Here is a 72,089-nt window from a genome sequence, read left to right as displayed (position 1 = left end):
GTTACCCGATTAAATAAGGACAGTAGATGTTGGGCCGACGTACGTTTCGGTGAATGTCACCTTCCTCAGGGCCAAGGACAACAAATATACAAATATGTAATAAATAATCTTAAAAATATGAGGGCATAATACAAGGTTCTGAAAGACAGAGAGTACAAAAGATTTTTAAGTATCAGAATTTCTTTCGCTTTTTTACTATATCACAGTCTTAGTCAATGGCATCATTTATATGCATATCTTCTTTACAAATTTTAAAATTTAATAAGTGCTCATAGCTAACTAAACATCTTTCTGAATAGAGGTTGGATAGACCAAAGGAGTTGTGAGTCCACATAGTGAAAAGATGAAAGGTAAAGTAAAAAAATATATACCCATTAGATCTGGTTCACCCAAAGTGCTAACAGTCAAAGTACAAGGTGCATGCAGTGCTTAGAAGATGTTTTGGAGTGCTGTTGTCTTGAGTTAACATAAAGGAAGAGAGCTTTACCTATGATAGGGTGAATCTGGGCGTATTATAGGTAAGATTCTGGCCGGTCTCTTTGAGGCATGTGCTAGAAAATACAAAAGGATTTCTGTAGTTTTTTTATTATTTAGAGGCTGTATTGCTGGTGACAAAAGGGTTGGTATTAAATTACCTCAGTATCCGAGGCGCGTTCCCTTAAGTTTTCTTAGTTTTGGAGCCACCCGGGGGGCTTCTGTATATCGGGGGGTAGTGGCTGTGCAGATACAAATATGAAAAAAAGTCGATAAACTGGCTGCTTAAGAGGCAGGGCTCAAGATGAGTTCGCACCAGGTAGTAGGTTAATTACCTGATCGTTCGTATTACATGATGTTTTTATAAAGGAGACAAGGATCGTTTGGTGCAAAGCGCCTTTATCTGTATGTTGAGATAACAAAACATATAGACAGGAGTGGGATTTAGTAACTCAGTTTTTATAGCACGCAGCGGTGACAAGAGTTGCTCTCAGACTCGCATTACATTGAGGACAAAGACCTAAAAAAAATTTTGTATGCTACGAGGTTCTAATGAGTCATGCTGATTACAGATGGGCTGAAAGCTGATCTGTAGTTTACGTTTTTATATATGCTATGGTAAAGAGTGGGCCATTCGTAACCCCTACCCATGCCGCATTACCCGCTAACCTCCCCGACAGGATTTTAACAAATTTGACTAAGACTGTGATATAGTAAAAAAGCGAAAGAAATTCTGATACTTAAACATCTTTTGTACTCTCTGTCTTTCAGAACCTTGTATTATGCCCTCATATTTTTAAGATTATTTATTACATATTTGTATATTCGTTGTCCTTGGCCCTGAGGAAGGTGACATTCACCGAAACGTACGTCGGCCCAACATCTACTGTCCTGGATACGAACTGGTTAACTACATCATAACTAGTAGAACTACACCATCTAGGTTCCTATACGTATCCCATTAAGTACACCTTAGAGCTACCATCTGTGTTAGTCTAATGTTTTGTATAATTTTGCTTATGTGTTCATGTTGTTAGGTATGTTTCTTTTTCTCTTACGAAAATGTATGATTGATGTATGAGTCTGTGTTTCTTGACCATTAGGATTAACTGCTATTAGAGGGCACTTTGAATGATAGGATTATTACTAAAATATGTATGTAAAAATGTTGATCTTCACAGTGACAATGATATGTACCTTTGCACAAATGTTTCTTAAAAAATTTAAAAAAATGAAAAAATAGTTAAATAAACTTTTCATGTTTGAATAATACTTTAAAGTTTCTCTCCTTGGCATCTTTTTCACTAATTGTTTGGATATACTCAATGTTAAAAGAAATATAGGTCCCTACAGAGGCTTTGTCTTTTTTGCTTGGTTTGTCTCCCCCCTCTGGGCCTTAAAGTATCTGGGAGAACTCTCTCTTCTCATAAATTGAAAGACGCGCAAGCATTGGAAGAATATAGTAAACAGAAGTACGTATTTTCACACGATCTAAGTCTTTGCTAAGTATATGTGGTATCCGACTCATCCCGAGACTCGACCTGATCCAAGATATCAAAGTTTTGTGAGAGATCAGTGGAAAGGCCGTAGACTAAACGCTATGTACGGAAGAAAGAGAAAAATGACTCTGGTAGACAGAGTAAAGAATTATTTTAGGAAAGACAAGCCAATCAAAACTAGAGGAGGAGTCATTATTCCACCACCTAATACTCCTGCATCCTTTATGATGTTTGATAGAGGCTACCATGCTTGCGTATGGTTGGAAAATTGGGTGGAATACATTAAAGATGATGGAATTTTAGTATTTCCCTTAGAAGGTACCTTTAATGGTAGGATTTTGTTTAATTTAAGGACTCAAATGAATGATTTACATCCCAGACCCAGACTAACGCAATATGAGACCTTGGAAGAATGGGAAATAGAGGCTTTTGAGAGAGACAGACCCAGAATTGACAAAGGGTTAGCAACATTTTATCCAAAAGTGCAGAAAGGAACCCGTGGGAAAAGAATGAAAGAATGGAGACAGAACAAGATGGTAGAAGGACTGTACCCAGTATTAACCATAGAGGAGCCTATGGGAGGTAAAAGGATTGAGAAAACTAGACACTTAATGACTGCTGGTGATTCTGAGGATGATTACCTGGAGGATTTGTTAATGAAAATCCACCTCCGTATAATGAGGAACCCAGGTCCCTGAATACGAGAAATCCATTCCTGAAACCAAATTATGAGGAGGGACCAAGTAGGGCAAATCCAAGTGCACCGAATCTTTACCTTCCCTTGATTCCGCAGATAGTAGATAAAACCACCATGGAAAAGGTATTACAGGACCGGGAGAGAGAGGCTTTAATTAAACAGAGAACTCAACTTATCCAGAATATTTTCCAGTTAAATACAAGTCCTGAAGCTCTAACAATTCCAGTAACAATTGGCCCAGTTGTTCCTCTATACGGGGATAAACAGGCTAGTCCAAAAACTCCAGTTGTAACTCCATCTGTAGTGCAGCCAAGAAAAGAGCCCTTAATAGTTGATGACCAGGCAAGTGAATGCGAATCTGTAATTTCCCTGATGGATTTACCCATAAGGGAACCAGAAGGCGGTTCACAGAGAAAGAACACTCATTTTAGTTCAAGAGAAGTCCAGATTGAGTCCTCGTCTGGTACTAGAAGTGCCACAGTAGTGACTCCTGAAGAAATAGATTGATGGACCCGAGAACTAGAGAAAATAAATCCTCAGCCAAAACCGTTAGATATTTACAAATTAAGAATAGAATTGGAAGAATTAATGGCTGGGAAAGTGGGATTGGACAGGCTAAACACCCCTAGTGAGGAAGAATTACTATTCATTTGCAAAAGTATTACCCGAAACAACAGAGTGTTCCATGAAAAATTAATGGACACTGCAGCTAGCATTGGAATAGATGTTAGCAGATCCAAAGTGTTGCAAAAACCCTACAGAGCAGAACTTTCTGACAAAGATTTAGAAAACATGAATGTATCAGGAAAAAAGATGTAGATAAGAGAATTGCTGAACCTGTTACAGAAATGGGGAGACTTAAAATTTGGAAAGCCAGGTGGGCAAAGAAATAAGAAGATAGTAGATCCAAACAAATGGCTTCAGAATTTGTCCTAAAAGAAACAGACAAGGTAGAAAAATTATGTCCCATGCGAGAAGTACCAGGTGGAGGATAAGTACATGTGCCAAGGTCCAGACAAGATATTGTGTCATTTACAAATGACTTCCCAAAGTTACAAGAAAAATCTGTAGAGTGATACAGACAGGTTGAGAGATTTGTAAAGGTTTCGAAATGCCTCCTGAAAGATCTAGATGGTTTCTTTGACATAGTAGTCCATGTAGATCTGTGGACAGAATGTAAAATTGCTGTTGAGTGGCCAAATGAGGAATACCATAGAGACACGAAGACAGGTGCTCCTCCTGAAGATATTATGCGGAAGTACAATCAGGTGATGTTGTACCTAAAAGGAAAGGTGCCTGCAAAGGAGACAGACTGGACTCGAGTAGATAGAACTACTCAGAATCGAGATGAAACTGTGCATTCATACTATGAACGACTGTAACAGGTGTTCAAAACATACAGTGGCTTGGATAATATTGAGATGAAGGACATGACCCACTTCATTTATCAATTTGTATTAGGATTAAGACCTGAAATTTCCCAGTGGATTAAAGACAATAAAATCTGTTGGCAAGCTAAACCTATAGATGAGGTCCTGAAATATGCGAAGTATTGTGAAGATGAGCTGGAAAATAAGAAAAAGCGACTAAAAGAAAAAGTCATATGGGCACAAGTAAAATTAGCTGAGCACCAAGAACAGAAGTTAAGTAAAATGACAAACACTCAGAATCAGAGTCCTGGGGGTGGAGGAAAACCAAGGGTAAAAATTAGTCGAGAGGAGGCCAGGAAGAAGTTCCCTTGCCATGGGTGCGAAAAGATGGGGCACTGGAGGGACGAGTGTAAGGTTTTGCAGAATGATAATGTGCAAATTAAATATTTAAATCCACAGGCGCAGAATGAGGTACCACGGAAGACACAGCAACAGGTAAAACAGAATCAGTTGCCCCGGGCACCTAGGCCAAACTATAGGAGCAAAGCACAACAGAGTGAGGAAGCAGAGGTTTGGAAAGGAAGTGAGGATAGAAATGCAGCAACTTCGCAATTTCTGTTAAATGACACATTCCTCTGTGACGAACCTTACTGATGGTGCCTGAGGGGGGAGGACGAGGAGTGAGTGCTTGGCGCCTCCTTGCCGGTAGATCAGTCAGGGCCATACATTGAGGGAAAGGTTGAAGGAAATGACATCACCTTTCTGTTGGACACTGGTGCTACCCGTTCTAATGTGAGAACAGCAGACGTTCCAAACCTACCCCTCTCGGGAGAAGCGATCCAAGTAGTGGGCGTTTCTAATAAATTAATTAGTACCCCAGTTAGAAAATCCATGTAAATTAAAATAGGGAATTTCAAAGAGATGCATAGATTCGTTGTTTGTGATTCAAGTCCTGTGAACCTACTAGGACGAGATTTGCTGTGCAAAATTAACTGTACCGTCTTTTTCTCACCAAATGGCATCGAAATTCAGACCCCAGATGAAGACGGAATCTACAAATTAATGTTAGTAAGACCTGACACAGAAATTAAAAGACTGACAATACAAGACTTACCTGAATAGCTCCAACAGACAGTGAAACCAGAATAATGGAATTTTACTGGAAAAGATGTAGGATTAATGGCAAATGTTGACCCAATTAAAATTTCCATAAAAGAAGACGCAGTTTACCCGAATACTAAACAGTATAAAATGAGTGCAGAAGTGAAAGCAGGGGTTGCTATTGAAATAAAAAGGTTGTTGGAAGCAGATATCATACAGGAGGTATTGAGCAGTATTTGTAATTCGCCCATAATTGGAATAAAGAAACCAAGTGGTAAGTACAGGGTAGTACAGGACCTGTGCAAGGTAAATAAAATTGTTGTTCCTTGCTGTCCTATTGTGCCGAACCCTGCAGTGATCTTGTACCAAATACCATGGAATACTGGATGGTTCACTGTCATCGCCCTATGCCATGCATTCTTTTCAATTCCATTGCATCCAGACAGCAAGTTTCTTTTCTCATTTGAATTCGGCAGTCATGTTTACGTCTGGAATCGTGTCCCTCAGGGGTACACAGAGTCCTTCGATTTTTCAATCTAATTCTGAAAAAATGCCTTGAATCCTTGGTGTTGCCTAGAGAATCAGTCCTGGTGCAATACATAGTGGCGTCCAAAAGCAGGAAAGACTGTGTCATTGACACCATTGCCTTACTGAACCATTTAGGTGAAGGGGGACATAAAGTGTCACCAGACAAACTACAGTTCTGTACCTCTTCAGTGAAATATCTGGGGCAGCAGATAGGTAAAGGTATCAGGAAAGTTACCACAGAAAGAATTAGGATTATTCGAAACATGCAACTGCCCAATACCCAGAAAGAAATCAGAATGTTTCTTGGAGTTGTAGGATACTGTAGGCAGTGGATTGTGGGATTTGCAGTCCTAGCAAGACCATTAATAAAATTAACAAAGAGAGGAGCAAAAGACCCAGTGGAGTGGGATGATGAAAGCATGACAGCTTTTATGAAATTACTGAATGTCTGTGTACAGCTCCCGCATTAGTAATGACTGATTACTCAAAAGAGTTTGCACTGTTTTGTGACACACGAGACAATTGTGCACTTTTAGTCCTGACCCAAAGTCATGGTTTAACCAGACGACCTGTAGCATATTTTTCCTCTACTTTAGATCCAGTGGCTGCTGGATTACCTGGATGTTTGAATGCAGTAGCTGCAACTTGCATGAGTCTTGAACAAAGTGAGTCCATTATTATGGGACATCCTGTAACTGTGTATGTTCCACATGCAGTTGTAATCTTGTTGATCAGAACCAAAACTCAGTACCTCACAATTCTTGTAGGTGCAGGAAATGTAACCATTGCCCGATGTAATATCTTGCATCCAGCTACCCTCCTACCAAATTCACTCACAGCAGGAGTGAAGGGAGAAGTTGAGCATGACTGCCTTGATCTGACTGAGTATAGCACAAAACCACGCCCAGATATAAAGGAAGTTTCCCTAACTGATAAAGATTACGAGCTGTTTGTAGATGGCTCATGCATGCGACATGAGGATGGAGGCTTAAGTGCTGCTTATAAAGTATGCACTTTATGAGGTCCAGTGGTAGCATCCTATTTATATGGAGTCAAGTCTGCAAAAGTAGCCGAATTGGTTGCATTGGCAAAAGCCTGTACATTTGGGAGGAACATGAAAATAACCATATACACTGATAGACAGTATGGCTATGGATTGTGCATGACTTTGGCCAATTGTGGCTGCAAAGAGTGTTCCTGACTTCTTCAGGTACTCCTATCAGAAATGGAAATTTTGTGCAAAAATTACTGGAAGCAATCCAGTTACCAAAAGAATTGGCAGTGGTCAAGTGTGCTGCTCACAAATCTGGCGATGACAAAGTGACAGCAGGTAATCGATATGCTGACCAACTGGCCCAACATTGTGCCAAATACAAAACAGCAATCAATACAAAGATGGGGGTAAGCAGAAACCACTGCCAACTTATGGTGTTTGAAGAAATAAAAACATGGGAAGAACTGAGAGATTTGCAGAATGCAGCAGAACCAAAGGAAAAGGAAAGGTGGAGAAAATGTGGTTGTCGGAAAAGGACTGCTTGCTTGCTCCTATGGCTAGATTGATACATGGAGATACCCATTTAGGAATAGATGCAATGATTTGTGTCTTTAGACAGACATGGTTCAATTCGAAATTCAGAAACATAGCAGAGGCAATCTGCCAGAGGTGCTTAGTATGTCAACAATTCAATCCCAGAAACAAACAGTAGTTTTACCAGGTACAACTGGAAAAGCAGAAGGTCCTTTCATAAGATTATAAATTGACTTTATTCAGTTACCCCCCTGTCAAGGAATGAAGTATGTCCTCGTCATTGTCTGCCTATTTTCAAAATGGGTAGAAGCTTATCCTTCACGCAGAAACGATGGCATCACTGTAGCCAAATTGTTACTGAGGGAATTGATACCTAGGTATGGTTTTGCAGTCACAATTAAATCAGACAGAGGTAAACATTTCCATAGCGAAATAATAGGACAAATCTGTGAAGCATTCAAAATCACGCAAAAACTACACTGTGCATATCGCCCAGAGGCTTCTGGAGTGGTAGAACAACTGAATGGCACTATCAAGTCAAGATTGGGAAAAATGTGTGAATCTACTCAAATGGAATGGCCTGACGCTTTGCCCCTTGCCTTGATAGGACTTAGAAGTATTCCAGACCGGAAGACAGGCCTGAGTCCCCATGAGATTCTGATGGGAAGAGCAATGCGGCAAGCATGGCTGCCAGGACACAAACTGATAAACATATCTGATGATTTGGTGCTAGAGTACTGCAAGCAACTGGGTGACCAAGTGCGTTCTATCTCTAACCAGATTGGGGAAGAAGCCGTCGCCAGACCTGCATCTCTAGCCCATGACTTGAACCCAGGTGATTGGGTTGTAATTAAGAAACATACTCGGAAAAGTTGCCTTGCACCGAAGTGGGGAAAACGAAGACAGGTGATTCTTGTTACCATAACAGCGGTGAAGTGTGCAGGTGTGCCACGGTGGATCCATGTCAGTCATACGAAGAAAGTGACTGAACCAGAAGAAACTGAGGCTGAAGGTTGTGCAGCTGAGGGGTCTCCTGAAATTGGTCCTGAAGTAGCTGAAGAAGAACAACCGAGCTCCAGTCAAGATGATTGGGTCCCAGTAATCGACCTGACTCTCGATCCAATAAGAACCAGAAGACAAACCTACTTAGATAGAGAGTGGGATAGTGAGGACGAGACAGGAATAGAAGAAGATAATCAGATTATCGAAATCCAAATCAAATCTGATGATGAGGAAGGCCAAATAGGGACAGAGCAGGTTATCAACACACATCCAAAAACTTCTGAGCCTGAAAAGGGACAGATAGAAATTAGAGCAGAAGTTCAAGCGGAAGAAAATCAAAAGTTTGAAGTACTTGAACAGGATCAGATAGAAATAGATAAATGTGTTCAGGAAGAAGAAATTGAAACAAAACAAAGCCAAATCCAGCACATACCTGAACAAGGCCAGCTTAGCAACCAGGCAGAAGAAACTGAAATAAGACCTGGAACTAGTCAGACAGGAAGGGGAGAAGACACTGAAGTAGATGTGCCACAACTGAGTGAGAATAAAAGAGCACTCGAAGAAAGCCAGATTACAGTGCCAGTTAAAAGATTCAAGAAAAGAGATAAAGTACCAAGATTTGTCAAGAGACTGAGACTGAGACTGAAAACTATTGACGAAGAAGTTGAGCAAGAAAATCAAGACTACAATAAACCTGACCAGTCTGGAACAAAGCCTGAAAAAAGAAGTGCCCGAATAAAAAGACTAAACAACAAGTGTCAGAGTCCTGAATGGACTTATCTGGTGTTGGAAGACTTTGAAAACCTTGAAATAAGTGACGAAAGTGATGAAGAATTGATTGCTGACCAGACTGATGAAGAAGTGAAACCAACCTGAAAGTTGCCCTGTGTAAGCAACCTGTGCAAAGTTACAAAGAGGGGTTGAAGCTTCTTTTGAGCCAAAATGTCTGATTCCACTGTGAATGGAAGACCGAGACGGAATTGTTGTAAAACATGCTGTAAAGTATGTTTATGTAGTGTAGCATTAGTACTTATATTTAAGCATGGGCTAAAAATTTGTTCCACTCGCGGAATTTGCGGATTTTCCTTGATTTCGCGATCGGCGAATCTCGCGAAATCGCGGTAAAATCCGCGAATCAGCAGGGACGAATTTTCAGCCAAGCACTTACAGGGTTACAGCAGCAGGTGCAAAAGTTGAAGCTAATTTTTTGTAAGCTTTTACAAAAGGGTTACAAAGAAATTAACTTCAACTTGGGCACCTGCTGCTCTAACCCTGTACGTGCTTCCTGGCGCCTCGTTGCCTACTTGCAACTATTCTCTGACCCTGCTCTGACCCTTGAAGCAGGGTCAGAGACTAGTTACAAGTAGGCAATCAGGCGCCTGTCACGAAAAATAAACCTCAACAGGAAGCACTGACAGATATAAAAACAAGCATTTGCAATGCAATAGGTCTCGCATTAGGAAAGTTTGAGCTATTGGTCTTGTAAATGACAATTTTTTTTATTTATGTGTTGGTTTTGAAAAAAGCTAAATTAATAGCTTTGTCATTTACAATGCCAATAGTTATAACTTTTGCAAATGTGACACCTATAGCATTTGTTATGCAACATGTTTTCTATTTAGGTGACTTAGATGTATTGATATTACAAATTACAATGGCTTTTAATTTTTTTAAATAATAAATACTCAAATAAAAGTGATTTTAATTTATAATGGCAATATCTTAAACTTTTGTAAATAACTTTTGTGACGATTATGTTCAGTGTATTTTATTGTGACGAAAATCCAAGAGCAGAAGTGAAATATTAACATCTTTTTGTGACATTTGTAATAAAGTTTGAAACGTTGAGAGAACATATTTGAACCAGTTGTTATTAAATGGTTGTGCAGATTGATGCTGGGGTGGCGCTGAGTGGTGCTGTGATGGTGCTGAGTGGTGCTGTGGTGGTGCTGAGTGATGCTGTGGTGGCGCTGAGTTGTGCTGTGGTTGTGCTGATTGGTGCTGTCGTGGTGCTGAGTGATGCTGTGGTGGTGCTGAGTGATGCTGTGGTGGTGCTGAGTGGTCCTGTGGTGGTGCTGAGTGATAATGTGGTAGGAGTGAAAAAGGGGTTAACCCTACAAACTCCAGGACCTGGGTCCGAATGTCAATATAGAAAACAGTGGTCCTGGTTAGGTTACAATTTATATGCAATGTTCAGTATCTGACGCATCTGAATAACACCCACCATAAATTCATTTATCATACTTAAGACAGTAGAAATAATATGTATACATTAGACCAGGTGTATATTTTGTATGCATTTATTTATGCATAGTTCATATCGACGCAATATTACTTTTGCGAGCTTTGAGCTTATATCCAAGAACATGAATAACACATAAAAACTAAAATGCAATTATATAGTCATTACATTTCAATGTGCTCTCAGAAGAAAAGGAAGGGGAAATGTGCAAGTTGTGAGGGACCGGGTAAAGGTGGTGTGACTGGTTCAAGAACATCACGTAGAAATCAAGATGCCTTTACAATCATTATGTACATGGTTCCAAAAATGCATCTGACATAGGTTAAAATTCATTAATTTCCTTATATCCTATGTTGTGCTAGAGTAGCGCGGTCTACGTTTCGACCCCCAAAGAACGCTGTACGGGTGACTGTTGCCTCATGATGGGGTCTTCATCAGGACTGAGAGTTGTGAGAGCCTACAAAAATAATAAGGGAATCCATTACCTATGTATAGTGGATCGGTGGGTGGGCTAAGTTCAGTTAGTATTCAGTAGTGAATTACTTGGTATTTACATACATCATCAAGACGGTAGAAATCTTTGCCGTCTGGGAGTGGGCCTGGTGGCGCTCCTAGGAAATCTGTAAGGAAATTAATAGAGACTGAAAATCAGTCACTAGCTAGCTAAGGCTGCTAGATAAAGAAAGGCTCATGGCTGAAAGGGGAACTTACTTGCGGAACTGCTCCTGAAAAATATAGACAGGTTGCTCCAGGCTTACGTCCTGTTATTCTTTGTTGTTAGGCGCGCTGTGTGGAAAGACATTCAAAGAATGAATACCCACACGGATTGTTGACTATTGTTCATTTAAAAGAAAAGACAAATGGCAATTAACTGCCCTGGGAATATGATCAAGTGCGATGGAATAGTGAGAAAACTCGTTTGGAAACCAAATGATTACAGAGCGCCTGGACGCGCTGAGTACATATGAATTAAAAACGGACCAGATTCAGTTTAAGGAAATGACACAAAAGTGTCGTCTAGTATTTAAAAAGGGAGTGAACGAGTTATTATCAGGCGTGCACGCTGGTAATTCAATGATCAGAGGCGGATGGCAGCATGACTTACTTAAAACGTGCCGTCCGTGGTCCGACCTCTGGGGTTCTGGGCTGGAAATGAGCAACTCGCGGTGCAGCCGCTGGATGACAATCAAGTTGGAGGCTCGTCTTCTACGGGCCAATCATTACAGAGACGGGGCATGAAACGCCGGGCTTTTCTAACGCGTCCTGCGTGAGGGAGGGACTCTCTACAAAGAGCGTTATGTAGAGCGAAGAGCGAAGGGGGAATGTCTGCAAAGTGTCTCTTTAAAAGCGGTGGAAATACTACCGTGGTGAACACCCATATTGACAAATGGGTGTATACAAACCCGGGCTGATTTTAATGTGACTGCATTTGTAAATCAACTACAAATAATGCATTAGTTGATAACAGGAAACCAGATTAACACAAATCAAAATTATACATGTGAAAACTATTGTTCATTATTAATGGCATTCAGAACACAGTTGAAATATCTTTCTTCCCATTAGATGGTGTAAACTAATGTTAATATTCTAAGTTACCACTAAATGCTGTCCCAGTGTTAGCAGCCACTTTGAATTGTATCAATTTATCATATGAAGAGACAGAATTTATGGCCATGGGGTCCCATAGCGGAACATGGTTGGTTACTCGGGATGTCCAATTACTGGTTTTGGCAGGAGGTCAGTCTGGGTTTAGTCCGGCCATTTGTGCATAGTTGGCATCCATTTCATTGAGTCCATGGCTCACCGTTTTAAATAGGTACATCCATTTGCATTCTCTAATGTTCATTATAGAGTTCACATTCCCCCCACGTGGTCCCAGGGAGATTTTTTCCAGGACTAACCATCTCATTGATTCTGGGGTGTGGTTATGTTCCTTGAAGTGTTCCACAAGGGGTGCTCCAACTGTAGAGCATCGGATTCTGCTGGAGTGCTGAAAGATTCGATTCTTTACTTTCTGTTTAGTCTGTCCGACGTACATCAAATTGCAGGGGCACAGAATGGCGTAAATAACTCCACTTGTATTACAATTCGTGAAAGATTTGAGATCTATGGTCAGATCATTGTACATCAGTTGTTTAGTTTCCCAGCATGTGGGACATGCCTTGCATGTTGTACATTTGAAATGGCCCACCACATCCGGAAGGTTCCACATCCTTTGTATGGTAGGAGCTGCAGGGCTATCCAACATTGAATGTACTACATGGTCCTTTATGCTTTTAGCTTTTTTAAAAGCATGCATCGGAGGGTCCGGGCTGTCTAGAGTGTCTGCAATAAGGTTCCAGTGTTGGTTCACTACTTTACGTATTGCATTGCTCTTAGTGCAAAATGTAGTCACACAGATCATCCGTGATTTTGAGAGGTTACGTATCTTAGGTGTCAAGAGGGATGATCGGTCTTGGTACCAAGCTCGTTTCCGTGATCTTTTTACTAGACGTTGTGGATATCCCCTGTCCACAAGACGGTTGATTAGATCGTCTGATTCCTTAAAAAAGTCTTCTTTGTGGGAACAATTCCTCCGGAGGCGGAGGAATTGACCAAATGGTAAATTGTCTCTCAGGGCCCTTGTATGGTGACTGGTATACCTCAAAAGTGAATACCGCTCTGATGGTTTCCTGAAGAGGGTGGTATAAAGATGATCCTTGTCCACTTTGATGGTAATATCGAGGAAGTCAATAGATTCTGTACTTGATGTCATGGTAAACTTTATGTCTTCTGATTGGGTATTCAGCCATGCTAGAAATGCATGTAGAGAGCCTTCATCGCCTGTCCAAATCATCAGGACATCGTCAATGTATCGATGCCAGGTGGAGATCATATCACGGTAAGGGTTGGTTGCTGCCAATATACAGTCTTGTTCATACTCAGACATATAAAGAATTGCCAGGTCCGGTGCAAATGCAGCACCCATAGCAACTCCCTTGCTCTGGATGAAGAATTTGCTTTGAAAGATGAAGAAGTTTTTGGTCATTGCAATTTCCAGTAGGTCCACTATAAATTCTGTAGGGACTGTGACCGGTTGTTCGCGTCTTTCAAGAACTCTCTTGATACAGTTTAATGCAGGTCTCTGAGGTATGCTGGTGTAGAGTGAAATAATATCCATCGTCACCAGAATTTGATTGGTCTTGTCGAAAGGTATTTGATCTATGAAATTAATGACTTGCATAGTATCTCTGAGGTAAGTGGGGGTGGACTCAGCAAGTGGCTTTAGAAAAACATCAACATATTTACATAGTGGTTCTAGAAGCGATCCGCATCCAGAAATGATAGGGCGTCCAGGTGGTTTGAGTGGGTCCTTGTGGACTTTAGGTAGTACATAAATTGTGGGTGTCCTTGGTTGTTCCACGTTGAGGTATAATAGTTCTTTGTTCGTAATAAACCCTAACACTGGAACCTTATTGCAGACACTCTAGACAGCCCGGACCCTCCGATGCATGCTTTTAAAAAAGCTAAAAGCATAAAGGACCATGTAGTACGTTCAATGTTGGATAGCCCTGCAGCTCCTACCATACAAAGGATGTGGAACCTTCCGGATGTGGTGGGCCATTTCAAATGTACAACATGCAAGGCATGTCCCACATGCTGGGGTGACAGTGCTGTACCAGAGGGTGGCAGGGGTGAACGAGAGGGTGCTGTGATGAACCAGAGGGTGGCAGTGCTGAACCAGAGGGTGACAGTGGTTAACCAGAGGGTGGCAGTGGAGAACCAGAGGTGCTGTGATGAACCAGAGGGTGGCAGTTGTGAACCAGAGGGTGGCAGTGGTGAACCAGAGGGTGACAGTGCTGTTCCAGAGGGTGGCAGGGGTGAACCAGAGGTGCTGTGATGAACCAGAGGGTGGCAGTCGTGAACCAAAGGGTGGCAGTGGTAATCCAGAGGGTGACAGTGCTGTACCTGAGGGTGGCAGGAGTGAACCAGAGGGTGCAGTGATGAACCATAGGGTGGCAGTGGTTAACCAGAGGGTGGCAGGGGTGAACCAGAAGGTGGCAGTGGTGAACCAGAGGGTGGCAGTGCCCAGAGGGTGACAGTGGTTAACCAGAGGGAGGCAGTGGTGAACCAGAGGTGCTGTGATGAACCAGAGGGTGGCAGTCGTGAACCAGAGGGTGGTAGTGGTGAACCAGAGGGTGACAGTGCTGTACCAGAGGGTGGCAGGGGTGAACCAGAGGTGCTGTGATGAACCAGAGGGTGGCAGTCGTGAACCAGAGGGTGGCAGTGGTGAACCAGAGGGTGACAGTGCTGTACCAGAGGGTGGCACGGGTGAACCAGAGGGTGCTGTGATGAACCAGAGGGTGGCAGTGGTGAACCAGAGGGTGGCAGTCGTGAACCAGAGGGTGGCAGTGGTGAGCCAGAGGGTGACAGTGCTGAACCAGAAGGTGGCAGTGCTGAACCAGAGGGTGGCAGTGCTGAACCAGAGGGTGGCAGTGATGAATCAGAAGGTGGCAGGGGTGAACCAGAGGGTGGCAGGGGTGAACCAGAGGGTGGCAGGGGTGAACCAGAGGGTGGCAGTGGTGAACCAGAGGGTGGCAGTGATGAACCAGAGGGTGGCAGTGGTGAACCAGGGGGTGACAGTGCTGTACCAGAGGGTGGCAGGGGTGAACCAGAGGTGCTGTGATGAACCAGAGGGTGGCAGTCGTGAACCAGAGGGTGGCAGTGGTGAACCAGAGGGTGACAGTGCTGTACCAGAGGGTGGCACGGGTGAACCAGAGGGTGCTGTGATGAACCAGAGGGTGGCAGTGGTGAACCAGAGGGTGGCAGTCGTGAACCAGAGGGTGGCAGTGGTGAGTCAGAGGGTGACAGTGCTGAACCAGAAGGTGGCAGTGCTGAACCAGAGGGTGGCAGTGCTGAACCAGAGGGTGGCAGTGATGAATCAGAAGGTGGCAGGGGTTAACCAGAGGGTGGCAGGGGTGAACCAGAGGGTGGCAGGGGTGAACCAGAGGGTGGCAGTGGTGAACCAGAGGGTGGCAGTGATGAACCAGAGGGTGGCAGTGGTGAACCAGGGGGTGCTGTGCCCATACACGACCGCATGGGTAACTTCGCCATGCAAGCGGCCCGTGAACACGCAAAAAGCCCCGCGAACATGCAAAAAACCACACGAACACGCAAAAAACCCCGCGAACACGCAAAAAGACAAAAATCCACAAATTCGCATGATTTCGCGGATTTTGCGGATTACGAATTCGATTTCGCGTGAAAATTTTGCCCATACTTAATTATATTAGAACTGGCGTCAAACGATTTGATACAGGGGTTAGGTAATTTGATACAATGCACACTGCCCCCGATTAAAACGCTGATCCAGATTAACTTCACACCCCTAAATACATCCTTTCTTAATAATAAGAACCAACTGAGCCCGCCAGATATTATTACTAATACCACTCAACAGGTAGCGCCTGGAAACAAATCCTTATGACAGGCTCTGGGATTGTTCCCTAGCAGCGACCTATTGAAAAGACGACAGGAAGGTAATCACCAACATTAATTAAATATCCCACAGAGGGTTTATACACCTTATCACTGAGAGAGTTCAGTCCCCAGACTGAATCCTAACACAAGTGCAATCACCACCACCCCAATACCCCACAATGAGGGTAAACATCAGTTACTCTATGAACCCGCCAGGAATTTGAGATTGCTCACTTGGAACATAGTTGGGATTAGACCTAAGTTTGATTGTCAATACTGGGGGAGACGAAAAGATACTTATGTCATCTGCCTCTTTCAAGGGACTTGGGCAGTAAACAAAACATATAGAGCAGGGTTCACCAATTACAGCATAGAAGCCACCCCATCTAAAAAAGGCGCCCCTGCAGGAGGACTAATATTCTGGACCAAAATTGAAAGAGGGGTTCACATTAAGTTGTTAGATCATGATAGCCCGAATGTATTGGCCGTGAGTATTAAATATACAAGGTCCAACCAGTCATTTTTGCTGGTAAATGTTTATAATAGGTTCACCTTCCAACACCAGGACTCACCAACCATTGTACGCTTGGATCAATTCCTTGAAATAGACAAGGCATACCATTGCATTGTTGTAGCCGAGGATTTTAATGTAACATTTGAACCTCCTGAAGTAAACAAATGCATCACTGATGATGAAGACTCTGTGGCAGAAGCACAGGCTCTCCTAGATAAGATAGATAAAGAGATTCAAACATTTAGGGACAACACCATCAGTTTTAGGTCAAACAAATTCGAAAAAGACGTTAAAACATTCAAAATAGAGTCGGTGTATCCATATTTAAAGGACGATTACTACACCCAAATCGAATCCCGACGCGCCCTATCCCAATATCAAGGGCGATCTAAAAATCGGTTTTCTACTTTCTCAGACACATCCTCATCTGAATCAGCAGGTGATTCAGACCCCAGAGAAGGCCCCTCTAAACGCAATAACCCTTTTTCAGAGAAAGGAGAGGCCAGAAACAGGGTACGATTCAAACCGCCGACAGCATGGGAAATGCGTACACGCCGCAACTATTACAAGAGCTAGCTGAAACATCCATAGTTAACTTGTCGGAGAAACAACTTACCATACATGAGAAAACAGTTTTAGAGTTAGGGCTCAAATTTGTACCAGCCACGCATATGGATTTGACCAAACTCAAGATTGAAACACTCGAATTTTGTCGGAAACTGCGATTACAGGCCTTCTTTTATGACAAGGAAAATACAAGGGTACTTGAACCCTCGGGCCTTGCCAACAGGTCTACATTCATTCCTCCCACACACTTGGTTCCGAAAGAAATAATCACGTTCGAACAAGCTGTTCTCTCCTCTATCACACAGTTGAGCAAACAGAAATCTTTTTTGAAAAATAATTTGTCAAAAAAACAACAAAAAGCCATTCATGATTTAAGAAATGATGACACAATAGTGGTGAAACCTGCAGACAAGGGGGGAGCACTAGTGGTGTGGGCAAAAGATAAATATGTTGCGGAAGCACATCATCAAATTGACAACCCTGAGTGGTACAGAGCATTGAATGAAGATCCCACAGAAAAGATCCAAAATGAAATAAGCTCCAAACTAACAGAAGGGTTTGACAAAGGCATCTTAGGTCCGAAAGAGTTTAATTACCTACTCAAAAAGAATCCACGTACCCCGGTAATCAATTTTTTGCCCAAAATACACAAACATCTCACAGAACCGCCCGGGAGACCCATAGTCTCCGGGTGTGACTCTGTGCTAGAACCATTAGCAAAATATGTTGATGTGTTTTTGAAGCCATTTTTGGGCCAAGTAAAATCATACTTAAGAGATACCATGGACTTTATAACTAAAGTCGAAGGGGTCCCATTTGATCCGAACCAACACCTAATGGTGTCCTTTGACATAGTTTCCCTATACACACAGATCCCACAAGAGGAAGGCTTAGAAGCAATTGAATTCTTTCTGGAAACTCGCCCCAAACCACACAGAGTGCCCACCGAGTTTATAATCGATTTCGCTCGAATCGCACTAAAGAGGAACTATTTCAGGTTCATGGACACGTTCTACGTGCAGGTCAAGGGGACCGTCATGGGGTGTCCTTACGCCCCGGAAATGGCGGTCCTCTACATGGCCTTGTACGAGGAACGGTTCGTGTACCATAATAACCCCTACCAGAACCACATTTTAAATTGGTATCGTTACATCGACGACATCTGGTGTCAATGGAAGGGTTCAATCGAATCCTTGATCCAATTTCATGAATGGCTGAACATGAGACACCCAGACATAAAATTAACTCTAACCTACAGTACCACCCACCTAACGTTTCTCGACGTTGAGGTTGGTGTACAAGATCAAAAACTCATTACCACATTACACCGCAAAGACACAGACAAAAATACTATCCTCCACTATCGAAGTTACCATCCTCAAAGTTTGAAAGCTAACCTACCCTATGGACAAATGCTAAGGATTAGGAGAAACTGCTCCAGAAAAGAAGACTTCACAGCACATTCTCAAATTCTTAGTAACCAACTCAAAAAAAGAGGTTACCCTGACAAAATGTTAAAGCACTCCATGAAAAGGGCTTGGTGTACTCCAAGAGAAGAGTTGTTGTTCAAAAAACAGAAAAAACCATTAGACAGATTGGTTTGTGTTAGTACCTACGGGCCTCACACTAATAAGTTTAAATCCATAATTCTCAAAAATTGGCACCTGCTGTCTGGGCTAGAGATGCCAATGCAGAAACCTCTTTTTGCCCTAAAGAAGAATAAAAGCATTGGACAACAGATTGTGAGGGCAGACCTAGGAGTCAGCCAAGTTAGAACAGACTTACGCACACTATGGCGACTGAAACCAATCGAAGGACACCACAAATGTGGAACGTGTGTCTCGTGTGCCACCACAATTGAAGGCACTGAATTCGAATTCAACAATACGAAATGGTTCCATAAAGAATTTACCAACTGTAAAAGCCGCAACTTGGTGTATGCGGTTATCTGCCCATGCCCCAAACTATACATTGGAAAAACCAGTCAGCAAATAAACCAGAGAATGGCCCAACACCGGTCCCGCATTAAACAAAAAGTACTAACAGCCCCAATGGTACAACACTTCACCCTAAGTGGACACACAGAAAAGGACTTTAAATGGACAGTCCTGTCAGGAATAAAAATTCCACCAAGAGGAGGAGACATAGAAACATTGTTGTTACAACGAGAAGCCTACCTAATTCTCAAGTTCAACTGTGTAATAGAGGGGATGAATGAACTATCTGAATTACAAAGGAACATTCATTGAGCCCTCATGTAATGCCACCGTGCCCTCTGGAGCACCCACCCTGCCTTCAATACAAACAAACGAATTAGCTTCTTTCAGCTTCTTCTAATTCCTATAAAAAACGCACTTCAACTCCCACAACTCCACCAGCGGGTCATGTCAGGTGATTAACCTGTCACTTCCGGGTGAAATCCGGCAGAGTCAGTGTGGTGGAAAGAACTCCGTGATTGAATCGAAAAAGGTGAGCTCTGAAAGCCTTGCGTGTGCTAACCTCGCGCACTCAGCTTTTCATTTCCGAAGCCAAAAACGCCGTACTAATCTGAGCGTTCTCGTTAACTTTGTAGCCACAAGCGATTGCAACAAAGAAACAATCCCAGCTAAGGACACGCGCCTAACGCGGAAACTTCCCTGCCAGCACCCGCTCAAAAAAGCCAGCGTGACTTACGCCCATAAACCTTGAAACTAACGTAAGTAAAGTTACTTCTAAGACTCGATTATGCCCATGTAGCCTCAAGAAAGTGAGACATAGTGACAACTTACGGTCTCCTCTCTTGATACAGAGTCAAGGTCAGGGAACCAGAATGATAATGATGACATCGCGCACTCTAAACTAACAGGTACCATATGCCACATCCAATACCACCCATTTGTGAAAACCATGAGAAGGAGTAGAGACTAAAATATAATTTCTAACCCAACAGGTACCCAGGCTTGCCCTGAAGAAAAACCTGAGTATCCATACCGGGTTTGGAAACGCGTCGGCTTTTCCACATGCGATTAATTTTCCACATCCACTATAAGGCATTAAACTGAAAAAGACGTCCCGCACTGCTAGGACGTGCTTGAACTTTCCATAAAGTAGATGCCCATAGTGTGTCAGTCTTTAAAAAATTCTCAAAACAAAATATGACTTAAGACTGATTGTTGAAATTTCTGGTGTACCGTTTTAATGATTGAAATTTGTGATTACGTATGTAATGGTCATGCAAACCACTGCTGTTATGATTTTCCATGCACAATTGTTTTTTTGAATTTTGAGTTATGTGTATGAACTGTTTAAGGTTGTGTTATAACCTCTTACTGCAAATGTATAAGTAAGACAAACATTTACAAAAAAGGTAATTAATAATGAGTCTCTAAAACTACATAATAGAGCTCACACTTGCTGATAAATAAAAAAACAGCGACTGAACCCGAGACCAGGCATTCTTTATTGTATATTGTAAATTTGTCCTGCCTGGTCCCGTAGGACAAAACCCCTCTAGTGAATACAGAAGACTCTGAACTGGGCATTCCATCAATCAGCTATGAAAAACCAGCAAAGCTTGAAAAATAGCTCTTCAAGTAACATCCTTCACTTACAAATATGGGTTGAGGGGCACAAATGCCCATTCTACCTCGGACCCCAATTTACATCACACATTCAAGAGGGCAAATGTAAAACCAAAATAGATTATATCTTGATTGATGTCCACCTATGGTCAAGTTTAGTGGATATGCAGGTGATAGAAAGTCAAGATAGGGACAATAATGCCCTCTCTTTCAAACCAAAAGATGTACCTTGTCTAGTCTAACAATCCATGGAACGTAAATCCTGTAATTGTATTTCCAACAGTAACAACAGGAAGAGGATTAAATGGCCACAAATTCTGAATAGTGAAGAGAGCCTGACACAAATATACACCATAGTCTGTGACACCTTGAAGACCCAAGATAATACTTATATGGAGGAGCAAGCAAGGGTACACACATTTAAAACCTTAGTCAGTAATATAAACAAGTTCTTCCACAAAGCTCATACTGGGAGGGGGAAGATCATGAAAAAGACACAAAATTGGTTTAATGGTAATTGTAAACTAGCGCGCCAAGCATTGATGAGAGCAATTAAGACCGGCCACGCCGACATTATAGCTATGGAAAGGATGGTATACAAAAAGTACAAAATGAAGCACATAGGACCTGGCACATAGAGCATTGACAAGATCTATTAGCTGCAGCAAACACTAAAAATTGTAAATGATTCTGGCATTTAATAGTGAAAGGGACGAAACACCTGGTGCTGGAAAAAGACTTCCTTATCCTCCCACAGACCTGGGAAGGCCACTCCTCTAATTTATATGTAGTGCTAGTAGACAGTGGTATATTAACCATAGAGCCCCTGAAAATGGGAGAATACAATGGTTGCTTATCCTTCACTACAGATGAAACGCTGAAAGCTATTATGACCACACAGAGGGAGAAAGCTCCATGCTTAGATCTTATACCGGGAGATCTTTATTTATCAGGACCACAAATAGAGCGTCATTCATAATCATACATATACTGCAATATTAAAAGGAGGAGAGATACCAGACTCCTGGCTTGGAGCCGAGGTCGTACCCATCAACAAAAAGGGAGATGAAAGCAATCCTGCAAACTATAGGCCCATAGGTATGATTGAAATTGCAAAAAAAATATTCTGTCATCAATTGTTAGTGAGAAGAAATGATTGGATAAGAGAGGGGGACTTCTTATCACTACTGCAAGAAAGATTCAGAGGGAAGACAAGCACTGCACAAATATCTGTCCAGTGGCTTTAAACGGTATCACCCTACCCGCTGTTTGAGGTCTGCTGGCAAGAATCTGCTAATAGTCCCCAGATTTAAGTTGTCAACTAAAGGAGGGAAATCTTTGTTTGTCCTGGGAGCTAAGGCCTGGAACAAGCTTCCGTTGCACCTTCGATCACTGTCCCATGAAAGTCACTTTAGGAAATCCTTAAAAACTTGGGTGTTTTCCCTCACAGATGCGGCGTGCAGGGCACTAGTGTAAGGTATGTGTTCACTGAATGGCTTCTTTCCCTCCAACCTATATTCATCTGGGTTGGCTGAGTGGCAAGATACTCCTTGGAGTGGTAGGAGCGCTATATAAGTGTCCATTACATTACATTTACTTTACTGTAGATCAACTGTTCCGTTTCCTTCTGATACTTTGGAAATATGTAACAATTGGGAAGGGTACCTTGTATGTGGTATTTGTTGACCCCTGTGCTACCTTGGATTTAGTACCCCGGGAAAAACTCTGGTCAGTATTGAACGAACTAGGGATTCCGACAAATCTCCTACAAATTATCACAAGACTACACACAAACAACTATGCGCAAATCAGATGGGTGAAGGAAGGGGGCTTAACAAAACGGATAGTGGTGAGACGGTGTGTGAGGCAAGGGTGCGTCCTAGCACCAACACTATTCAGTCTTTACATAAATTGATTGATTTCTACATTATCAGGTTGCAGGGATGACCCTCCCAAGCTTGCAGGTCACGAGGTGCCTGCATTACTTGATACCTTGCTTATTTCGATGATACCTTGCTTATTTCGCGTTCACTGATGGCCCTCCTAAACATAGTGGATACGTTTGAGAGTGCCTGCACAAACCATGGATTAGAAATGAACATTCAAAAAACGAAATTCATGGTTTTTAATCATCCCAAGTCGTTTAATTGTAATTTAAAACTGGGTCCAAAAGCACTTGAAGAAGTAAAACAATTTGATTACTTAGGATTACGACTTTCGAACACACTCTCATGGTCACCACAATTACTAAAAAGCCAGTTGTCATTGCAACATGTTGGGATGGCTTTAAATAATTAAAAAACTAAGGAAGTCAGTTTATAGACCACTCACCCCTGTAATTCACGTATACCAAGCCAAGGGCATAGGAGCCGCACTCTACGGCGCTGAACTCTGGGGACAGATTATTGCATCCTCTATTATGTTATTAGATCGGTGATGGAACTTTCCCAAAACGCCCCATTATTGTCAATGCGCCTAGATTTGGGCATGAGGAATGTCACACATGCAATTGCCCTACGTCCTTTAGTTTTCTGGTTACGTATATGGTAAATGAGTTTCCACTGCCAATGAAAAAATCATTACAAGAAATACTAGTGTTGGATACGAAAGGCAGTGTTCAATGGCTCAACCATATTAAGCAATGACTGTTTAAACTTGGCATGAGTGACTTATGGCTATCACCAGGCCTCATAGCCAGGAAATCTCAGTTAAGCTTCTGAAAAAGAATTACTGGAGACAAGTAGAGGATAACTGGTCAAATAGGAGCAATACAAGGGCTTTAACCTCTCTCTTCCTAAACCTCAAAGATGAAATCCGGCAAGAAGGGTTCTTGAACCGAATAGAGCCAACACTAGCAAAGTGCACTTTACTTAAAATTTAGGTATGGTATCCTCCCGGTCAACAGTTTTGTTAGTAGCTGGAAGGGTGTTAATATCACACCCAGCTGCGCGGGGTGTGACGACGTCCTTGAATCAAAAGTGCACTTCTTGTTTTTTTGCCCCATGTACAAATCAATAGGAATGACCTGGTTAATCCAAATTTGCCGAATTCTGGCAGCTAATCGTTCAAATGAAATTGTCAGAATTATGAAAAGTGATACTTCAGAATGCCTTGCTTTTCGCTGGTCTATGTACTTGCTCCATGCGTGGGTAACACATTGTAGAGCATTAAAGAGTTGTGAACCATTAAAGGATTACACCAGGGTATTTTATTGCGAATATTGTCTTAATGTTTTTAACTAATTCACGGGTAAAAGCTTATGAAATGATTTTAGTACGTTACAGCATAACTAACCATGTGTTACTTATAGCTTAAATCGATATCTCGTGCACTTGTGACGATAGTATCAAACTGCTACTATTGTGTGTTTTAAACCTATTATCTTGTTGTATTGTTGTTAAAGCATATGCACTTGTCACTTTACCAATTAATAGAGCACCCTTTTTTAGTAAATTAAACATCACAATGAGGATTATAGGATTTACTAAAAGAAATAGTTATTGGTGAATGTGTTATGTTCAACGGACGAAGGAAGGAGCTAACAAAACTGTACTTACTAGTATACCTCTGGATAGTACTAGATGTGGAATTTGTCACTTTCCCTTCTCCCCATTATAGCTGGAAAATGTATTTATTATATGTACTGTGAATGATGATGTGTTTTTTTGATTTACTAATGAAATTGAATAAAGATACTACTACTATTCCAACTCCAGGGAGAGCAACAGTAGGGAACGCTTAGGATAGCGGAGGGGTAAAAATGACTATTCTTACTCCATTGAGAGCAACAGTAGGGAAAGTGTTGGATAGCAGAGGGGTAAAAATGACTATTCTTACTCCATTGAGAGCAACAGTAGGGAAAGTGTTGGATAGCAGAGGGGTAAAAATTACTATTCACACTGCCCGGAATGCAACAGTAGAATAACTATTGGACAAAAGAGGGAACATTTTTTTATTCCGACTCCAGTGAATGCAATAATAGGGAAAGAGTTGGATAGAGGAGAGGTAAAAATTACTATTCCCACTCCAAAGAATGCAACTGTAGGGAAATTGTTGGATAGCAGAGGAGTCAAAATTACTATTTCCACTCCAAAGAGTGCAGCAGTAGGGAAAGTGTTGGATAGCGGAGGGGTACAAATTACTATTCCCACTCTAAACAGTGCAACAGTAGGGAAAGTGTTGGATAGCAGAGGGGTAAAAATAGCTATTCCTACTCCAGTGAGAACAACAGTAGGGAGAGTGTTGGAGGGGTACAAATTACTAATTACAATGTATGTAATAACCATCATTTACCCCTTTAAAAGTAAAAACAACAGACAAATAAAATTACAAAATTACATAAAATACATATCAAATATTTAACATTAATTAATAACTATATATTAATTAATTAAATACAAATTGCTTCTTACTCTTTACTTCTATAAACACCAAAACACACACCTAAAATTAATTACACAATTACCATAATTAATTACCAATTAATTAGTTAAAATTAATTGGCATCCAATTATTAATTCATCATTTAAAAATAAATTACCCACCACTCTTAACACCCATAAACACCACAACACACTTAAAATTAATGACACAATTACCATAATTAATGACCAATTTTAGCCAATCATTCATTCATCGATTAAAAATAAATTGCTTCCCACCCTTAACACTTATAAACACCACAAAACACACCTAAAAATAATTACACAATTACCACAATTATTTGCCAATTAATTAATTTAAAGTAATTAACCACCAATTATTAATTCATAATAATGTACTTTACACATTTAACACTATAACATCTCAATTAAATAAATATTTATAAATAAAAAATAATCAATATATTAAAGATAACCAAATTAATTTGCACCCTAATCCCCTATAAACCCAAAACCCGCTACAGAACTAAAAACACAAAATTCAAATAAAAATCAAAATTAATAACTACTAAAAATGTAAGTCAACACAATGTGCCTGTGGGTCTTAAAGTAATCCTGTCTACGGCATGAGGTCAACATGTATTAAACTATAAGGGAGGAAAAGGAAAGGAAAATATGTCCTAAGTGAATATGGCACAATAGGATATCTCTAGGGCATGAAGTATACCCATCAGTTATTGTCCGATACCTCCCTGTGCATCATCTGGGTCTCCTCACACCAAGAAGAATTCAATTGTAGCCACTTAGTGTAGAAGTGGGTACCAAAAATCCAGTGATATAGGATGAATGTGGGAGTATCTGAACAGATATATTAGGATAACTGATTTGCAGTGCGTAAAAAGTGATGTGTATTAGATAGTGTGAATAAAATTGGAGAGATAGGAGCGAAATAATTTTAATGATGTCCTTCCATCTTCCAATGTTAAAAACAGAGCAGAGATAAGAGAGAAACCAGTCCTGGGTTGCTTGTGTTTCAATCTGGAGAAGACTTCTCCTGGTGGTTCAGGATGGCCTGCTCCCAGTAGGAGTACTGATTGCATAAGGTCAGCCTCTACCTAGAGTAGCGCAGGGGGTTAAAAAATCACAAATTGAATGCTAAAGAAGAGGGATTGACAATGATTTAGACTATGTACATGCATTGGATTCATCCCTTTTCTGTGCTAGGTTGCTAGAGTAAGATCCCAGTGAAGAATCGTTAGCATTGATTGATGTTCTACTATATCAGATGTGAGATGTTAAAGATATTCACTAAATTAGAACTTAAGGGGGCTAGCCACTTTTTCGAGTGGGTGCCGAATGCAAATCTGCTTTTCACGCCATGTGCCTTTCAGACTCTGCAAACCCACTGCAGCATTTGAATATTTCATTGATGTAGTGTTGCGAGGGTTTCTAGATGTGTTCAGTGTTGTTTACGTGGATGAAATTTAGATTTTTTTTCAGACTCTATAGAGTAACACATACAACAGTTTAAGGCAGTTTTAGAGCACTTTTAGATCATCATCTCTTTTCCAAAATGGATTACATGTGTCTTCCATACTGAACTTTTTGTGGTATATAATCATACCCGAGGGTTTTCAGAGGGATAAAAAAAAGTTGTCGTCAATTTTATTAGGAGGTCCTTTTATCAGGTATATGAACTCATAAGACACATTAATAAATTAATGTGCAATTGAGCAGTTTTTGGTCAAAAGAAGCAGATCAAGCCTTTTGTTTCTAAAAGGGCCTCTTTTCATTTGGCCCTATTTTGCAAATCCCTAATGTAGCATTATTGTGGAGGCATATGCTTCCTATCGAGCTATGGGACGTGTTTTGTCTTCACCAGAAGATACTGTGCCAAGGTCACTTCCACAGAACAAACTGTTGCTCTACTCCAAATGCCCCTTCCACCCACAAATGACTGACTGAGGGCGAGTACAAGAGAGCTAGGTGAAAGGAGAATGGGAGAAAAAGGAAAAAAAATGCCATTGGCCTCTCAGCTTTCTCATCTGTTCACACACACCACTGTTTCTTGTTCTCATTGTGCACTGCCCTGTTCTCATTTCTGTTGAGGTGTAGAGCTATACAAAAGGGGGTGGTGATCGACGGAGCATCTGAATCAATCAAACACTGACACCCAGTGAAAAGATCTGGGTTTAATCCATCACCGTTCTACAGCCCACTCTGCCACCCCAGTTTAGACATGGCCATATGCAAATCAGTCTGAACCTGTGCCTCATGGGAACAGTCCAGCCCGAACTGCCAAGCTATGCCTTCCCTGGACCGGAAACAAGCTTCCGAGGACCGGTTTTGAGGCATTCCAGCCGTCTTCAGCCCGGCTTGCTTGAATCCAGTGGCAAAGTTAGCAAGGGACTCACATCTGAGCATACCCTGCCACACTTATGGTGGCCAAAAGCGGTACAAAAGGGGGTGGTGATGGACGGAGCATCTGAATCAATCAAACACTCACACCCAGTCAAAAGATCTGGGTTTAATCCATCACCGTTCTTTAGCCAACTCTGCCACCCCAGTTTAGACATGGCCATATGCAAATCAGTCTGACCCTGTGCCTCATGGAAACAGTCCAGCCCGAACTGCCAAGCCATGTCTTCCCTGGACCGGAAACAAGCTTCCGAGGACTGGTTTCTGGCATTCCAGCCCTCTTCAGCCCGGCTTGATTGAATCCAGTGGCAAAGTGAGCAAGGGACTCACGTCTGAGCATACCCTGCCACACTTATGGCGGCCAAAAGCGGTACAAAAGGGGGTGGTGATGGACGGAGCATCTGAAGCAATCAAACACTCACGCCCAGTCAAAAGATCTGGGTTTAATCCATCACTGTTCTTTAGCCCACTCTGCCACCCCAGTTTAGACATGGCCATATGCAAATCAGTCTGACCCTGTGCCTCATGGGAACAGTCCAGCCCGAACTGCCAATCCATGTCTTCCCTGGACCGGAAACAAGCTTCCGAGGACCGGTTTCTGGCATTCCAGCCGTCTTCAGCCCGGCTTGCTTGAATCCAATGGCAAAGTGAGCAAGGGACTCACCTCTGAGCATACCCTGCCACACTTATGGCGGCCAAAAGCGGTACAAAAGGGGGTGGTGATGGACGGAGCATCTGAATCAATCAAACACTCACGCCCAGTCAAAAGATCTGGGTTTAATCCATCACCGTTCTTTAGCCCACTCTGCCACCCCAGTTTAGACATGGCCATCTGCAAATCAGTCTGACCCTGTGCCTCATGGGAACAGTCCAGCCCAAACTGCCAAGCCATGTCTTCCCTGGACCGGAAAACAAGCTTCCGAGGACCGGTTTCTGGCATTCCAGCCGTTTTCAGCCCGGCTTGCTTGAATCTAGTGGCAAAGTGAGCAAGGGACTCACGTCTGAGCATACCCTGCCACACTTATGTCAGCCGAAAGCGGTACAAAAGGGGGTGGTGATGGACGGAGCATCTGAATCAATCAAACACTCACACCCAGTCAAAAGATCTGGGTTTAATCCATCACCGTTCTTTAGCCCACTCTGCCACCCCAGTTTAGACATGGCCATATGCAAATCAGTCTGACCCTGTGCCTCATGGGAACAGACCAGCCCGAACTGCCAAGCCATGTCTTCCCTGGACCGGAAACAAGCTTCCGAGGACCGGTTTCTGGCATTCCAGCCATCTTCAGCCCGGCTTGCTTGAATCCAGTGGAAAAGTGAGCAAGGGACTCACGTCTGAGCATACCCTGCCAAACTTATGGCCGCCAAAAGCGGTACAAAAGGGGGTGGTGATGGACGGAGCATCTGAATCAATCAAACACTCACACCCAGTCAAAAGATCTGGGTTTAATCCATCACCGTTCTTTAGCCCACTCTGCCATCCCAGTTTAGACATGGCCATATGCAAATGAGTCTGACCCCGTGCCTCATGGGAACAGTCCAGCCCGAACTGCCAAGCCATGTCTTCCCTGGACTGGAAACAAGCTTCCGAGGACCGTTTTTTGGCATTCCAGCCATCTTCAGCCCGGCTTGCTTGAATCCAGTGGCAAATTGAGCAAGGGACTCACGTCTGAGCATTCCCTACCACACTTATGGCGGCCAAAAGCGGTACAAAAGGGGGAGGTGATGGACGGAGCATCTGAATCAATCAAACACTCACACCCAGTCAAAAGATCTGGGTTTAATCCATCACCGTTCTTTAGCCCACTCTGCCACCCCAGTTTAGACATGGCCATATGCAAATGAGTCTGACCCCGTGCCTCATGGGAACATTCCAGCCCGAACTGCCAAGCCAAGTCTTCCCTGGACCGGAAACAAGCTTCCGAGGACCGGTTTCTGGCATTCCAGCCATCTTCAGCCCGGCTTGATTGAATCCAGTGGCAAAGGCAGCAAGGACTCACGTCTGAGCATACCCTGCCACACTTATGGCGGCCAAAAGCGGTACAAAAGGGGGTGGTGATGGACGGAGCATCTGAAGCAATCAAACACTCACACCCAGTCAAAAGATCTGGGTTTAATCCATCACCGTTCTTTAGCCCACTCTGCCACCCCAGTTTAGACATGGCCATATGCAAATCAGTCTGACCCTGTGCCTCATGGGAACAGTCCAGCCCGAACTGCCAAGCCATGTCTTCCCCGGACCGGAAACAAGCTTCCGAGGACCGGTTTCTGGCATTCCAGCCGTCTTCAGCCCGGCTTGCTTGAATCCAATGGCAAAGTGAGCAAGGGACTCACCTCTGAGCATACCCTGCCACACTTATGGCGGCCAAAAGCGGTACAAAAGGGGGTGGTGATGGACGGAGCATCTGAATCAATCAAACACTCACGCCCAGTCAAAAGATCTGGCTTTAATCCATCACCGATCTTTAGCTCACTCTGCCACCCCAGTTTAGACATGGCCATATGCAAATCAGTCTGACCCTGTGCCTCATGGGAGCAGTCCTGCCCGAACTGCCAAGCCATGTCTTCCCTGGACCGGAAACAAGCTTCCGAGGACCGGTTTCTGGCATTCCAGCCGTCTTCAGCCCGGCTTGCTTGAATCCAGTGGAAAAGTGAGCAAGGGACTCACGTCTGAGCATACCCTACCTCACTTATGGTGGCCAAAAGCGGTACAAAAGGGGGTGGTGATGGACGGAGCATCTGAAGCAATCAAACACTCACACCCAGTCAAAAGATCTGGGTTTAATCATCACCGTTCTTTAGCCCACTCTGCCACCCCAGTTTAGACATGGCCATATGCAAATGAGTCTGACCCCGTGCCTCATGGGAACAGTCCAGCCCGAACTGCCAAGCCATGTCTTCCCTGGACTGGAAACAAGCTTCCGAGGACTGGTTTTTGGCATTCCAGCCATCTTCAGCCCGGCTTGCTTGAATCCAGTGGCAAATTGAGCAAGGGACGCACGTCTGAGCATTCCCTACCACACTTATGGCGGCCAAAAGCGGTACAAAAGGGGGTGGTGATGGACGGAGCATCTGAATCAATCAAACACTCACACCCAGTCAAAAGATCTGGGTTTAATCCATCACCGTTCTTTAGCCCACTCTGCCACCCCAGTTTAGACATGGCCATATGCAAATGAGTCTGACCCCGTGCCTCATGGGAACAGTCCAGCCCGAACTGCCATGCCATGCCTTCCCTGGACCGGAAAACAAGCTTCCGAGGACCGGTTTCTGGCATTCCAGCTGTCTTCAGCCCGGCTTGCTTGAATCCAGTGGCAAAGTGAGCAAGGGACTCACGTCTGAGCATACCCTGCCACATTTATTTCAGCCAAAAGCGGTACAAAAGGGGGTGGTGATGGACGGAGCATCTGAATCAATCAAACACTCACACCCAGTCAAAAGATCTGGGTTTAATCCATCACCGTTCTTTAGCCCACTCTGCCACCCCAGTTTAGACATGGCCATATGCAAATCAGTCTGACCCTGTGCCTCATGGAAACATTCCAGCCCGAACTGCCAAGCCATGTCTTCCCTGGACCGGAAACAAGCTTCGAGGACCGGTTTCTGGCATTCCAGCCATCTTCAGCCCGGCTTGATTGAATCCAGTGGCAAAGGGAGCAAGGGACTCACGTCTGAGCATACCCTGCCACACTTATGGCGGCCAAAAGCGGTACAAAAGGGGGTGGTGATGGACGGAGCATCTGAAGCAATCAAACACTCACACCCAGTCAAAAGATCTGGGTTTAATCCATCACCGTTCTTTAGCCCACTCTGCCACCCCAGTTTAGACATGGCCATATGCAAATCAGTCTGACCCTGTGCCTCATGGGAACAGTCCAGCCCGAACTGCCAAGCCATGTCTTCCCTGGACCGGAAACAAGCTTCCGAGGACCGGTTTCTGGCATTCCAGCCGTCTTCAGCCCAGCTTGCTTGAATCCAGTGGAAAAGTGAGCAAGGGACTCACGTCTGAGCATACCCTACCTCACTTATGGCGGCCGAAAGCGGTACAAAAGGGGGTGGTGATGGACGGAGCATCTGAATCATTCAAACACTCACACCCAGTCAAAAGATCTGGGTTTAATCCATCACCGTTCTTTAGCCCACTCTGCCACCCCAGTTTAGATATGGCCATATGCAAATCAGTCTGACCCTGTGCCTCATGGGAACAGACCAGCCCGAACTGCCAAGCCATGTCTTCCCTGGACCGGAAACAAGCTTCCGAGGACCGGTTTCTGGCATTCCAGCCATCTTCAGCCCGGCTTGCTTGAATCCAGTGGCAAAGTGAGCAAGGGAATTACGTCCGAGCATACCCTGCCACACTTATGGCGGCCAAAAGCGGTACAAAAGGGGGTGGTGATGGACGGAGCATCTGAATCATTCAAACACTCACACCCAGTCAAAAGATCTGGGTTTAATCCATCACCGTTCTTTAGCCCACTCTGCCACCCCAGTTTAGACATGGCCATATGCAAATCAGTCTGACCCTGTGCCTCATGGAAACATTCCAGCCCGAACTGCCAAGCCATGTCTTCCCTGGACCGGAAACAAGCTTCCGAGGACCGGTTTCTGGCATTCCAGCCATCTTCAGCCCGGCTTGATTGAATCCAGTGGCAAAGGGAGCAAGGGACTCACGTCTGAGCATACCCTGCCACACTTATGGCGGCCAAAAGCGGTACAAAAGGGGGTGGTGATGGACGGAGCATCTGAAGCAATCAAACACTCACACCCAGTCAAAAGATCTGGGTTTAATCCATCACCGTTCTTTAGCCCACTCTGCCACTCCAGTTTAGACATGGCCATATGCAAATCAGTCTGACCCTGTGCCTCATGGGAACAGTCCAGCCCGAACTGCCAAGCCATGTCTTCCCTGGACCGGAAACAAGCTTCCGAGGACCGGTTTCTGGCATTCCAGCCGTCTTCAGCCCAGCTTGCTTGAATCCAGTGGAAAAGTGAGCAAGGGACTCACGTCTGAGCATACCCTACCTCACTTATGGCGGCCGAAAGCGGTACAAAAGGGGGTGGTGATGGACGGAGCATCTGAATCATTCAAACACTCACACCCAGTCAAAAGATCTGGGTTTAATCCATCACCGTTCTTTAGCCCACTCTGCCACCCCAGTTTAGATATGGCCATATGCAAATCAGTCTGACCCTGTGCCTCATGGGAACAGACCAGCCCGAACTGCCAAGCCATGTCTTCCCTGGACCGGAAACAAGCTTCCGAGGACCGGTTTCTGGCATTCCAGCCATCTTCAGCCCGGCTTGCTTGAATCCAGTGGCAAAGTGAGCAAGGGAATTACGTCTGAGCATACCCTGCCACACTTATGGCGGCCAAAAGCGGTACAAAAGGGGGTGGTGATGGACGGAGCATCTGAATCAATCAAACACTCACACCCAGTCAAAAGATCTGGGTTTAATCCATCACCGTTCTTTAGCCCACTCTGTGTAGAGCTAAGCATCATTAACAGTTACTCAACAGTCATCATATTATCAATACCATTACCCAAAAAACATTTGTCCACAATTTAAACATACAATATCTTTTTGCCAGAGAATTGAGGGGCACATTTACAAGAAAATGGGAGAGCGTACCGTTAGCCTCCTTGGCTTAATGGTGCAAACAGCCACGTCTGAAACTCAGTGCTGCACTGTATTAACAAGAATACTGTGCAGCCTTGTGTTTCCCCCTGCGCTAGCGCTAATTTAGCTTCCTAGCCCCAGCGCAGACACCTTTGCACCACAGTGCAAGGGTGACTGCAATGAGAGGAATGACTGTTTATTTACAGGAAAGTCTCCCTTCCTGTACATAAACAATCTGAAATGGTGTTTTGAAACTTCTTTGTAGTTTTTAATGATTGTTTATGTGTAGGAAGGCATACTTTCCCGCACATTAAGAATAAATGGCCTTTTGATGCTTCTATGCTTGCTGCACAATGCAGCACTCATAGAAACAGCAAAAATAAGAAGAAATTAAACATTTCTCCTCGTTGCACCAGGTTAAGATCAGGTTTTCCTTGGTCTTAATTTTGGTGCTGTTCCATATTTATGCCACCCTTATAAATATGGGGCAGCGTCAAAATCTAGATAACTGATACAGATCTTTCTTAATAATTCTTGTATGGGAGGATATACTTCCAGTGTATATCGTATGCTGTGCAGCACACACACCTATACACCATGGCTCAAAGGTTGTACAAGGGTCTAGCCAGCCAGTTGTGCACAAGGGCAAGAGATGAGAGCAGCAATATGCCATTTTGTTTAGTGAATATGGCTCTGAGCTGCCTTCTTCCCCTTGCGCCACTCTAGTTGCTGCACTCCTTGTGCCAAAAAATAATCAATAAAACTTTCTAAAATTACTTTTGGCATCACATTCGTACATGAGAGGCATGCCGCTCTCTGGGCCTGTCTAATGTGCAGTCATTGCACAATGCATCCTAATGAATGGTGCGACGTACGTTTTCAAAAATGTTGCAAGATGTTCGATATAAACTTCTACATAGACAAATATGGTTCTGTGAAAATGTACTCTAACACAATTACATTATGTTTAGCTGAGAAATTGATTTACTATCGGATAATCTATTTACAAAACAGTGCTGTATTTACTGATGCTTTTTGGAAACCGATGAAACAGTGTCCTTCCTGTTTCACATTCAATCTCAATGGCGTTTTTCCCTAAAGTACATTTGTTCTTAGCAGCTAAGTTCAAAGGCTTACTAAAGAATTTATGAGCAGATTCATTTCTCTCTATATAGTGAATGGTAGAGAAGGACAACTCTGAAGGACTTTGAGGGGAAGCTTTACAAGCCCCTTGCTCCGCCGGCGTGTCTTTTTTTGTGACGTACTGGCGGCGCATTTTACTTCTCCATATTTATTAGGACTTGAAAAGCCACCCTGCGTGACTTTTCCTGTCCTTGTGAATATGGCCCATTTACACGTAGCTTTTTGAGTGAAATGGGCATTCCATGGGTGTTGCTGTGGGTGCTCCCACACAACTCCCATGGAACAAGAAACATTCCCAGATTTACGAGGAATCGTGAATCTGGAAATGCACGTGAATGGTATTGGACCTCAAGGGTCTAATAAACCTTTTAAACATCAAGGACCAGCCCTACACTTGCCACCGGATGCTTGTCCTTTTGTTTTGGTCCTAGCAGGAGTACCGCCGTTGAGGGAGGACCAGGGGGAATCATGGGTGCAATTGCGAAATAAGTGCATAGACTGGCTGACCAAGCACAAAGGCGTTGGATTTGACATTTCAAGAGAGATTATAACGGCCCGCAGGGTATCGTGGGTCGGGCCTTTACTCAAGGATAAGGAAGGTGACTGTATAGTTCTTAATTTTAAAAATCCAGGGACTGTAAGAAACCTCCTTAATAGAAATAGCAACTATTCTACCATTTCTACTGTTGCAACAATGTTACCCTTGAGTTATTTCTACAGACAAATGGCAATACAACCTCTCCCTCCTTTTATGCAATTCCAACCGTAATTAATTCATTTCCAACCACCACCTATGCATTTTCGACCATCGCCTATGCAATTTCAACCACCCCCTTTCCCATTTCAAATGTATAATAGATTTGCACCTCTTTCGGATCTGGATATGCAAGATTGACCACCTTTGCCTATCTCTGTCAAATTATCTTTGACTCCAACATCCGAACCCCAGACTGTTTCACAATCCTTGCCTCGAAGTGCCCTGAGTCAATCACCCCTGACCCATATCCAATTGCCTCTGGATTCAGAATTATCTCTTGTTAGCTGGAATGTAGCAGGTTTAAAATCCAAATTGAAAATCATAGAATGGCTTAATTGGGTTGATAATAACTGCGATATATTGACCAACAATGGAGGGTTTCTGTTGTTATAATCTTAAGGCTTCTCCGTCTCATATGGGTCGACCTAGTGGGGGTTTATCTATTTGGTCCAAAATAAAATGCGGGGTGCAAACTAAATTGATCCCTACACCGGGTAATTGTTGTTTTATGGCTATCAAGTACATTAACAGATTGAAATTATGTATTATTAATTTTTATAATAACGACTTTGTTAGCCGCCCAAATGGTAATTTTATGTTATTGTTTAATTTTATAGATGAAATTATGGGAGGGCAAAAGTATGGACCCTTTGATGGCATCTGCATTGGAGGGGACTTTAACGCTCATATGTATCGCAACAGCCCAATATGTAAAAACGGTGAGGAACTGAAAAACCACATAGCTTCCCGTGACCTAGTAAATGTTATTGAAATTGCAGGTACCAGTGCAAATAATATAACAACTCCCACTTTTATAGGTCAGGGCTGTGCCTCTACGATAGACTACATTTTTACATGCCCAACATTAAGTGACATAATTTTAAAAGCAGAAGTCGTCTGTTCCGCTTATAGCGACCACTACCCGCTTAGAATTCATTTACACAATCCACAGACCTCAAAGGTTGCAGCGAAGTTAGAGGATGGGCCTCAAAATCTAGCTTTATCAACAGATAGATTGAGACTAGTATGGAAAGGAGTTGATAACAAAGGAATTCTATCCAGAGTAATTAAAAAACATCCTGAGACAGTTGAGATTTGCCTGTCACACACAAGTCCTAGTAATGAGGTGGTTGGCGCTTTTGGAGATTTATGTGGGGCCATCAAAACTGAATCTTCCAAACCCGCTAGGCAGAACATATCCCATGGTCCCCGCTGGTTTGACTCCTCTTGCTCTAAGGCCAATAGGGACTTGAGGGCAGCCCTAAATACCAACCCAAGGGATGCCCCACTCGTGAGAGAATTAAGATCAAAATATAAAATTGCCTTACGAACTAGATCCGAGGCCCTAGTGATCAATCACTGGGAATCTCTCACACGTACTGCCACACTAAAGGACACAACAGGTTTCTGGAGAGAAGTTAAGTCCTTAAGATCTTTTGGTTCTAACATCAATCCAATTAACAGTAATATAACAGGTGAGGCGTGGGTAGAGCATTTCTCCCAAATTTACGCTACATCAGCCACTCCTCTAGATACTGTCTCTCTATCTAATAGCGCTGAACCTCTGACCTTTTCATTACTAGAGGTCGAGGATGCTATTATTGATAGCGCTAGCAATAAAGCCCCAGGCCCGGATGGCCTTTCAATTGATCAGATTAAATCAGAAATTAATTTTTGGGCCCCTCTATTATGCAACTTATTTAATAACCTGAATGATAGCTCAATTCCCGAATCCTGGTCGAACAGTGTCATCGTACCAATATTTAAAAAAGGTGACAGGTTGGATCCCGCCTGTTACCGCCCGATCTCACTGATCGATAACACGTTAAAAGTCCTTGGAAGGGTAATTTTTAAACGGATAAGGGACTGGGCTGAAGACAACAATGTTCTCCATTGTAGTCAACTGGGATTCAGAAGCCAAGTAGGCACTATTGAACAATGTTTAAATTTAAATCTGATCATGGCCAAATATATCATTGTTAAAAAATCCCCTCTTTATTTAGGTTTTATGGATTTGAGTTCTGCATTTGATTTTGTTAATCGTTCTAGGTTGTGGTCACTTTTGCTTGATTATGGTTTGGATGACTCACTGGTGCATTTTCTTTCTTATTTACATAGGGACTAAAAAGCGCGAGTACGAATTAATAATGATGGTGATTTATCTAATGATGTCCCTATTAGCAGAGGAGTTAGACAGGGTTGCGTACTCGCCCCACTGCTTTTTATTTTGTACATCAATGGGTTGAGTAGCACTCTGAGTAAGATCATATAGGACGTTCCAATTATTAACGGTTCCCCCATTACTACCCTACTTTATGCGGATGACGCATTATTAATGGGGCGTACACCGAATGCTTTACGCATTTTAATCTCTGGGTTTGTTACTTTTATGTCCGACCTTGGTCTAAATACCAATTTTAAAAAATCTTTTATAATGAATTGCGGACCAAAAAAGTATAACATTACATCTATCAAATCTGGTAACAACACCTTAAAATGCACTAGCACTTTCCCTTATCTAGGGTTGCTATTCTCTAACTCAGGCTCATGGCAGCAACATGCTGCCCATGCGAGTAACAAAATTGGCAAGTCAATTAATTCAATTTTATCCCTCCGTCAACCAAAATTGGCTGATGTTGTTACCCCCCTCCTTACCATCTATCGCACCCAATGCCGGCCAACTGGGACTTAGGGAGCTGAAGTGTGGGGTTATTGTAACAGCATGGCCCTCCAGTTGGAGGAAAATAGATTTTGCAGGAGGGTGCTGGGGGGAGTTCCTTGTGCCCCCACATTCATTTGTCACAATGAACTAAGGCTGCCATATATTGTCGATTTTATTAAGTCAAGGCCTGCGCTTTTTTGGATTAAAATATGGCTAAATCCAGCAGCATCCTTAACGCGCAGTATAATATCAGACTGCTTGTTAAGTGATAGATCTCATCACATACCCTGGTTAAATGCAGTCAAAAACAGTCTGCAGTGCGTGGGTCAAGGATCTTTATTTAGCTCCCCTGATTCGATTGTACCCGCTCATAAGAATAGTATCAAACGGGCATTGCTGGACTTATATAATGAGGACCGGATGAGATCAGAATCCATTAAACCAGTGGTCATTAGATATTTGCGCATTATTGACTCAGGTATTGATAATCCGAACATTTCTTTAAGATACCTGTCAATCCCTATAGGAAGATGGAATCGAAGCCTTTTATTCAGGTTTCGGGATGGAAGCATAGTTAACTTGCTCAGCTTCCCCATTGGCTTTAAAAAAAGAGTTGGATTGCCCTTGTTCTCAAGGTGGAAAACAAAGTTTATTGCACTATCTCTTCTTTTGCGGCCATTATAAACTGTATACCTGTCAATATCTAAGGCCAATCCTCCGTAAATATAACCTACGAGATTCCATTAATGCATTACAATTCTTGCAAATGTTGCATATTGATGAAGTCATATATACTGTAAGTTGTTACATAAAAGCCTGTGTGAGATCGAGGGCAAGTATGGAACACGGCTAATGGACAATAGTACTATGCCATTCTATATATTTGTGCACTTTATCATTGTACTATAACTGATTACAGATTCTATTGTACATGTGCTTTGATTTAAACAACCCTTGTGGGAGAATATAAATTGAATTTTGAAATTACGTACATTAACAGACTAATGCTCTTCCTCTACTATGTATTTTGCACTTTTTATACATTATGCACTTTATGTTACATATGCTGCTTCAACCCAATTGGATAATCTGTTTTTAACTTTTTATATGTGTGTTTTTAAATGTTCTTAAAATGTATTTTCATTCTGTATGTACTTTTATGGATGTATCAAATCCGAATAAAGATCATTTGAACTTGAACTATTTAAAATTAGCAAGCCCAGCCGTCACTCATGTACACCTGAGAAAAACAACTGGTTAGTAGAGCATGGAATAAAATAAATGCTGAGGAACTGCATGAGACGTTAACTGCGACAGCTCCCTCCTTCCCCCGTAGATCTGGATGAGGCGACACAAGCATATACTAAATGGTTAGAAGTAGCTGGAGACAAGCTTGCCCCCAAAAAACTCCTCTACCAAAATAGGGCAAGGCCATCCTCTCCATGGTACTCTCAAGAACTCAGAGAAAAACAGAGCTGCAAACATCTTGAGAGAACACGGAGGAAGGAATACAAGGATAGTGAATTGTAGGAGTCCTAACTTTACTACTCCTAAACTGAGAAAAATCCTAACTTTAAGACTTTCGGTATTCACTGAAAGCATTTAGGAGTCCTAAAGTTAGGAGTCCTAACTTTACCACTCCTAAACTGAGAAAAATCCTAACTTTAAGAGTTTCGGTATTCACAGAAGGCATTTAGGAGTCCTAAAGTTAGGAGTCCTAACTTTACTTCTCTTAAACTAAGAAAAATCCTAACCTTAAGACTTTCGGTATTCACAGAAGCATTTAGGAGTCCTAAAGTTAGAACTCCTAACTTCTGTGAATACCGAAATGAGTAAGTGCCTTCTGTGAATACCAAAATGGTAGTAAATTTAGGATTTTGTCTTCAAGTTAGTTCTGTGAATCGGGCCCTGAGAGAGCTTCCTGTTCTATGTTGCAACTGCGACACTAGTCTGCTAACTTGCTTGGTTTTTTAAAACAGCTGTGTGATCACGCAAAAAATGCCCCAGAAGTAATTATGTTTTCATGGGAACTGCCTATTTTGCTTCTGCGACACAGTGGGTACGATCAGGTCGGAAAATAGACACAAAAGAAAACACTGGTGGTAGGAAGGGTAGCAGAAGGGGCCTCTGTGCACTGTGTCACTTACTTTGTTTGACTTCACCCTACGTATTTAGAAGAGAACCCTGAGACTAATTTAAGTGTCATACCCTCAATGGGAGATGCCCCAAGTTGTTAGCCTCCCATATGAGGGTGAGGCATCTTCCGCTCATTGATTATGTAATCCTGGACGCACGGTAATTGTCCAAGTGACAGGCTCTATTCAGTGATAATACATAGTGTATTATCAGATGGTGTATACACAAATCGTTTTAACTTCAGTTGAAATGTACATATTTAACCTCGTGGCAAAGTAAAAAAAAAAAAATATATATATATATATATATATATATATAGTTAAGGTATTGAAAATTGGGAAGATGGTGAAACATGATGGCCAAAAATAAGGGGGGGCTGATGTTTCATCATGGTAATCTCATTTATAAAGCTTTTTTCGGGTAAGGCGCTTTTGATACCCAACAGGGTTTTGGTACGATGTTGTATTGTCTGGAAGACCGCTATCCAGCGGGGTACAACTGACTATGTGTCAGTACTCTGAGAACGTGCATTTCATATCATTTAAAAACCCTCAAGTGGGTTCAGATAAATTGACTCCAGGGTATATAATCATTCAAACCCTCTTGGTGGGTGCCCAGACGGAACTCCCATTGTTGCTCCTTCTCCAGGAGGCTATTCTCTACCTGTACCTGTTCTAAGATGGTCCATAGCAGATCCTCCACGGTATGTGCTGCGGTAAGATAGTGTGTAGCCATCTTGGTGGTACTTCTTTTACATTGAATGTTGCTTTTACATTCACCAATACAGATCTTGACTGGTCTAGATGTCAGATCAATGTACCCCAAACCACACAGGCATGTGATCATGTATACAACATTACTACTGTTGCTGTTGGTGAACTTTCTCTGTTCCCACTCACTTCCGTTCCCGAATCGGATGTGCCCACTTCTCTTTGTGAGGTGACATGTGCTGTAATTTTCTCACGGTTGGTACCCCTGTACGGGAGGGAGGGGTGGGTTCACAGTAGTTATGGGTAGTCCAGTACGTGGTCTTGTGTGGACAAGCATGTCCTTCAGGTTTCTTCCCCTTTTGTGTGCAAACATGGGTTTTGGTAGGCTGAGGTTACCACAGTTCAAAATCCTCCAGTGTGTGTTCACAATTTTGGATACCTGGTTCGAGTGGGTGTTAAATGTAGTAACACATATTGGTCTCTCTTCTTGCTCTTTTGGTACCTTATCTTCCAGGACTGCCTCCCTGGTATTGTTTCCTGCCCTTTTCATAGATTCGGTAATAATCCTTGTTGGGTAATTGTGTTTCTCTAGTTTGGCTTTCAAATCGTAGGCTTGTTCTTTGTAATATTTTAACTCTATACAGTTTCTCCAGAGTCGGAGGTTGTCACGGAGGTGGCGGGTATGGAAACTATAGTACAATAGCAGACAGTTCTTTGCTGTTTCTTTAAAATGTGTGGTGGTCTTCAGAATGCCACTGTTCGGGTATTTTTTCAGATCAAGGAAGACCAAGTTCTCACATGAAGTTGTGTCAGTAAATTTGAGAAAAGAGTTCTGCTGGTTTAGCCACACCTTGAAGACTTCGGTAGATGGAACTTATAAAGTTTGCAGGTTTTGATGTTATGGAAGAAAGGGTTGTCTAGGTGCAGAATGTAGTTAGTCTCAAGGTGGTGCACATAGAGACCAGCTAGACTGTGAGCAAAGGTGCTCTCCTTGCTGGTCCCATGCTTCTGTAGGTAAAATATTCCCTCATATAAGAACAGGTTCTTAGTGAGGTCCAGAGATATGCACTCCATTACCACATTTACATGTCTCTTAATCCCATGTGGTTGTAAACAGGATCTCCTCGATTATGCACAGTGTCTCATCATAGGGAAGACTAGTGTACAGGCTCTCCACGTCAAGCTCCAGTAGGATCAAAGGTGAAGCTTTGGAGAAGTTGCAGGACAGCTTTTGTGTCCTTTAGGGAGGTTCTGGCTTGTTGGACCAGGGGCCGAAGAAAAGCATCGGCACATTTTGACAAAGGTTCCAGGATTGAACCAATGCCCGACACTATTGGACGTCCCGGTGGTTTTGCAGGTTCTTATGAATCTTTGGTATGGTATAGAAGTATGGTGTCCCAGGAGATTTTTGGGTCATGAATTCCACTTCCTTTTTAGACACCCAATAGTGTGCCATAACTTCTTCTACCAGTTATCTGAATCTGTATGGTTTCTGTTGGATCATCATGTAGGATTTCGTAATTTCTTCGGTCCTCCAAAAGTTTTCTACATTCATTGTCATGGGAAGTAGTTGTCTGGATGACTATTGCTTCACCCTTATCCGCTGGTTTTATAACGATGTCACTGTTAGAAGACAACTGATGTATCGCTTCCTTCTCAGATTCAAAGACTTTATTCGGTTACATTACATGAATAACCATAAAAGCTCATAAAATCACATCATTAGTAACAATCATCACAATTGATAAAATCAAACAAAACAAATATATTTCATAGGCTCAGAATTTAAAATAATTTAAATAGTTATCGTCTTCCGTGAATAAAAAACATTTTCAAGAAAAGCAGAGACAGATGCCACTGTAAATATGTCATCCAATTTCAGGATCGCTAGAAAGGCAGGACGGCACCTTCTTAAATTCATGTACCTTAAAATAGGCCTAATCCATCTTTTCCTTGGTAATGTATAAAATTTACAAAAAAATAAAATATGAATGTCCGATTGGGTGGATAGATCATCACAGGGGCACTTGCTGATTCCATTTGACCAATCGTTAGTTACAGGAAAACTCAACAGCCTAAACAGAATCCCAAATCTAAATCGAATCAGTAGGAACCTTTCATGATTTTTCATCTGCAGAGTTAGGTAAGGTTGAATAGCCAGCGGTGTTAATATCAATTGGTGAGAGATCACAGTATTTTTGGTAAACTCTTTTTGTTCTCTGCGTTTCTCTAAATATGGTAAACATAACATTTTCAACGCTTTCCTAGGGATCTTAGACATTGATACGGGTTCATCATAAAATTCAGGATGGTCTATGTTACCGCAAAATGACTTAATGTAGCTCAGCCACTTCACCCTGTGAACACCGTCCAATTTCAAGGCGTTCCGCAAAATAAGTCTATTCAGGTGGCATTCATCAATAGTCATATACCCTGTGCCACAGAAGCACCGGTTGGACCTTAACAATGTCTTCTAGGTACAACATACAGTATGACAGGTATGGGTGGGCATGCTCTCAGGGGTGGATAGAAGATATTTCAACAAGCCATTTTCAGTTTGCTGTAAACAAATGACATTAGAATAACCCCAAATTCCCGCCCCATAGACTGCCACTGGGACGCAGCTAGCTTTATAAATACATAAAAGCTACTTTACCGGTTTTCTCCCCGTCTTTTTACTAAAGAGCTTAAGGGCCATTATGGACTTAGCAAATTTATTTATTTATTTATTTTATTTATTTATTTAATTTGTATAGCGCGTTATAACCACCAGGGTCTCTAAGCGCAAATAACAAATTTCTACTTTTAACTCCACTGCTCCACTGACCAGTACAGTCAAACAAAATTCCTAAATAGGGGAAGGTTGGAGTGTGATCTAGTGGTATAGTGCCAGTAAACATTTTTCTTTTTTTATGATTCGCTCTTCTGCCACAATTCAAAGAGAAGGTTTTAGTGCAATTCACCTTCAAGTTCAGATTTGTCATGAAGGTAGTGAAAGAAGTAATCATTGTTTGCATGGCTACGGGAGTCCTTGCCATTAGGACACCATCATCCGCATAGATTAGTGCGGGTATTTTGGGGTTTAAAGCCATAGGCATATCTATGCAGTCCCGTAATAAAATATCCTCTAACTCATTGATATAAATGGAGAATAAAAAAGGGGCAAGGACACATCCTTGCCCCACTCCCCTTGCAATATTGAACACTCTGGTACATTCCCCTCTCTTGCCGTATCTAATCATTGCCCTAGCCCCATTGTACAATTCTCTTAGGAATTGAATAATATTATCCTCTACACCCAGCCGGGCTAAAATTAACCGTAATTTACAATGGCTAACACAGTCGAAGGCAGATGTCAAGTCCACAAAGGTTAAAAACAACCTGCCTCCCTTAGCCTTAATGTATTTTTCTAGGAGGATAATTAGGTTAAGTCCTTGATCTACGGTCCCAACTCCCTCTCTAAAACCATATTGGAGGTCGCTAATAATCTTCTTCTCATCCGCCCATAAATGCAGTCTGTCTAGGATAATCCTACCAATGATTTTGATCGTCGAATCAAGCAAGGATATAGGGCGGTAACACATACAACTAGCCCTATCGCCCTTTTTAAAAATTGATACTATAATAGATTTGTACCAGGTACTAACAAGGCCCACCGAACAGGCAGCATTAAAAGTTCTTGTGAGCAATGGAGCCCACAGTGTTACATTATTTTTAAAGATGTTCACCGGGACACCATCAGGGCAGGGTGCCTTACCCCCCTGACTTAAGTTGATGCCCCTAATTACTTCTTCCAGGGTTAAATTGAGATTCAAGCCCTCATTGCTCAACTCCATCTCAGGTAGCTCCCTTGATGGATCAACCATAATAGTCACAGGGCTATACAGAGTTTCAAAATGTCTCACCCATTCGTCCTCAGAGATAGCAATCTCTAATCATGCCTTGGTATTATCCTTAAAGTGTGGCGCGTTAACAGCTTTCCAAAAAGCTGTCATATCCTTCAATTTTGAAACCTCAATTAGTGCCTCCCATGCATTCTTCCTCATTCTCTCCCTTCTATTTTTTAACGCAGATTTATATGCTTTGAGAAGCCCCCTAATCTGACACTGATCTTTATCATCCCTACACAAGGCCCGTTTAAGTTTTGAGTACGCCGTAGTGCACTCTGAGTCAAACCAAGCTCTTTTTTTACTTGTAGTGTTCTTTGCATTAACCCATAGGCCTTCCTTAATACATGCTGTGATTTGCCTCAAATTGTTAATTATAACATTATCGTCAGAACCAATATCCAGGCAAGCAGCAAAACACGTATTGCAAGCCTTAATTAGGGAACAAAGAAACTCATCAGGCAAAACCTTAGACCACCTTAGAGCGTAGCCATTCTGTCTAGCAATTTCAACTTCTCTAGAATGTATTATTGGTGTTTTATCAACAGTGGCTCGAGGGTCTGATATAACTACCTTGATAGGGAAATGATCGCTTAAGGGTGTCTTCAACACTCTATAACTGACAACGCTATCCCCATAACATGAAGAAATCAAAATATAATCGATTATGGATGATAACCCTCTGCCATTAAAAGTTACAGAAAACGGTACCTCTGGGTTACACAATTTATTTGCAAGGCCTAGGTCGTTCGTAAACAAAATCTCATTCAGGGCATCCCCCGTAGCTGAGTGTTCAAAATGTGCCAGAATGGATTCCCTATCTACCATTAGACCACAATTCCCTGTTCCCGCTCTATTACAAAGGGCACAATTAAAATCGCCCCCCATATAATGACAAACTCTTTATGTTCGCTACAAGTTATACTGTTAAGTTCAGAACTTAGGGTTTTAAGTATTAAGGGTAAATCTGCTAACGGGACATTATTATAAAAATTTACAATCAGTATACAAAAGGTATTATTCATATGTAGCTGGCTATTTGATAAAAACAGTTATTATAAAGAATCTCTATACTTTTGCAGTTAAAACAGTTTGAAACATAAGTGCAGAGCCCTCCCTTAGCTCTGCCGTGTGCTGAGCCTATAGCTGGGGTAAATAAAGTTTTAAAACCATTTAAATAATACTTCCTTGGCCTATGTTTCTTGCAAGCATATAACATCACATTCGTCAATTAATTTAAACCAGTGCGGATTATCTATTTTAGCTCTAAGTCCGGCTATATTCCAGAAAATGATCGACCATTTATCCCCTTTACCACCTTTTAAGTCAACAACGGGATTTGCAACATTGTCAGCTAAAGCATCTGGTGTCCCCCCACCAAAACTTGGATCCCTCGAAAATATAGCATCTGGGCTTTCTGGAGATACAAGTTCTTTAGTAACATTGGGTTGTCCTAAACACTCAATGTGTTCAAAGTACACATGATGGACCGTTAATTGGTTAGGCAAAAGGTTATCAGTGCTATTCACAGTTACCCTATCTCTTGCTGGTCAATCCACCCCCCCAAATCCAGACAGGGATTCGAAGCGGTTGCTAGTTGAAACATTAAATAAATTCCCTATTGGATAACTATTGTAAGAGTTATTAGTCGAAAAACCTCTGTGTGTTATAGGTACCAATGGCACATTGAATTGATTTCCAGCTTGAAAGTGGTTTCTTCCATAATGTAAATAATAGGGTCTGTGTCTGCCAACCATAGCAGGGTCCGGTGGGTAAAAATAACTGAGGTCGAAGGAAAAGATTCCACCAGAATTATCAAAATTCGGGAAACCGCCTATTAACTGTACCACTCTGGGATCTCTAAAATTCACTATGATACAGTCTCCTTCAATGTCCTTTACTTTATGTCCCACCCAACTTGCTCTCCGAACATTTATGATTTCCCCTTGTAGATCTTGTCTGAGGGGTCTATTTTTTCCTAACCAGAACATTACTTTGTTTTTTAATTCATTATAGGCTTCCTCCCTATCATGCTTCCATTCAGGGACCCCAGTCAGCAGGATTACATAGGGGTACGAGTCGGGGGGCAAGTCAATTCTCATCCTATTTCCTTTGCTTCTAGTTGCCTCGATTTTATCTGGTTCCGCTACAGTTACTGTTTTCCCTGTCCTCTTAGTAGTACTATTTATACGATTTTTATGGCTGTCTTCTTGATTACACTTTGACTCCAAGTTAGCTTGCTGGGGGACTTCATCAGTTAATTTTCCGCTTACTTGCTTCGGTAATTCTTTACCGCCTTGTCCCAACATCTCACTAAATAAAGACTTCTGATTGTTATTGGGTGAGACAGGTGCGCTAGTTTGCGAGGATTTTGTGTCCACTATCTTTTTTAACATTTCTGAGTTTACCTGTATGTAAATGTGTAAATGTGTGTGTCTTGTAAAGTGATAACCAAATTTAAGGAGGATCAAGGGAATATATTTAACGGCCTACCATTTCATTTCCCAACATCATAGACTAAACCCAAATACACATGGAAATGATCGGTCATGTGTGTGTTGCTGTACTAGAAACTAAAGAAAACTGGAGTATGTGAATAGTGAAGAGTATTACAGCTGACTGAGAGATTCCCATCAGACCACCCTTCAGGAGGAGTTTCATCATATGGGATGTTTGTTAGTACATCCAACCGTCCGCCCAACCCATCAAAAGATGGTGCGGATATGGATGCACTGCACCACACACCCAGAGGACTATTCTTGAGTAACAGCTTGGCTAGAGATTTTGATCCCACATCCATATCCGCACCATCTTTTGATGGGTTGGGCGGCCGGTTGGATGTATTGGGAGCAAAGAGCAACCTTTATTACTCGAAAGCTTGCTGACATGCAGGTGTCCAAGGCAAGGGTTCATGTACATCTTTGGTGGTCAGGTAAAGGAGGGGTTTTGTTAGTAAGGAATAGTTAGGTATCTAGTGACAACAATACGAAATTATGCCAATGAAAGCACGTACCTCGCGTTGGGTTTTCGGAACAGGCATATTAGTAATAGCAGCTATGCGTTTAGGCATTAGTCTGCATCACTCCTTTGACAGTAGGTGACCTAAATAGGTGATATCCTGTCAACAATATTGACATTTTGAGAGTGATACTTTGTGTCCATGGTATGCCAAATGTAACAGTAATTCAATTGTGGCCTCTTTACAACCATCTTCAGTGTCCTAAGCTACAAGGAGGTCGTCAACGTACTGCAACAGCACATTAACAGGGGGAAGCTCCAAAGAATCCAATTGAGCTTTCAAAGCTTGCCTATAGATAAAAGGGCTTTCTGTATAGCCTTGTGGAGTACAAAAGAATATAAAGCAACGGAAGGCTATTGCAAATCCAAACAGACATCTGCTTTCTGTATGGATTGGTGTGCTGAAGAAAGTATTCTTTGAGTCGATCACAGAAAAGAATTTTGCTGATTGGGGAATCATTGTCAAGATCGTGGTAATGTCTGCAACTACAGGATACTATCTTGTTAACCTCACCAAGGTGTATCACAAAATGATAAACATCAGGATGAGCATCAAGAGAATCCAGGGGTGCCTTCTTACGTATGGGAAGAATAGGGCTATTACACACATTTGCCACTGTCTCCTCAACCACACCAGACTTAATCAGATCCTGCATTATTTGTAATAAAGCCTTTTCTCCTGCCTGTGAGATCGTGTACTAAGGAATGCGTGGCACTCTGGCATTGTACTTGATCTGGATGGAAAATGGTGGGATCTTGAACAACCCCACATCTGTGTCTCCTGTAGCCCATAATGTGTGTGGCAAATCGTTGAACTCAGCGGAGAAGTGAGCATCCTTTGCGAAGCATTGCAAAGCATGGGCCACTTATGGTCCAACAGTCATGTAAACACTGTCTGGAGAGCAAAAAATGGTTGCATGTAACCTTTTTAACAAATCCAATCCCAACAGAATCTCGCCACAATTTGATGATATTTGAAATGGTGAATCAACCGTGAGGGAACCAATAGTCAAAGCAAGAGGTTTGGAAATGGGACTAACAACCGGTAACTAAAAGGGTCTGAAAACCCGCAAAGTTCAAAACAAGACAGCCCAAAGACCATACCAAGACACAGCCCGTTGGCTCATGCCGTTAAAGCCGGGCAGCCCAAAAACTGCACCAAGACAGTCCAGAGACTGTAGCAATACACAGCCCATAGGCTTGTGACATTCAAGAAGGGCACCATTTTTTCAAGAATCAAATCACTCACCTAGTGCACTCAGGTCGAGTCAAGTTATTCTCCACTGCCGACTCTTTGGACCAAATCGTCAACTCCAAGGTTTCGCCTTCTCAGAACCCCAGCCAGTGACCACTAGATGAGGAGTCGCCTTATCAGATGAGCGGGACAGCTGCGAGAACCAAGCTCGATCAGGTGGGGTTCCACGATCCACCTGACCGACGGGATGCAACCCTGGCCCTGCAACCAGATTGTGGGTGAGTCGGGTCACCATGCGGGGTCCCTTTTCGGGTGCCCACTGAAGGAAGTGGCCCTTGGGGGTCCACCCGGGTTACTTACAACCTACTGCTATTCTTTCCCAAGTAATGAAGAGCCGGTCAGACAGTAGAGAATACAGACATACTTTCATTAGCAATACTCTGCAGCGGAGTGTAATCTGACCTGCACCATAAGATGTCTGCCCCCACAACAGTCTACAACATGTAATGATTCTTCCCAAGAACCTCCAAACAAGCCCACAGTGGACGGTTACCGGTCTGGGCCGAACATGAACAAAGAGGGCACAGAGGGATGAGCTACCACCTGCCAGATAGGTGCGTGCTATCTGCAACTCAAGGTTATCGTGTTGAGCCTCAGCGTCACTTAACGTGGGAGCAGAACTACACACTCAGATAGGTATGCGAGGGCAGAATGGCCTATTCATTAGTAAGTCAAGAAACAGCCTTGAACAGAAGAGAAAATATTAAAGAAGTACAGTATTCTGTTGAGGCAGCAATACGAGTAATGAGGCCTAGTTCAGGCACAGTCTAAGCAGCCTAATGGGGATTATGAAATACAAAACAGAGTCACACTCACTAACTAAAGCTTTGCGCATTACAGGGATAACTCAGTGGGTTGCATAACGTGAATACACATGGTGTCTATTTAGCCAAACACTGCTAACCTAAAATAGCATGAAACAAGTGCATAGCAGAAACGGGGTTTTCAAACCTAACAGACTCATCTGTCACCTGTTGCTCCAAGCAGCTGTTAGCATGCAACAACAGCCACACCCCGACAACCGCCTCGACTGGCGGGCTAAACCCGGTGAGGGCAACTGACATGTCTGAGACCCTTGGTGAGTTAGGGCCTGTCTACCCATGAATGTAAAGGCTGGATCTCGGTGATTAAGAGGATAAAACCTCACTGGTTCAACCATCAGGAAGGTGGTGACAGCAAGCAATGTGGAATATCTATAGCAGGACAAGACACATAAGGCATCCTGGCCATCCAATGGTCCCTGCCCTCTCTCAGCCATCTAAACTTCTGTCCTGTCACTGGATAAAGATAGGAACAGGGAAGAGAGAATGAGGCTGATGTCAGCAACTCTCCCTCACTTCAATTCAATGCAACTTATCAAGTCCTGTGGCAATGGGTGAGGGGCAAAGCAGCTGTGTGGATGCACTGAGGAGACGTGTGGCTCACTGGTTAGAGGAGGCAGACCTGGAAGCAGAGCTCAGCCGGGACCAGGGTTCAATTCCCGGTTTGGCGGGGTCTTGAGTCCTAAAATGTCCATGGACTCGACAATTCTCGCTCCGTTGCCTCCTCGATTCACGGGTTCACACTCTGCGACTCTGGGCAATAGCTTGCTTAATCTCCACAACGGCCCCTCGCGGCGGGATGCCTGGTTTTCACCTTGCGGATACCCTGCCGGGGATATCTCACAGGGGAGTACCAGGACGGGTTCCCTAAGCAAGCGCTTAGAGACCGGTTGGTGATTTGCGCTATATAAATTCCTGTACATTTACACTGGGAGCTGTAGCCATAGACCTACAAACTGGTGGTGATAGAGCAGAAGATTTTAGCTTGAATACATGCCATACTTTACACTAGACTTTTAAAACAAAATATTGGTAAATGTGCCTTTCTTTAACGTGAAAAATAAATGTGTAGCGCTACACAACTTGTTTTATTTATTACAAATTTTACTTACCTTCAATTATCCATACTCCAGTTTTTAGCACCCCCCACCCTGCCCCTCCCCCGCCCCGCCTCTCCGCCCGCCTCTCCGCCCCACCGAAACTCCCTCCATAGGCCGTTGCTGCCTGTGGGGCCATAACTGTCCGGAATCATGAACGACACCACAGTCGTACTGATGATCAGTGACAACAGTCGCTTTTTGCTGGTATGAGACCCAGCATGCTCTAATGAAAGCAATCAATTCAGCCACCTGTCCTGAAGTCACTCCCTAGATCCACAAGGTTTCTACTACTCCTGAAACTGTACTGACTGCATAAGCAACTCGTAAATCTCCTGCATGGTCTTGCAAACACAAACCATCCACACACAATGCAAAATAAGACTCAGGCAGTGGCTCATCTTGCATTTCTAGTCTTGGTGCACAGTTCAGTAACATCAAAACAATTATGCGTCACTTCATTTTCCTCGTTATCAACTTTAGGAAGAGGCAGCAGGGTGGAGGGAATCAAAACAAATCACCTCTTCAGGGTCATGCTTTCAGCCGCAAGTATGATTTGCTCATGCCAGTTCAGGCGGCTGTTTGTCAAATGCTGCGTGCGAGTAATCATCAACATATATTCCACAGAGTCCAGTGCATACACAGTTAAAGGATGGCCCATACAATGCCTTCATGCCTCTCTATGCTGACACCAGTGACCGCCACAGATTTAAGACATCTAGGCAATGCCACTGCTCCTGTATTTAAGGTGGCTGAAAAGTAGGCACAGGTATACGGGCATTTACATGTGTTTGTGTAAGCACTGAGAGAGTACAGCCCTTTCTCTCATTTCAAAAAAGCAAAAACACTTTGTTATAATCAGGTATTTCTAGTGATGGGGCTCAGCAGGGGCTTTCTCTTAACTCTAGCAAAGGAATAAAACAATTCTTGTCCCAGTTCACCGGATGTGACACATCTCTCAGTATCAGCCTCTGTAAAGGCTTGGCCAACAGGAAAAAATGGATATCCTCTGGCAACAGTAACCCACCATTCCCAAGAACACCCTGACCTCTTTGTGGGTGGTTGGCAATTTAATTTGCAATACCTCTGATATTCTCTCCTGCAACTCCTTTCTGACTCCTTTTTCAGTGTGATAAGCAAAGTATAAGATTTCTTCGAATAAATACTATAACTTGCTGGGGAACACTCTATGTCCATTCTCAGCCAAGTAGTTCAGAATTGCAATAGTGTCACTTTTGCAGGCACCGCCAGTATGTAATGCAACCGGCAGGTTGTCAATATACTGAACCAGGACAGTTACAGGGCATAACCCAAACCTCTTAATTCTTTCTAAGGATCTGGGTAGAATTGGAGGGGCTCTCTGTATATTCTTGTAGGATTCCGCACCCTGCCAAAACATGGCTATCAAGCTTAAACACAAAGAATAACTTACTGTCTTCAAGCAAGGGCATGGAGAAAAAAGCCTGGCACAAATCAATGACAGAGAACCACTCAACCTCTCAAGCGACTTTGAAAGAATATCACAGCAGGGTTCGGTATCATGGGACAACAATGGATAATAATATTGTTTATCTTGTGAAGGTACTGCACTATCTGTTACTTATCGCTAGGCTTCTGCAGGCCATATTTGGTGATTTACATGGACTCCCAATAATCTTTTTCAAAATGCCTCTTTGAATCATTGTCTTGACTACTGGAGTTATTCTGACAATAGTTTCAGGGGTCAAATTATACTCTGGTGTTCTGGGATAGTCTGCATTTGGCTTGATCTGTATATGGACAGGCTGAACCCTTCTAATGAGTCGAATGTCCTTTCCTGAAAAATTCCACGCCTCAGACTTCACAGTATCTCTAAGCACTAAGGATAATTCTTCACCTTTCATCATTGGGGACAATGCAACAACTGGATTTTGATTAACCATTTTAAAGGCAGTATCCTCATCATGGGTCTGAAACTCCATGCCTCTTGGTGTGCACTGAATGGTGCTATTCAGTTTGCACAAGTCACGTCCTAACAAAGTCAGAGGGCTTGAATCATAGACCACAAATTAGTGATTTTCCTAAAAATTCCCTATTTTTACAGGGACATCCTCAGTAATGGGATTTCTCATTTGTTGAATGGTAACTCCAACAACTTGGATACTTCTTCCTGAGAGGGGTGGGTCTGGAATATCCAGTGCTCACACAGTAGAATAGGTAGCAGTAGTTGCAACCAAGAATGATATGGTGTTGCCATTGACCTCCAAGAATGCCCCAAACATGCAGTTTTTCTCCGCCATCAGGTACCGTCAGGCAGACTGATCAGAACCAATATTCTGAATGGCCTCAAACATAGGATATTGCTGGTGAGGAATGTTACCCTGGACAGAATTATGACTCACATTTAGAGCTTGATTTGAAATGAATCTGGGACCAGTGACAGCTTGCTGTGGCATCAAAGGTTGTGGAACTTGGATCACTGGGGCTTGGTGCATTAACATTTTGGGACCTTATTCTGTGTACATTCTGTGACTGCAAAGGATTATTGTTCTGTGACTGTGTAAACCCTGGATTCTGACCTTGATTTACAGGATTAAGATGACATTCCTGCTTCCTGTGCACCAACTGATTACAGTAGTGGCATGGGTTGGAGTTTTTCAATGTGGCTACATCAATTCCAGCATTTGGGTCAATTGGTATACCCCTAGTTCTACCTTGGGACTGAAATCCACCTCCCCTAGGCATGGCAGGAGCTCCCTGTGTGTACACTCCCTGCATAGGGGATGGGTTCCCAAAAAAGGGCAGACCTTTACCTCTCCTCAGAGCAGCTTTAATTTGAGCTACCATAATCTTTTCCTTCAATTTGTTCTGCCTCATGACAATCTTATCATTCCAATAATTAGGGTATCACAAGATTTTATCAACCGACTAATTATGCCAGTAAATCAAATGCTGCTGAATCATTATGCAAATCTCAGGTCTCAATCTAATCACTAACCTAGACATAAAATGTTCCATATCCTTAGGTTCCATTGTTTCCAGTCTGCTATACTGTTTGAACTCCTGCAACAATCTCTAATAATATGCATGAATTGTCGTTTTAGGTTCCTGGGCCGTACTAACAATCTGATCCAATCAATACCTTGCAGTGACACTTTAGACTTCAACCATATCATCACCTGGTTGTACTTCCTTATTACTATGGATGATGGACCATTAGTCAAAGGATACCTCACTGGTTCTCTCTTGGGACACTCTGTAGCTACCTTACATACTGTCCGCAAATCACTTGGAACCGCAATATCAAATAGAGTACTCAAATCATTACAAAAATCCTTGGAAATATTCACAGATCACTCAACTTTTTTGTACGACTTCACAGGTTTCTCTATTAACCCAGGCAAATCATGAGTGAATAACACAAGATTACTCCTACTCCAAGGCAAATAAACATAACCTCTACTAGGTAACTCTCTTAAAGTAAAACCTGTGGCTCCCACTCCCCCTCTTCAGAAGGAGGCAGTTCCAACATTACCTTTTGGGACTTTTCCTTTTATGCCATTTAACTTCTCACGTATGCAGTGTAGTGCAAATCCGGATGCTCTGAAATAATTCCAGAATTTGCATTTTTAACACTGACATTCCTATATTTTCTAGGTCCTGATCACAGAAGCAGAGCCAGTGGCTCTACTTTGAAGTCTTTGTCCACTCTAAATCTACTTTATATTTCTGAGCAATTTCAGATCATTTATCATGATCTTGTCTCGCTCTCCTAGTGACATTCTTGCTCATAAACAGAAGCTCATTTTGTTGATAAGTGTCTTTCTTAGCCAATTCAAGACTTCCACTTATCATCACGTCTAATTCAAGTTATATCTATACTTCCAATTTCATTCAGAATGTCAACATTAACCTTCAGCCTTTGGTCTAGCTCCCGAGTATCAAATCTATTTGGCACCTCAAGAGTCTTTGCTACTGTTTAGGTCAGAGTGGAGTTCGTGGTGACCAAAAAACTGCACCGCACTACGCAGAGTTCTGCAAGTGGCGGAGTATGTTAGGTTGTGCCGTTCGAGTTGATTTTTAGTGCTGGGTGTTTGTCCACCGCTTGTAAATCAACACGAACTGCGCCACACACTGCCACTCGGGTAGATGTTCCACTCGAAAGGCCGTTTCCTCATCATGAATGGAGGGTTTCTCAACACGAGCGGTCGCTACAACCTTAAACACCCATGTTGAGAATCATGGCGGGAGGTGGTCTAGTGTTGGATTTTCCTCACTTGTGCTTGTCAACTTAACGTTATTCAAAAATATGTTGGGGTCTAGACAAATTACCCTCCTGTATCTGGGTGAAAATACTACAAAAAGTAGAAAAAGAAGAAATGTCAAGGAGGAAAAAATATCTATATATCTATATCTACTTAAACATAGGGGACATCATATTACCCTATAAACAGTACATAGTCCTGTCATTAATTCATGTCCCTTATTCAAAACAACAAATAACATACCACAGACACATGTTTGGAAATCAATCATCATTTATTCTGTGTTCTCTTTTAAAACATACAAACATATATGCAAACAACATATATATATGCATCACAAATCAACGAAAAAACAGCAACATTCATAAGTTCCTTTTACCCACTCAATTGAAAAATAATCAGTGTTTACATATTAAATAAAGCCATACACTGTGATATTGTCTAATATGCACACGGGGTTACCACCCATCTAAAGACCTTAGTTAAAATGTGAATTCTGTCGTTAATAGCTTTGTCAATTTCAGTTGGACTCCACTTGTCAAAAAATTGTCGACGCGGACACGTTTCGGCCTTCATTTACATCTTGGGCTCCTTAGGACAAGGATAAGGAAACAAACCTACATAAATATAAAACAACATATTGTGCCAAATATAAGAAATTACTGTCCCTATCTCTGTGCAAACCATTCCGGGCAAATGTACTGCCGGAAAACCTGTCACTGGGCAGGAAAACAAGCATGCATAGTTGGGTTGAAAAGAGTAGAAACCACCTCAACCACTAAGGGCCCGATTCATAGAACTAACTTAAGACAAAATCCTAAACTTACTACCATTTACTAATTTTGATATTAATTGAAGGCACTTACTCATTTTGGTATTCACAGAAGGCACTTACTCATTGATGAGTAAGTGCCTTCTGTGAATACCAAAATGAGTAAGTTCCTTCTGTGAATACCAAAAAGGTAGTAAGTTTAGGTTGTTGTCTTAAGTTAGTTCTGTGAAGCAGCCCTAAGTGACTACTAGGTCAAACCACTATCCAAAACGGGCCACGTGCACCAACGTCAGTGTGAGTCAAGGCCCCATGCATCATAGTCAGTGTGAACAACAAAATCAAATTGTCCATGTGTAACCAATTTGTACACGGATAATACACTCACAGGACTTAGGAGGATATAACTGACTATAAGTTTCTGGTCAACCCAATTGCGCCTGTGGCAATTTCAAATGAACCAGCCGCTAGTTACATTACCTGAAGATGGTATAACAACATATCACTAGTGAATGTCCTTATTCAATATAGTGTCATCAACTATATTAAAGTGTATAAGTCACAAAGTTCTCACATACCTTTAAGTCGAGGTTACCCGGCACTCAGAAAAACATTCAAGCCGTACATGAAATGCACAGGATTTATCACTGAAAGACATATAATAATATCTCAATTTACACCCTCGCTACTATGAATACGATAATTTATTATACATCTGTAGTGTCCTGGCTTGGGCCTATAAATGAGCAGGCTAGAGGACACACATGTGCTGATGGTGGCTAGCACGTAACTTAACCACGCCCAGAGTCACGGGCTTTTTATTCACACCATTACGTCCCCAACGCTCACGCTGGGCTAAACCAAAGCCCCTCTACGCTGAAGGGGACAAACTGAGAGCAACAGTGGGAGGGGGCGTGTGCTGCAGTGGTACACCCCACTGCCAGCAACACTACATTCCTCCTTTACCTGGGAATAAACAAAACTGGAGCAAGATAGCACACAAATTGCTTGCATAGTCATTGGGTGTGCTGTAACAAACATAACGTACTTTCATTAACAGTCTCCATTAGGCATGTCGCTGGTAGAGTCTCTGGAACCACCGTGTGACCCAAAACATACAGAATACAAAAACAGAACAGTCTTACTTTATTCTCGGCGGGGTCACCATCCCGGTCTGCTCAGCGCCAGCACTGTGCCACAAAGTCCCGATACCTCTGGGAAGGTCTGGGGCACGGACGTAGACTGTACTTTGCTTGGCTTCGCCCTTCCGCCGTGGTCTGGGATGGTTCTTCAGAGTCTCTGGTTTCGCTGACGCTGGGGTCCTCCGCTGGTCCCTCGGGCTCCCGATCGCTCGGGGTGGCGTTGCCGGACTGGCTTATCAGGGTCTCTGTTCCAGTTGGTTCTGACGGTCTGCGCTGGGGGGCTGGGCGCCAGTCGTCCAGTTCTGGATCATCACTTCCTCCGGGTACTTTTTTGAAGAAAGACACATTCCTTGTTACTACTTCTCCATTTCTGACAGCGGTGACCATTGTCCCATTTATCTCCGTCACTCTCCAGGGGTCAAGTTCAAACGGTAGACGGAACTTTCCGCCAGGATGGCGGTCTTTAACTAGGACCATGTCTCTGAATTGAATGGGGCTGTCCGCCGCCCTCCGTCTCCGGGACGCTTCCTGGTTGTTCTTAGTGCGCTGTTCCATGGACCGGTTCCTGGGGGCTGGGGCTAGCTCCCACGTGGGATGGTGCGGGATGGTGTCCGCGATTGCTCAGTTGAAGGAGAGTCGACTTGGAGAGACTCCAGTGGTGCAATGTGGAGTCAGGCGATATTCTCGAAGAAATTGATATAGGGCTAGCTCTAGACTGTGGCCATCGGCTATTGCGATTTGGATTGTTTTGTTTAGAGTTCTCATTAGTCTCTCGACCTCCCCGTTGGCTTGGGGCCATCTTGGTGTTATTCGTTTATGATTGATACCATGGCTCTGCAGGTATTCTGTGAACTCGCTGCCATTGAACGGGGGTCCATTATCCGTGCGGACTTCTTCCATGAGCCCATGGGTGGCAATGATTTTTTCGAATTTTGGGATCACTTCAGACGCCGCCGTAGATGCCACAATTTCCACTTCAGGATAGCGAGAGAAATCATCCACCACGACGAGCATGTACTTGCCGCCGGGGAGGCTGCCGAAGTCTGCGCTCACTCGCACCCACGGGGAAGAAGGCCCTTGTTCGGTGAGTATGGGTGCTGGGGGGTTAGGTAGACTTGTCGCTAGGCACACTGGGCATCTCTGGACCACTTCTTCGATGGCTTTGTCGAGCCCCGGGAACGACAGTTTGCTTCGGAGTCTGTTTTTGGATTTTACAATCCCCTGGTGTGATCCGTGCACCAGCAAGGCGGCTTGTTGGGCAAGGCTGTTGGGCAACACAAGGCGAGGGCCCCTCAGGAGACATCCTTCGGCTGAAATGGACAGCTCGTGTCTGACTTGGTATAGGACTCTCAGAATAGCCTGGGCATCTGGGGTGCGAAATGACGCTGGGCTTTGGAGCGCCTTCCAGTCACCAGATTCTATGGCTCGGATCGCAATCTGGATGCAGTCTTCGTCCTTGGTGGCTCTCGCCACTTCCTCCAGGGACATCGTCCGTGGTCTTGAACGTTCAACGATTAGCCGGACGTACTCTTCCGTGGCTGCTGCCTCGGCTGCTTCTGCATCGGTGACCGGACGGGCGTGCCTCGATAGGTAGTCCGCAGGATTCCGGGTGCCGGGTCAGTATTCCACCGTAAACTGGAACTCCTGCAACTGCTGAACCCACTTTTTGATTCTCGGGGGTGGGCGAGAAGACGAGCCTTGGAAGAGCGGAATGAGGGGTTTATGATCGGTGATCACTGAGAAAGGATGTCCATAGAGGTAGATGTGGAAATGGCGGCATCCCCATAAAATGGTGATGGCCTGTCTTTCAATCTGCGAATACCGTTGTTCGGTAGGCGTCAGGGTGCGGCTGGCGTATGCAACTGGGGCCCACTCTCCACACGCTTGCTGTTGAGACAGAACAGCCCGAGGCCTGTCGGGCTGGCATCGACTACCAGTTGTGATTCGTGTCGCGGGTTGAAATAGGCCAGGGTTGTGTCCGCTGACAGAGATGCTTTGGTCTTTGCAAAGGACTCCTGTTGTTCCGGGCCCCATGTCCAGGCAGTAGTTGACTTTGTGAGGTCATGAAAGGGCCCTGTCAAGTCCGACAGATCCTTGATGAAACGCCCGCAGTATGTCACCATGCCCAGGAAGCTGCGGACGGCTGTCACAGACGTGGGGGCTGGCGCGTTGTGGATGTCCTTGACCTTCTCTGGGTCTGGGCCTACTCCTTGATTGGAGAACTTGTATCCAAAGAAACTGATATCTTTGCGTAGGAATTCACATTTGTTCTTTTGGAGGGTCAGTCCTCTCTCTTGCAGCCGAATGAATACCGCTTGGAGGCGTCGGATGTGTTCCTCCAAGGTCGGACGTGGACCAGAATATCATCGCTCACGTTGAGCACTCCATCGAGGCCTTGCAGGACATTGTGGATGATGTTTTGAAATACTTCGGCTGCACTTGATATGCCGAAGTTGAGCCTGGTGTACCTCCAGAGGCCAGCGTGGGTGGAGAAGGTCGTGATTGAGCGTGAGTCTGGGTGAAGAGGAATCTGATGGTATCCTGACCTTAGGTCCATCTTGGAGAACCACTTGGATCCTGCGAGCTCCCCGATGATGTCGTTGATGGTCGGCGTCAGGTGACGTTCTCTTTTAATTGCTAAGTTGGGGAGGCACATGTCTACACAGATTCTTACTGCCTCGGTTTGCTTTGGCTTCTTGGCCACCACAATGGGGGACACCCATGGTGTGGGCCCGGTCACTCGTTCAATGATGCCAGCTTGTTCGAGCATTCTCAGCTCGGCTTCAACTTTTGGTCGGAGGTGAAAAGCGATACGTCTGTGCCGGAGGGCTACTGGGGCCACTGACTGGTTGATGTGGAGTCGAACAGGGGGCCCTCTTAGACATCCGATGCCCCCGAACAGCGCGGAGTGTTTCGATACCAGGTGATCCAAACCGTGGGCTTGTACTGTTAGGGCAAAGTGTATCAGCCCGAGCTCTCGCGCTGTTTTACAACCAAGAAGGAATCCTGATCCCTCTTGGGATACATAGATTTTCGTCTGCAGCTGCTTCGAGTCGTGGGACACAGTAGTCCGGAATACGCCGCACAGGCGCAGCGGGCGACGAGTCCCATAAGCGAAAACTTGCACTCTGGTGGGGTGAAGTGTAGGAGCATTCTCTAGATCCTGATATACGCTGGCGGCCATGAGGTTGATTGTTGCGCCTGTGTCGATGAGGGCTGTGACTGTTTGGCCATGCACTTGGACGATGCACATTGGTTCCGTAGATGACGTGGCTGCTAAGGTGTTGAGCATCCGCACCACGTGGACGGATGCGGCGTCCTCTTCATCGTCATCCATGTCGCTGCTGTTGGATGTGTTCGGTAGCGGTGCCATCTGTCGCACTCTCCTGGGTGGGCCACTCTGCCTCTTTCTTTGCGACGACAGGCAAACGCTCGCGAAGTGGTTGGCTTTGCCGCAAGCGCTGCAGATCTTGCCTTGTGCGGGGCAAGCACCTTTGTGGGGAGTGGCGCCTCCGCACCACATGCATGCTTGGTCGTGGGCGGTTTGGGCCGGCTTCGGCCGCCCTTTTCGGGGTGGCCTCGTCCGGTTATCTGGAGTCTGCGACTTGATGGCGCATACGGGTTCCGTTTTGACCGTGACAGCTGGTTTTGGCTCCATGTGGGTAGCACGGGCTTTGGAAAGTTCTTTGGACCGCCCCAGGGCTAGGATGTCGCGCATAGACATGGCGTCCGTTTCTAGCACCCTCTCCCTCAACTTCAGGGAGGCGCACCCCTGTATGAACTGGGCGCGGATTTCGTCTTCTGCATCTGGGAGGGTGCACGTGCTGGCTAACTTCTTGAGCCGAGCTTAGAATACATCTACAGACTCCTCTGGGAGTTGGCTGGCTTGGTGGAGTAGAAAGCGTTCGTAGTCCGCACTGGCGAATGGTTCAAAATACCTTGTGATGGCGTCCCGTAGGGTGTTGTACGTGTGGGGCGGGTCTCCCTCCGTGATGTCCTTGGAGATGTCGTGGATTGCTCCCCCCCCAGGTGTAAAAGCATTGCGCGACGTTGCGCCACGGCAATGTCCGCCGCGATGAAGTAGTTTTCGAGACGCTCCACCCACTTCCTCCACCGAGCAGCTTGTGATGGGGGTGTCCCTGTGACAGCGAAGGGCTCCAGAGGCGGCATGTTGGCCATGATGGCTGAAGCAAGGCAGGGGGGGTGACAGGTGGGGCTCTAGATGGTTGTGCAGGCTTCTGCAGTCACCAGAGATGGATCCAGGCACTGTGGAGGGCTCGTAGGCCTTGCTCCGCGAGAAGCGTGAGGTTTGGCAGGGTCCGCTTACACACGAAATTTGTGAGGAATAGCAGGGAGGCCGCGTTGCGCGCCAGAAGCGTGGTGCCGGGCGCTCAAAGCGCATGCGCGGGACAGCCGTGGACCCGCATGGGACCGGGGCCGGGGAGAGAGATGCAGCTTGGGCCCGGAGGCTGCGGGGAGCAGCGGGAGGGCTCTCTGGGGTACCTGTTGGCAGCGCTCCAGTCCCCGCAGCAGAGGAGGTCGTTGGACGGCCCAGGAGGGAGGCTGAAGTCACCCAGGAGCGCCGGTGAATGGCGCGAGCAGCAGCAGGTGGTCAGGCAGGCGTGCGGCACCTTCGAGGCGGGCCACAGCGGGCCGTCGGCGGCTCAGGGGTGCCGGGCAGTGCGCCACGTGCAGGCTTGCACGTGTCGGGCAGCCGGGATGTATACGGGCTGTGGCGGTGCGACAGGGCACGCAGTAGGGTGGACACTTGACCACTCTCGTCGCCAGTGTAGTGTCCTGGCTTGGGCCTATAAATGAGCAGGCTAGAGGACACACATGTGCTGATGGTGGCTAGCACGTAATTTAACCACGACCAGAGTCCCGGGCTTTTTATTCTCACCATTACGTCCCCAACGCTCACGCTGGGCTAAACCAAAGCCCCTCTACGCTGGAGGGGACAAACTGAGAGCAACAGTGGGAGGGGGCGTGTGCTGCAGTGGTACACCCCACTGCCAGCAACACTACAACATCCTCCAGGCATCAAACAATTATTGGGCAAAGGAGTCTAGATGCTCCATCGAGCTTACCTTCACTGCTTGCTTCAAATCGTAATGTAACTAGTGCACGTAAACTCCTTTACCAATATCGACTTTGGGGCATACACAGCGTTCCACACTGCAAACATAAATAGAGAGGAGAGCCTTAATTGTTGTGCTATTTAACGCACTCGTATTAGTCACTGCGAAATATGTTTTAAAAATACGAAATACTCTTACCTCTTTTTGCCTCCACAGATGTTTAACTACCAGTCTCACCACAATCTGCCGGCATCTGAATCTGTAATTCCGATGCATTTAAACTTCAATAGTGACTTTATGTCCCACGTAATCTGGACAGAAAACTAAACACAAGTGAAGGACTAGATCCATGTGCATAGCCAGCCATGCTGAAAAAAACAAAGGACTAAAACCTGATAACAGTACACTACCTTTGTGGGTCCACAGTAAATAATCCTGCTATATTAAAAAAACAAACAAAGGACTAAAACCCGATGACACTAATTTATTGGGTTCATAGTGAATAATCCGCAGTCACCCTCTCTAAAGAAAGGGGGATTATATGCATTCAATAAAGTGAGGTCCAGACAAGCAACACACATACGCCATGGCCCCCATAGAGACAGACTCACGATCTAATGTATTATTATTTACAAGCAAACATACAAATATTCATGTTAGTAATGTATAAACAATTCCTTAATTGTGATATATAACAAACTCCTCAGACAAAAATAAACAATTCAGTGTGTGTCATAGAAAAATACCTGGGCAAGATATATATTTAAAAATTATTCTTTCTCTCATAGGTACTATGGCTAAATGTATGATCCATTATTAGCAAAAAAAGCGGAACATTATTTAAATCAGAGCCCAAATCTCATCACGGTCCTTTAGACCAACAGTTGCTGTCTGATATTTCTCAATCATACAAGCCTTCAGCCTATTAAGATTTGTCTGTAGACTTATTTTAAATCACTGATTTTGCAACCAGTCAGACAGACCACCTGATCTCATTCGCATTCTGGTTAAATTCATTAAAGTATTGTACCAACGGTGCCCCGTGTGTTCCGCAAAGTATTTGTGACTAATGTTGTAACACCATCATTTTAACTGCTTGTGTGGTCTGCCCAATATAGACCTCATCACAAGGACAGGTCAGAAAGTATACAACTTTTTTCGTGTTACAATTGGAGAAATTATTTTGAATATGTTTTTTGTTATTCAACGATACAAATTTAGAGCCATTCGTATGCAGTGCAATTATTGCACTTAAAATGTCTTATGACAGATGGAAGACCCAACATATTTCTCATATCTCCCTTTGGTTGTTGTGTACGCTTGGCTTTCACCAGATGTAGGCAAAGATTTTTTCCTTTACAGAATGCAAAAAGAGGCTTTTGAATATTCAAATGGTTTATTAACCTCCAGTTTCTCAAAAAATTTTGCCTCACTTTGTTGGCCTTGGGGTTATATGTAAGCACACACGTCATTTGGTTGGACTCATTTTTGTTCCTAGGTGTTAAAAGTTTTTCACGTGGTGTAAACCATGCACGTTTTAAAGCTGCTCCTACCAATTTCCTAGGGTAACCTCTATCACATAATTTTCCCAGTAAGGTGTCCGCACTTTTAAAATAATCAATTTTATTGGAGCAATTTCAGCGGATTCCTAAAAAACTGCCCATAAGGCAAGTTCTCCTTAAGGTTTCTCGGGTGTCCGCTGGAAAATTGCAACAAGGTATTGCAATCAGTAGGCTTAGTATAGAGGCTTACCTCAAGGATCCCATTGTTGTTAATAATCCATACATCTAAAAAGTTTACTTTAGTGTCACTGTAAAATATGGAAAACTTAAGATCTTGTTAAAGTTAGTTCAGCCAACTATGGAATTGCTGGAGTGGTTCATGATGTTGTTTTGGGATGGTGCACTTCTTGTGTGATTTGTGGTATGCTGTGTGTGCTTTGTACCTGAGTGATGAGGTTGTGCACTCCTGTTGTGTCTGTGCTCCCATTTCCTTGCCACAGTTTTGCTGGCAGGGTATGTCTGTTTTAGTTGTGGTTCTGTGTATGTTTCAGTTGGGTTATGTGTTTGTGTGATGTTTTTATGCAGACATTTGCTGTGGCATCCCTGTGTGTGATGTTTGTGGCTACACCCAGGGTGTGCGTTTGTATTTGTGTGTCTGGACTGACAAGTATTGGCAGCCTTCAGTGTGTGTGGCTCTGGTTTTGTGTGCTGCTGTTGTGAGGGGGTATGTGTGTACATTCCTCCTGGTGTTTTTCAGTAATGGAGTATGTATATGGGTCCTGTGTGTTGTGCTGGTGGTGTACCCCTGTGAGGTGGTTGTATGCATGTGTGGCTGTTCGCAGTTTGACTTCAGGGCCTTCCTTTCATCCTTGTGCCTATACATGGTTTACCTTGCTGTCTCCCTGTGTTGTTGCTCTGTGGTGTCTGTGGTTTGACTTCACTGACTGTACTAGCCATGTGTGGTTTGATGGTCTGAGGGTGGTGTCCTGTGTTCCTTGTCTTGCATGTAACGTGCACATGCTTGTTGTGTGTCTCCATGCCCTTTCATTTGTGTACATCCCACTTTGGCTTAATGATTTGTTGTGCTCAATTGCTGTTGGCATTTTGGGTGTCTGTGTGTCAGTGTGTGGTATCTTTGTGTGACTGTGCAGACTGTGTGTCCATGCGTATGTTTGTTCCTTGTAGGTGTTCATTTGGTGCTTGTACTCATGTTTTTTCCATGTGTGTGGTGGTGTTGTGGTGTGTTTGTTCCCCTGGCTCTGGGCTGTGTGTTGTTTGTTCCTGTGCAGCCACTCCTATAGTGTCTGTCTCCCTGTTTGTTTGTTGTGTGGTGCAGGGTGAGGATTCAGCTGGCTTGTTGTTGTGCACAGGATGGGCAAATGGCCTGTGCCTTCATGGGGTGTGCTGGTGTGTGTTTGGAAGAGGTGTGTCCCTGAGGTCTTAGTGCCCTGCCCATGCCTTGGACTGGCCCTGCCTTCTGCATTGCGTGCATGTTTTCTCTTGTATTCACCACTGCGGTGACCTGACCGGGACATTGGTGCATGACCGCGGACGATGTGTGTCCAGGATGCAGAGGAGTGACTTAGTGGCAGGTGGGTCATGTGTGGGTGACCTTGTGGATGTGTTACTGCCCCAGCAGGGTGTCTGTTGTGGATTTGGACCCTGTGTCAGCCTTTGTGTTGTGTGTTGTATTTGTGTAGTTGCGTACCTGCGGTGGCGTCCGCGGCAGGCCATGAGTTGATAGTGATGTAGCAGGTACAGCACCAGGAACACATGTAGAGCTGGGTCCATGGAGGTCGTGACCGGGTGGAGGGTACCGGGACTCGGGTTTCGTGAGTACAATACATTTTTCCACACCGCAGCGGTGCCACCGCCCGACATCCTAATAGACCCCTTAATATCAGGGAAACCCTATTGAGTCAGGGAAGGAGAGAAAGGTGTCAGGATAGAAGAAGCTCCATAGAGGTTCTCTAAAGGGAAGGAATATTGTATAGCATAAAGCCATACTACAGAGATATGGCACAGAAGTCTGTACCTCTCAGAGTCTAAAGTGAATCTAAACATGGGAGAGATTGGCGCAGCGGCGAGGGGGGCTTACTCTGGAGCACAGGCCTCACGGTTCGATCGCCGACAGCAGCTGAGCCTAATACCCGGTGACTCTGGACAATAGCTCGCTTAATCTCCCCGACGGCCCCCACCGCCTGGAGACCCTTAGGGGTGATCAGTTTGCGCTTTACAAATACTTGGGTATTATTAAACAAAGCTAAAATGTAATCCTCAATTATACCAACCACAGAACCTTCGAGATTCATATGTCATGTTTAATTTATGTCTATCTTCAAACCACAAATCTTCACAACTACACTTGAGATTTTTTTTCTTTGGTCAATACAGTAAAACATCCTTGTATTCCTCCTGTCTCCATATTCTACTAGGACAATGGTCCTCTCTCCCTTGAATAAATCTTGTTGTACTTGCCAAAAGGTTCTCTTTTTGACCCTCACTACCTCTTTCACACAATTTGCCTTTTTTTACCATGAGTCCTGCAATTCCACCAGCAGCCACAGCAAACATTTGAGTAAACGTTAAAACGTTAAGAAATTCCAATACTTAAGGCCTCTGGTCAACTCAATGCAACAAGCATCTCAATACATATTCTAATGCAGATTACAGATATATATACTGTACGATATAGATGTAAAGCACAATTCAAATGTATACATGTTCAGTTATAAAAGACATGGAGAGTATTATTTTAAATGAATATGCAGATAAATAAGAATTGACAATATTACTCAAACCACACAAATGTAAATATATTTGAAAACTGAAACTCATGTTCCTGTAAAGAAAACGTTACTATACATACTCATTTAAATGTTGAGATTACATGGTAAGAGCACTTTCTGTACCTGCGCTACATTGGATTATTAAGGTTGCAACATGCGAGTACATTAGGCCATAGTTAAACATGAAAGGGTGGAGCCAAAATTAAGCTGCTCCAAATGTTTTCCCCACTCTTCCCATTGGGAAATGTCTGATAAGTAAAAAAAGCGCAAGTCCCCAAAAATAAGTGCTGGTGGCCCTCACCGACTCAAAGCAGGAGCTGCTGTTGCATTTCTTGTTTCATTTACATGAAAATTATTTGTGTATCTTTAAAATATATTTTCTGCACTGCTTTACGTCCTTTCTTTCATGTTGTGTTAAATTGAATGTTTCTTTCATTATGCAAGTTACTTTCCTGCGTTTGGATTTAATTTATAGCATTTGCAAAGCAATGTTTAATTTATATGGTATTGTATTATTTATTAACATTTTTCATAACTTTATGTGGTTGTGCCGCAAGGCAACAAGCGAAATATGACTGTTTTGTTGTCATTTGGGAATTCTGTTTCAGTCAAGGAAGCCACGGTCTGTATTTTACCAGAAAAACAAGCTTGTTTCGCACAGATTAAAGTTACAACAAGTACCGCTAAACATTTTGTTAAAAGAAAATAATATGTTCGAAATTGAATATGTATTTTCCACATCCAGTGAAAGGTGGACTGACTTTGCCAGTTTAACACTACATAACCGATCGATGGCATTTAGGAGTTATCCTATGAGGTTTTATATAATTTCTGCATAATAAGATTCATTTTTTTTATCGATGCACATTGTGCCACTCACGAGCCGATGTTCTAGTTGGACACCTCTTTGTCCACACCATCATGCCTATTTTTTCTACAACGTTTGTAGCCTCATGAACTTCATCTCTCTTCACCTTGGAATATGGAAGCTTGTTGACATGTTTGACTGGAAACATGATTAAATGGTGAAATGTCAGCATGCTTTTTTTAAAATTTGTGAGGTGGCTGTTAGCAGCGAGGTTAGAAACACGGGATTTCTTCTTGGTGGGCTGTTGAGGAGCAATTAATCATAGTGTTTATGTTGCTTGGGCGTTTAGAAAAGATATTCTTTGTGAGATGTTTTGCAGAAAAATAAAACATTTATTTTCGTAGAAAACGTGGTTAACCTCTTATTTTACTATTATCTTAGGGCCTCATTTATGAGGTTTTGCCTTAGGGAAGCGCAGCAGGAAGGCCTGCTGCGCTTCCCTACAGCAAAAGAAAAGGGCACGAATGCACTGTATCTATAAGATACGGCGCATTCCTGTCCTTTTCCCCTGCGCCAGCGCATAATGGGCTGCCTGCGCCAGCGCAGGCACCTTTGAACAGTGGTGGAAGGGTGCCGGCCTTGCGGAGGGATGATTATTTTTGTACAGGAAGCGAAACCCCTCTGTACAAAAATAATCACAAGAGGCTTTTCCTCCTTCTATGTGTGCTGTAGAATGCAGCACACATAGAAAAAGGAAAAAACGAGGAGAAACAAAGATATCTTTCCCCCCTGGCGCCTCCCTTAGGCCTCCTCTGGGGAGGCATAAGCTTTTGTCACTGCCTTAGATTTATGATTTCTCGTAAATCTGGGGCAGTGTCAAAAGGCCATGGATGTTGCTGGGAATGCCCCCTGCAACACCCATTACACGCCCCTTGAACACAGAACACAGGGTTAAAGGGACTGATATTTATCAGGCAGCAGTACACCAGAAAAAAAAAGTGGCATAGTGCTGCCAGATAAATATCAGGAAGGCTTCTGCGCCACTGAACTTCACAAAAAAGTGAAGTTCCGATAGCGCAGGGGGCCTCATAAATGAGGCCCTACTTATTTTGTCCTTTAAAAAACAGTGAACATATGTCTTGGTTTCATGCATGTATCATGTCTAATGCCACGTCTTACATCAGACACACAAAAGGGGATTGAAGGATGGTTTCAATTAGTCGAGTCACTCCTCCCATAACTTTTTTTGATTAACTTCAGTGCATCTTACATCACAGTGCCATTCTGTGTTAGAGGGCTACAGAAACCACACAATCATCAGAAGATGCAGTCTGACAAATTTTAGGAATTCACCATGGGTTCAACTGGAAGTGGATTACTGGTATCCTTCAAAAAGGATCTAATTTTGTGTTTTTTTTGTGAAAAAAGAAACGTTTCAAAAACTGAAAAAAGTAAAAGAAAAAATATTATTTGCGCATTTTTGAAAACACAAAGTTGATGAAAAAATAGTGGCAAACGTCTAAGTCACTGGGTCACATTCCAGTCCGTCGGTTTTTGTGCATTTTACCAATTTCAAACACAAATCAGATATTTGCAAATCATCTTAGATCCTGATCTATTAGGAACTCTTGAAATGTGAAATTACTGCAAAAATAAACATAACGTATAATTATGTGACATGTAAATCTGTCTTTATTTGCTACATTTTAGTGCACAATGAGGTATATTCACAAGCCCCTATCGCCACCACAATGTCACTTTCAGTGACTTTGTGGTGGCGATAGGGGCCTCACCTTAATCACAAGGAAGCTTTAAGCCACTTAATGTGGCTTAACGCTGCCTTGTGAATAGGCCCCCTTTCATGCTGTGTTTAGCATGAAAGGGGCGTGCAGTGAGTTTTGTGGTGGGTGTTCCACCGCAACACCCATTGATATTTATGCTGCCCCCTATACACACGCTAATAACACCACTGGGTTTGGACTCTCAGCAGTGAGGCCAAGCTTGTTTCCGGTCCAGGGAAGACATGGCTTGGTAGTTCGGGCTGGGCTGTTCCCATGAGGCACAGGGTCAGACTGATTTGCATATAGCCATGTCTGAACTGGGGTGGCAGAGTTGGCTAAAGAACGGTGATGGATTAAACCCAGATCTTTTGACTGGGTGTGAGTGTTTGATTGATTCAGATGCTCCGTCCATCACCACCCCCTTTTGTACCGCTTTAAGCCTCTTTAAACAACAAAACTAAACAACTACCAGTATTTCTACATCACTTATACTTTCATTTATAGGAGAACATATTGAAGATCCAACAACATGTACCTTAGACTTCTTTTTCTGTCTGGAATTAATCTTTTTTCTATTTTTCACATAACAAAATTAAAAACAATTCTACAAATACCATCACATTATTAACATTGTACCTCGTAACAAAATCGTATTTCTTAAAAAATCATCACATTCTACATTCTACCTTTCCCATACTCTCTTCATGCTCTCTTTTTCTTTCATTCAACATTCAACACACAAACACACCCTATAAATTTACATTTCTGAAAAAAACTTTTTAGTTATTATTTGAAACACCAGCCATGGTACATGAAATAACAACACATGGGTTAACCAATTCAAAACAATTGGACTCTGTTTTACATTCCTATAGCTGGAAAACAAACTGGTCCACACGTTTCGAACTCAAGCTTGATTTACAGTTCTCATCAGGCCCACGCAGCTGTAAAACAAAACAAATTGGTCTTATATACACTTCATATGCCCACTTAAACCTCCTTGTGCTTTGTGGCTTCTTACTGAAAATGCTTACCTCTAAGCCGTTCTAATCAATGCGACCCAAAGGTGGAAACTAAATCAAGAAAACAAAGGGCGGATTGTCACACCTCTTCAAATCATTTACAACCACTATTCACTTATGTCAGCTTAAGTTGAGCTCATTGACTTACATAAACAATTCAAAGAGGCACCCGTCTCTCAAAGGTATTGCCCATAAGGAATTTAAAAGAAAATTTGCCTTATCGGCAATACCTTCAAATAAGAAGGAATTGTCACTATAAAGACGAATATATGTTGCATGCAACAAAATTGACAGAAAATCTGAAAGACCGAGGGTACCCGAAAAAATTGCTCAAAAGGGCATTGAAGTGAGTATGGTGGACCCCTAGAGAAGTCCATCCAGAAAAAAAGAAAAAAGTCCCAATTGAGAGAATTGTATGTGTATCCACCTACTGCCCAAATTCAAATCGTCTAAAGAGAGTAATCAACCAGAACTGGCATCTTATTAAAAGCCTGAATGAGACATTGCAAAACAATCATAACAACAAAGAGTGTCTGGGGTCAAATAAGAAACGGTGGTCCCTACGTGTCTACAACCATGCGGCGCAGCAAAAGGTGACTAAAGAAAAGTGGTAGTGTAAATGTGTAAACGAAAACACTACATTCCTTGAGATTGGAAAAAAGTACCCATCAGTTTTCTACTCTGTACCGCCCTAGTCATCATTTGGGCTCTCCGTAACCCACTGTTAAAAGAAAAATAGAGTGACAACAGATTTAACAAAATATATGTTAGCAGGAGGGGTCAACATGTTTCAGCATTAGTAGCAAAAATTTGCTACTGCCTTCATCAGGACCCCCCAGAACGCTCAAAGGGACGCTATGGCGTACCGATGGAGAGAGCCGTGCGCCACTCGCCTGAGCGATGGCCAGGTGGAGTGATGTCTTGTTCTCCTACCCAATTGCCTATTGGTGAATACCAAGTATGACAGGTGATATAATTTCTATATTTATTGCAGTAGCTGATACACTCTGGTCCTGATGAAGTCAGTAGCGAATTTTTGCTACTAATGCTGAAACATGTTGTTGAATCTGTTGTCACTCTATGTTTCTTTTAAAAGTGGGAGAAATAAGAGAAAACATTAAAATGCGTTATTCTCTACTCTTTTCTACCCATTTTTATATTGTCACTATTGTTAGCCTTGGGTTCGAACAGAGGAAACTGCTTCAGCGGTTTATTATTGATGGTCGTATTGACCATTGTAGTCGTGGCCATAGTTTTCAACTGTGTAGCAGTTTGCACGAAATTTAGTCTAGGAGTGCCCATCTGCATTGTTTCAGATATAATATCACAATCCAAAGTCTCTACAGGAGACTCTATAAAACTATTATTGCCAGGTGTCTCCTCCTCAGAGGTCGCAGGGGGATCCTCCTCCATACCTTCCTGAACACCAAATTGTGTCGCTGCAGCTTCTTCCTTGGCTTGGAGGCGACGGGCTCCTGCTCTGGCTCGTACTCCTGTAAGTTTGCCCATCAAGACGGCAAGCCACTGGTTCTACCCCTTCTTTTTCCTACCGCCGGAGGGTGAAATAGAGCACCGCTATGAAAGATGAAAGATGGGAGATGTAGTCCTCTCCGCACAACAGAGCCTCTTCAGTTCACCAAAACAGTTCTTCACTCAAAGCGAACCCTCTGGAAAAACTTGCTTCACGGATAGAAGCAGAGACTCGCTGGAAGCAGAAGTCTTTTTTAGACAAAGCAAGCCTTTGGTGAAATGTAACACTGTAGCACTGTTAAAGCCAGCCAAGCCTCCATTAAAAAGCTAGCCCCACCGCAGCGTGTGATGTACGAGCCTCCTCTATCTCCTCGTAACCTTCAAAGCGTCCGGAGCTGAGAGCGTGTCCTGCTCTCGTGCTTTTCAGTGCTTTTCAATGCCTCCGCGGCTGCCGCCGCAGCCACTGCAACCGCTGGAGCCTCGACAGCCTCGACACCCAGCCCAAAGAAACACTCAGCCACGGGAGAAAAGCACCTCGAAACACCAGCCGAAGTATCAGTAAATCACAACCTGCAAGACAAAAAGTAAGATAAGATTGTGTGTAATGCGCCCATCAAAAGAGAGAGAGAGAGTTTGAGAGAGAAAAAGAGAAAGAATGAGAGTGAGTAAGAAAGGCATAGAGAAAGATAGAGAAACAGAGTGTGAGAGAGGAACAGAGAGAAAGAGAGAAAGATTGAGAGAGAGAGAAGAAGAGAGAGAAAGAGTGAGAGAGAGAGGAAGAGAGAGAGAAAGAGAGCCACTGTGAGAGAGAGGAAGAGAGAGAGAAAAAGAGAAAGAGTGTGAGAGAAGAATAGAGAGTGAAAGACAGAAAGAGTGTGAGAGAGGAACAGGGAGAGAAACAGACCTTTCTGCCACTGGTGTGTCTCCAACCACGTGCTGGGACATACTGCTGCCCTCCAGCTCACTCATCTGAAACATTGTGTAGAATCAGTAATGACAGAGTACATACCACTGTACACGCCTTCATCGCTATC

Source organism: Lissotriton vulgaris, chromosome 4_1 (assembly GCF_964263255.1).
Source record: "Lissotriton vulgaris chromosome 4_1, aLisVul1.2, whole genome shotgun sequence".
Taxonomy (NCBI): domain Eukaryota; kingdom Metazoa; phylum Chordata; class Amphibia; order Caudata; family Salamandridae; genus Lissotriton; species Lissotriton vulgaris.
Note: the sequence above shows the minus strand (reverse complement) of the source record.